At 37.1% G+C, this 63,259-nt stretch overlaps 1 protein-coding gene across 3 annotated transcripts; it reads left to right on the forward strand.

Moving 5' to 3' along the window:
• Positions 1 to 27,455: 27,455 nt before the first annotated feature.
• On the forward strand, positions 27,456 to 56,700 carry OPRK1 (opioid receptor kappa 1). Of its 3 annotated transcripts, XM_039868945.1 has the most exons (4): positions 27,456 to 27,572; positions 27,966 to 28,270; positions 46,939 to 47,291; positions 53,404 to 56,700. In XM_039868945.1, the coding sequence occupies exons 2-4, from the start codon at positions 28,014 to 28,016 to the stop codon at positions 53,934 to 53,936; spliced, it is 1,143 nt and encodes a 380-aa protein (XP_039724879.1). In that variant the 5' UTR covers positions 27,456 to 27,572; positions 27,966 to 28,013; the 3' UTR covers positions 53,937 to 56,700. The 3 variants fall into 3 exon arrangements, with proteins under 3 accessions (XP_039724879.1, XP_039724881.1, XP_039724880.1); XM_039868947.1 differs by lacking the exon at positions 27,966 to 28,270 and having other exon boundaries at positions 27,489 to 27,572; XM_039868946.1 differs by lacking the exons at positions 27,456 to 27,572; positions 27,966 to 28,270 and adding an exon at positions 40,802 to 42,554.
• Positions 56,701 to 63,259: the final 6,559 nt, after the last annotated feature.

Raw genomic sequence — 63,259 nt, forward strand, 5'->3', positions numbered from 1 at the left:
TTATTTCAGCAAGGGCACAGCCTTCTTCACAGGGTGGTAGTGGTGTCCAGAAAGGGCACAGCCAGCCTCACAGGGCAGCAGCACCTTTTTATACACAGGTTAAACAATAGTGGCAAACTGACAAGTTATAGGAGCCTGCACGTGCGTACTGGGCACATGTTGCATGAAGGGAGAAGCGCTGAGTCACTTCTGCTCAGAAGTTGCTAAGGGTGTCAGGAGGGAGCCTGACTACAGTCATATTTCTCACTCCATACACAGCCCCTTCATGTTGTCAATGTACAATTCCATTCACTGTCTACTAAGTACCTACCATGCACCATGCATTCATTTACACACTGGATTTTTTAGGTAATCCGAGAGATTAGCTTTAGTGCCATTCTCCTCTCTGCCCAGACATCTCTCCAGTACTCAGATGTATAGTCTTGCTCAGTTAAAATCACTCTTGAAATGTTGATAATGATTTTAGCTGCCGTTACCATATCAGAGGTCTATGAATTTTAATAGAGTGTGCTTGAAGTCTGTAATACCTACACAACTAAAATAATAGAGTCGCAACAGTAAAATGCTCTTCTTTAGGACAAGTCAATATGTGGAAGCAGGTGTCTATCAAGTTATGTCATATAGACTTCAACATTTATCTTACTTTTGAGATAAAACTTGACTGAGTGCTTGGAATAAGACGCATACATTGGAGAAGAGAGAAAGGAAAGAGTAGAATAATTAGACTCTACATATAGAGGTTGTTAACTTAAAAAAGGGGAGAGGGGCAAAGTGAGAGGGAACAAGCATTTATTCGAGATAAAAAAAAAAAATAGCAGTTTGGGAAAGCACCGATTCAGGCAGAAGCCCAAACAATGTCCTCAGTTAGAAGACAAAAGCAAGGGGATATTTATGAGAAAAGGAAGGGGAATAATTATATCAATAGAAGAAAGCATTTCTATTGGTGCAGATAATCTAACATAGTGATGCTAATTCTAAACAATATTTTTAATTTTCAGTAAGGTAGCCATCAGTCATGTAGTCATAATATCTGCTTTCTTATTGTCTTTGCAAACAGTTCTTTGGGACACAATTTTGCTTTAGGTGCAGTCTAGGACCTATTTTGCCCTGTTTTAACCTTTCAAAAGTTTGAGGAGTAAGACATACAAGGCAGTTCCTCTAAGATGGCAGCTCTGGCTTCATTTTAAAGTGGTTCCGTTTGTATTTTTTCCCCCACAAGCTATAGGATGCTCTGGATCCTATAGGATGCTCTGGATCCTAGGGAAGGGGGACTGCAGAAGGCATGTGTCTGTGGAGCTATGATCATGAGGAGAGAAACATATGGGAAGAAGAAATTCATAATGTATTTTGGAACTTCGATTGGGTCTGACCTTGTTCTGTTGTATTTGTATTCAACAAAAATGATCATTAGAGAAACAAGGTGGCAAACAAACTGTCAACAAACTCTATGTATGTTTGTGTCCTCAAAAACTCAAGTAGTTAACACTAAAGCTTCAATCCAGAAATGTCATTTAAATAACATAATATTTATAATTATGAAATGTGATATTGATGTTTTACATGAAATATAAGAGGCCTAAGGAAAATAATAGCCAAAGTATTTTCTTAATTTCCTTTGACACCCTCATATTAATGTGAACAAAATAAAGTGACTATTGGAAGTAATGAATTATACAGTTTAAATTTATTTCCATTAAAGAAAAATGCATTGCCTCAGAAACCTGAGTACTCTAGGTTGATTGTCCATATTGCTAAAAATCATTACATTGTTGCTTAATCTTTCATTATTCCTGGCTGAAAAAAAGCGGTTTTATCACAAACAACTACATATTTAGCCCCATTTCCATTTTTCTTATGATTTACTACTTCTCTGCAATTACTGTATTTATATCATCATTAAAAGAAAAAAATTGTACTCAAGGAAAGAACAGTACTTAATTTTCTGCATTGGCAGGTGGTTTAAAGTGCCAAAGATGAATGGCCCTGCATGAATCAGCTTTCAGATTTGAATTTCACTTCCCTGTCAATTTATTCGTTTATCTTGAAAATATGTTACATTACTTGCTAATTTTAAAATTGCAATTATGAAAGATAATCAATTGGCAGTGGAACAACAGAGTTGAGAACAGCTAAAATGCACAAGTGCCAAGAATTTATAGGCATAGCCAGAGGAGAAAAAGTTTATATAGCATACAAAGGTGAAAATTAATTACAGATCTCCACTGCTTAGAAAATTGAAGAAAAATATAAATTTATAATGTATTGGTTATAAAGTTCCCAAAATAATGATAAAAAATATAATTTTCAATAAGATAGATAAGAAAAGCATACCGAAATGTATATTCTTTCCACTGCTTCTCATCTACCCGATAACTAATTGGGATACTTTAATTTGAATAATTTAGTTATTAGTCCTGAATTCCATCTTAAAAAGTAATTAATCTCTCTTTTGTTATGATTGATTCTTATGCCAGAGAAACTGTAATTAAAACCTAAAGAACATACTGCTGGAAATAAGTGATCATTAAAATCTCCCAATGCACACACACAACCCACGCCCCCCCTCCCCCCCCACACACTGGATGAAGTGGGGAGAAAAAGAGAGAGAGGGAGAGAGAGAAAAATAATGACAACTGTCTTTGCTTGGCTTCCTTCCTAAAACAAAGCCTGGGAAAGGGGCTTATATCTTTGGAAACGTGGAAACAGACCCTGAGACGTAGATTTGTGTTGAACTGGTTTATCGGTAAGTGTGTTCTCTGTGTCAACATGTATAATCAAGTAGAAACAGCGAATCTGGACCCATTGAGAAGTTTAACTGTGATGCAATTGCAGCAGAGGACTCAGACAATTCCACAGAATGCTCTGAATCTGAGATGACTTTGCAGAGTTGTTCCAAATTGGAGCGAGGGGTCTAGGCCTTTGTATTCCAATACTGACAAGTCATTGGGCATTAACTAATCTCAGGAAAGTAGTATAGCCTTGAGTAATGCAGCTCCTTCAGTCAGAATGGATTTTCAGAGAGTAATGCCAGCTAACAAGCAATGATTTCAATACCTGGGACTTGAGTGCCTTCATCCTCGCATGAGTGCTGAGTGAAGCATCACAGCATCTACTACAGCTTGCATGAAGGCTGAATATTTTGGAAAGAAGGGATAGAGGACAAGGAAGAAAAAATGGAAAGGAGGGGTAAATCAACTTAAGAAGCATTAGTTCATAACTGAGTTGGTCATTGCTGTGGGCAATGGGGCTCCTGCTGAGAAATCTCTAAAGAACTTTGCATAATGAACAGAAACATCCATCTGAGATGTAGCAATTGGGAGCATTTATCAAATGGCTTCACTTCTCAGTGGAGAAGAATCATTCCAGGGCTGTTAAAGCCACTTCTTTCAGAATGGCCAAACAGAGTCCTATAGGGCTCCCACATAACAATAGCTAAAGCATTATGGCAGAAAGCAAGAGCTGCAATGGTGTAACTGAGGTGAGGTGCCCTCAGGTTATACCTTATGGAAGCTGGTTTTCAGAGTAGGGACCTGAGCAAAGTGGTGAGCTGAAATGATATCAGATAGAGAGTAAATCATGGTAGCTTTGCCTTTTCTATTCCAATTAACTATCAAACATAAGACCTTTAGTCTTTCTTGCTTATTTGGCAAACTCATAAAAAGGAATCAATATTTATTAGTTTTATGTCCAGTTATATTTTTCCACATATATTACCACTAGGTAATCTGTTATATTTGAGCAAGCATGATGAAAATCTTTGGAAATATGTTGAACTATAATGTAAAAATTAAATTTTTTTTTCTTTAGATCGAAAAAAGATTTCATATGAAGTTTTATGGTTTCTATATTTCTCTTTATAATAAAGATTTTTTAGCATGTTCTTCCTCATATATTTGGCATCCTTAGAGAAGTACATAGCATACCTACATATATTTTCCAATTAACTAAAATATATAAAAGTTTAGAAAGAGATATTATATTGGAGAACATCTAATTAAATTCACCTTATTTGTGGTTGAGTGAACTCGTGCCAACATAGAATAAATCACCTTGAGAAGAGAACAGTTTATTAGCAACTGGACAAAGAGTAGAATGCAGGTTTTATCACTCCAGTTCAGTATGTTTTCCACCCAAGACTTTATTTCCTCTCATACTGCATTTTTCCCCACATTTTTACTTCTAAATGTGACTAACTTCATTACTTGGTTCCTAGACATTTTATACAGCATACACTAAACATAATTTGTCAGTTATATAAAATTTTATTTTAGTTGAAAGATGATGAGTTGAGCATAAACTGGTCTTTCCTCCCTAAATCAAACGATATAAACTATGCATTTTGTAGAAAGTAAATACAAAGCTTTGCTCAAAAATAGGAATTTTCATCTGAAAGAGATTTTCATCTCTGAAATATTGATGTGGATATAATCAAGTCAAGAAGAAAGACAACAGCTGAGGATGTGTAAGAGAGCAGAGCATAGCTATAAGTGTAGGAGCGCCACCAGAGGCGAGCTGGACCCAGGGCTCATAGAAAGGAAAGTAGAAGAAGACCAGTGATCCCTGATGGAGGTGATTAGTTGGGGTACCAAAGCCAGAGCACTTGGATTATTCAACATCTGCCAATTCACTCAGTCCAACCTTCCAAGTGGCTGCAACAGAACTATTGTCTCCAGGAAGAAGCAGTACTCCGGGCAGAAAGCTAAAGAAGTGCCTTGGGCTAGAAGAAAACTACCATCTGGCAAGAGCTGCTGACAGAATAACTTGCCTGTATTTCTCATAGCTCTAGGTAGAAAAATACAATTTTTTCTCTGGAGAATTTGTAACCATGAAGATACCTTTATATATATTTGGAATTTAAATTATGTTACATTTGTGATTTAAACAATTACAAGCTAAGGAATATCCTCATAATGACAGCGTCTCAGATATTTGTAGAAGAAAAAAATTACATGATGAAAATACTTTCAATTCAGCCTTCTTCAGAATTACCCTCAATTAAGTTCTGCTAGCATGCCCTCACAATCAAAATAACAGAACACCTACAGTGGAGACAACAGTATAGTGACACACTGAAGAACATGGACTTTGGAATGATTAGACAGAGAACATTTAAAAAAACAATACAGTTGACTCTTGAACAACATGGGGGTTAGGGGCACTGATCCCTATGCAGTCGAAAATCTACATATAACTTTTGAGTCCCCAGAACCTTAACTACAGTTGTCTCTTGGTATCCACAGGGAATTGGTTCTAGGACCCAATTCCTATGGATACTAAAATCTGTGGATACTCAAGTCTCTTATAAAAAATGGCATAGAACACATATAGATATCCCTCTATATCCATTTATTCCAAAATTTGGATCTAAAATACTGGTTTTGATCCATAGTTGGTTGAATCTGCTGCAAAACCCAGGTATAGGAGGGCTACTGTATTTTTATTGAAAAAAATTGCATATAACCCACACAATTCAAACCCATGTTGTTCAAGGGTCAACTATATAGAAATTTTTTAATAAAATGAAGAAGGAAATAAAAATACTAGCAAGAAACTACATATTATCAAATAAGAAAAAGCAGATTTGAAAAATGATAGAATATAAACTTTAGAAATAAAAATACAATCATTAAAATTAAATACTCAGTGGATAGTAAAACAGCAATTAGATATGGTTTAGATAGAATTAGTAAATTAGAAAACTGATTTGAAAGTACCTATAAAACACAGCTCTGAGATAAGGAAAAGGAAAATATGTCAGAGAAGTTAAAAGCCGTAGAGAATAAAAACATTTCAACATTCCAGAAGAAAAGAATAGAGAATGATAAGAGGAAATATTTAAGGACAGATGACTGATAAGTTTAAGAATTGATGGAAGACATACAACTTATAACCAAGAAGAACACAGAATATCCTCAGCAGGATAAATTAAACAAAAAAATCTTCAGATAATTGTAGTTAAAGAATTGAAAAAAACAAAGACAAAGATCTTCAGAGCAGATAATGAGAAGAGACAGATTGCTACTAAGAAATAAAATTTAACCAATAATCAACTTAACAATGAGATCAAAGAGGAAATCAAAATATATACTGAGACAAATGAAAATGAAAACATAATAATGCAAAATCTATGGGACGCAGCTAAACCAGTTCTTAGAGGGAGATACACAGCAATACAGGCCTACCTAAAGAAACAAAAAAGTCTTGAATAAACAATCTAACCTCACAACTAGAAGAACTATGTAAAGAGGAACAAATAGAAGGAAGTAAATAGAAGGAAGAAAATAATAAATATCAGAGTGGAAATAAATAGAATAGAGACTAAAAAAGTAAAGAAGATCAATGAAACCAAAAGCTCATTCTTTGAAAAGATAAACAAAATTGTTAAACCTTTAGCCAAACTAATCAAGAAAAAAAGAAAGAGGGCCCAGATAAATTAAATCAGAAATGAAAGAGGAGAAGTGACAACTGACACCACAGCAGTACAAAGGACAATCTGGAAGAAATGAATAAATTCATAGAAACATACAATCTTCCAAAACTGAATCAAGAAGAAATAGAAAATCTAAACAGACTGATTACTAATAATGACATCAAATCAGTAATTAAAAAACTCCCAACTAACAAAAGTCCTGGACTGATGGCTTTACAGTTGAATTCTACTAAACATTCAAAGAACAATTAACACTCATCCTTCTCAAACTATTCAAAACAATTGAAGAGGAGGGAAGGCTCCCAAACTCATTTTTAAAGGTCAGCATTACTCTGATATCAAAACTAGAAAAGACACTAAAAAAAAAAAAAAAAATTACCAGCCAATGTCCTTGATGAACATAGATGCAAAAATTCTTCAAAAAAATATTAGCCAACAGTATTTATCAATATGTTAAAAAAGATCATACACCATGCTCAAGTGGGATCTATTTCAGGGATACAAAATTGGTTCAATATCTGCAAATCAAATAAAATGATACACAACATAAGCCAAGTGAAGAATAAAAATCATATGTTAATATCAATAGAAGCAGAAAAAACATTTGACAAAATTCAACATCTATTTATGATTAAAAATATCTCAGCAAAGTGGGAGTAGAAGGAACATACCTAAACATAATAAAGACCATATATGACAAACCTGCAGGTAACATCGTACTCAACTGTGAAAAGCTGAAAGCTTTTTTTTTTTTTTAAATGAGGAACAAGACAAAGATGACTCTTTTCACCAGTTTGATTCAACATAATATTGGAAGGCCTAACCACAACAATCGGACAAGATAAAGAGATAAAAAACATCTAAATTGTAAAAAAAAAAAAAAGAAAAGAAAAAAAATGTTATTATTTGCAGTTGACATGATACTACATATAGACTCCACCAAAAAAACTATTAGAATGAATAGATAAATTCAATAAAGTTGCAGGATACAAAGTTAATTTTCAGAAATCATATGCATTTTTATACACCAATAATGAACTATCAGACAGGAAAAGTAAGAGAACAATACTATGTACAATTTCATCAAGAAGAATAAAAAAGCTAGGAATAAGTTTAACCAAGAAAGTATAAGACCTGTACTTGGAAAGCTATATTAGTGAAAGAAATTGAAGAAGACACAAATAAAAGGAAAGACATACCATGTTTATTGATTAGAAGAATTCAGATCATTAAAATGTGCATATTATCCCCAAAATCTATACCTATGAAAATATAGTATTTTTCACAGAACTAGAACAAATAAAAAACTGAAATTTACATGGAACCGCAAAATATAGCTAAAGCAATATTGAGAAAGAAGAACAAAGATGGAGGTATCATGGTACCTGATATTAAACTATACTACAAGGCTATTGTAATCAAAGCAGTACAGTATTGACATAAAACTAAACACATAGACCAATGGAACAGAATAGAGAGCCCAGAAATAAACCATACTTATGTGGTCAATTAATCTATGACGGATAAAGGCAAGAATATACACTGGGGTAAAGACAATCTCTCCTATAAATGGTGAGGGAAAAACTGGACAGATAGATGTAAAAAATAAATCTAGAATATTTTTTATATCATATATACAAATAAACTCAAAATGAATTAAGGCCTTAAAAGTATGACCTGAAACCATAAAACTCCTAGAAGAAAACATAGGCAAATATCTCTTTGACACTGCTCTTAGCAATTTTGTTTTGATATGTCTCTTAAGTAAAGACAACAAAAACAAAAATAAGCAAATGAGATTACATAAAACTTAAAAGCTTTTGCACAGCAAAGGTACCACCACCAACAAAAAAAGACAACCTATTGAATGGTAGAAGGTATCTGCAAATAAATATCTGAGAAGGGGTTAATCCAAAACATATACAGAACTCATACAACTCAACAGCAAAAAGATAGACAATATGATTAAAAAATGGGCAGAGGATGTAAATATACATTTCTTCAAAGAGAGAAAACAGATGGCCAATAGACATATAAAAAGATGCTCATTGTCACTAATCATCAAAGAAGTACAAATTAAAAAAACAATGAAATGTCACCTCACATGTGTCAGAATGTTGATTTATTGTCAATAAATCAACAAGGACGTACAGAAAAGGGCACCCTCATTCACTATTGGTGAGATTGTAAATTGGTGTAGCCACTATGGAAAAGAGTATGGATGTTCCCCAAAAATTTGAAAATAGAGATACTATATGACCCAGCAATTCCACTTCTGGGTATTTATCCAAAAAATTCCAAAACACTAATTTGAAAAGATATATGCACCCCTATGTTCCTAACAGCATTATTTATAATAGCCAAAATATGGAAGCAGTGTAGGTGTTCACTGATAGACAGATGGATAAAGAAGAGGTGGTACATATATACACTGAAATATTACTCAGCCATAAAAAATGAAATTTTGCTGTTTGCAACTACATGACGACATAGAGGGCATTATGCTAAGTGAAATGTTAAAACATTGCACTGCATACTTTAAAAAGTGTGGATGAGTACCATTTACTAAATGAACACTGTGCTGAATGATGATTCAAAGTATTTTGAAAGAAATAGCTTTATTACAAGTGTTTTTGAGAATTCTGTATGCATTACAAAATATGTTAGAGTTCCATTCACTGAAAGAACATTATGCTGAACACAGTGTTCCAAAAGCTCCTATAGAACCCCTTTAATAAAAGTGCTTTCAAATACTTTTTTACATGCTTTACAGAATGGGTATGAGTTCTATTCACTGAAAGAACACTGTGCTGAATGAAGTTTCAATATAAGTTGGAAGAAACATCTTTATTACATGTGTTGTTAAACATACTTTTATATGCATTAAATAATAGTTGTACTCCATTCACTGAAACGACGCTGTGCTAAACACAGTGTACAGATAGATAATTTAAAACATTTTTATTACAAATACTTCAAACAATTTATTACATACATTTCAGAATGTGTATGTTTCATTCACTGAAAGAACACTGTGCTCCATGAAGTTTCATGATAGGTCTAAAAGACATCTTTATTACAAGTGTTGTTAAATATTATCCTACATGCATGATAGTATAAGTATGTATTACATTTAATGAAAGAACACTGTGCTGAATACAGTGTACCAGTAGGTATTTGTAACATCTTTATTACAAGTGCTTTCAAACAATTTACTACATGTTGTAAAGAATGTGTATGTGTTCCATCACTGAAGAACATGTGCTGAACAAAATTTCAGTATAGGATGGAAGAAATAGCTTAATTACAAGTGTTGTTAAACATTTTACTACATACATGACACAATATGTAGGCACTCAAATCTCTAAAAATTACTTACTGAATACTGTGTGCAAGTAGCTTACTTGAGACATCTTTATTACAAGTGCTTTCAAACATTTTACCACATACACTACAGAATGCGCATGAGTTCTACTTCCTAAGTGAACACTGTGCTGAATGAGGATTCAATGTAGCTTAGAAGAAGCAGCTTTATTACAAGGGCCGTTAAACATTTTTATATACTTTCTGTGGGGCGGAGTCAAGATGGCAGAGTAAGTAAACTGAACTCACCGCCTCTCACGATCATATCAAAATTACAACTAAATTATAGAACAACCATCACTGAGAAACACCTAAACTTAAGCTAAACAGAATTCCTATCACTAAAGATATAAAGAAGAAAGTACATCGAGACACATAGGAGTGGAAACACAGAATGGGCAGTTCCCACACCTCAGTGTGCCAATTAAGTATGGGAGGGATAGCTTGGCTACGAAGACCCCCACTGAGGAGTGAGGGATTCCAGCCTCACACCAGGCTTCTCAGACTGAGAAACTTGTGCTGAGAAAACAAGTTCTCATAATATCCGTCTTCAAAAACCAGTGGGGATTACATCTGAGAGAGATAAAGTGCTGCAGGAGGCTGAGATGCTGCTCTTAATAGGTCTGCACAAAAACTCACTTAAACTAAGCTCCAGAGCAGGGGCAGCAACTCAAGCAGCACCAGGGACATACAGGCATGAAATAAATTGACTGAATTAAGGGCAAGGGCTGGATGAGGAAGAACTTGGGTAACTCTCTCCAGGGACAGAAGCACTGGCAAGCACCATTGTCCCTTTGTTGAGCTTTCTTCCTACCTAGCTGGCCTAAAATCTGTCACTCTCTATTAACTTGGCTAACACTATTTGTCTCATTCTAGTGTCTTCCTGAGACCCCAGCTCACCCAACTTGCTTGCCCTGCCCAAGCACTTCCAGTGGCTCCTCTACATAAGTGGCCTACTGAAGACTTACTCAAAGGATTGCAGACCCCACACAAGCAGCAGCTGGCCTCAGCATGCACTGTAGCTCCTGCCAAGTGGCCCCAGCCCTGTACAAGTGGCTGCTGGCCTTGGCTTACATTGCAGTACCCACCAAATGGTTCCAAGCCTGGCACAAGTAGTGGCTGGCCTTGGCTCACATTATAGCTCCAACTAAGTGGTCCCAAACCCAGCACAAGTGGCAGTGGACCTCAGCTCATATCCTAGATGCAACTAAGCAGCCCCAAGCCTAGCACAGGGGGCAGCTGACATTGGCCTGCACCAAAGCCCTCCTAAGAAGCTCCAGACCCAACGCATGTGGTGACCAGCTTCGAACTGCACCAGATCTCTACCTAAACAGCTTCACAACCAATACACCTGATGGGTAGCCTCGGTTGGCACCAGAGCCATTCTCACCTGCTGTAGTCATGGTTGGCCATCATAGCCAATCAGCCTGAGGGTCAACCCCATCCACAATTGTGCCATCAGCAATTGAGGCCCAACCTTAACAGGAGGGCACATGCAACCCATACTGGAGCACTCCTAATAACCCAAGCTCAGGTGATTCCGGGGACTGTGCCATTGGGCATACCTTCTACAGCATACCTTCTACATAAAGCACTCTTTCAAGACTGAGACATATAACAAATCTACCTAGTATATAGAAACAAACACAGAGAGGCAGACAAAATGAGGAGACAAAGAAACACGTGCCAAATGAAAGAATAGGACAAAACTCCAGAAAAAGAACTAAATGTATGGAAACAAGCAGCCTACCAGATAAAGAGTTCAAAACACTGGTTATAGAGATGCTCAATGAACTTGAGAGAAGAATAGATGAACTCAATGAGTACTTTCACAAAGAGATAGAAAATATTAGAAGAACCAATCAGAACTGAAGAATACAATAATTGAAATGTAAAAAAAAATACATTAGAAGGAATCATCATCAGATTAAATCAGCCATCTGTAAGGCAAGGTAGCAAAAAACACTTGATTGGAACAACAAAAAGAAAATAGAATAAAAATAAATAAAGATAATTGAAGGAACCTCCGGGACAACATCAAGCATACCACATTCACATCATAAAGGTCCCAGGAAGAGAAGAAAGAGAGAAAGGGATTAAATACCTATCTGAAGAAATACTGACCGAAAACTTCCCTAACCTGGTGAAGAAAAGACATAAAAGTCCAGGAAGTACAGAGAATCCCAAATGAGATGAACCCAAAGAGGCCCACAGCAAGAGACACCATAATTAAAACTCCAAAAGTTAAAGACAGAGAGAGAATCTTAAAAGCATCAAGAGAAAAGCAGCTAGTTATGTACAAGGACATTCCTACAAGATAATTAGCTGATTTTCAACAGATACTTTGCAGGCCAGAAGGGATTAGCATGAAATAGTCAAAGCATTGAAAGGGAAAAAAAATCTACAACCAAGATTACCCAGTGGTTATCATTTAGGAGAGATAAAGATTTTTCCCAGACAAGCAAAAAATAAAGGATTTCATCACAATTAAGCCAGCATTATGAGAAATTTTAAAGAAACTTCTTTAAGTAGAAGAAAGGCCAAAACTAAAGATAACAAAATACAGAAAAGGAAAAAAATCTCACCGACAAAGGCAAACAGTAACAGTAGTGCATCAACCAATTATAAAGCCAGCAAAAAAGTTAAAAGACAAAAGTAGGAAGATTATGTGCAAACACAATAATAAAAAAAGGAAAATGCACAAAAACACACATACATGAAGAAGGCAAAAAAATAATGACAAAAAACATAAATGTGGGAGTGATTTAAAAAAGTATTGATTTTAGAATGTGTTCGAACTTAAGTGACCATCAATTTAAAATAGACTGCTATATGCACAGCTTGGTATATATGAAGCACACGATAACCACAAACCAAAAGCCTATAAGAGATCTACAAAAAAATAAAGAGAAAGGAATCTAAATATAATACTATAGAAAGTCATCAACATACTAGAGAAGACTGCAAAAGAAGAACAGAAGCACAACAAAAACAATAAAAAAATTAATAAAATGGCAATAACTACATACCTATCAATAGTTACTTTAAGTGCAAATAGACTAATGCTCCAATAAAAAGACATAAGGTGGCTGAATGAATTTAAAATAAAAAGATCTATACATATGCTGCCTACAAGAGACCCACTTCAGATTGAAAAATACACACACAGACTGAAAGTGAAGAGATAGTAAAAGATACTTTATGTAAATGGAAATTAAAGAAAAGCTGGAGTAGTAGTACTTAGACAAAATAGACTTTAAAATGAAGGCTGTAACAAAAGAAAGAGAAAGGCATTACACAGCGATGAAGGGATAAATCTAAAAGGAGGATATAACTTTTGTAAATATCTAAAGACCAAATATAGGAGCATCAAAATATACAAAGAAAATATTGAGGAATAATAATAGTACCTTGTACAATAAGCAGTTAGACTCCTTGCAGAGAAAGCCTTAGAGATGGCTGTTTTTGCTTGTACCCTCTGCACTGAACCATGGAGGGATAGTCCCAGCAAGAGCTTATGTACCCACTAAAAACTACTTCTTTGTTTACTGTGGTATTGTGGAGTCTCATGGATGCAAGCCTGTTGGCTTATAGAACTAGGTATCTGGGGGCGGGGGGCTGTCTTTCAGGCAGTACTCTTACTCATTGTGTGGTCCAAACCCTTTGCTTTGCAGAGAGAAAATGGGAGTTAAGGGCTCCCTCCCAATTGTATGGTACTGTGCTGGGGGTGGGAATTATGGTGAGAGTGTGTCTTGACATTTCTTATCTGTTTTGATGTAGATATTTTCTCATTGACTCCATGTATAAAAGTCACATAGCTAGTTTCTTGATTTCTTTCAGAGGAAATTGCTCCATGTGTAGTTGTAGATTTGGTGCATCTGTGGGAGGAGGGAAATTCAAGAACCTAATATGTCACCATCTTGGTTGACTGCTTCAGGCATTTTAATTACAGTATCATAAGAATAGAAATTAGTGTTAAAAACAAGAACACAGAAAATGTTTTCATATTACTATTTAAGAAAAATCTCATTTAATCAAAGAAGAAATACAAACCAAAATTAGAGAATTTCCTGAAAGCAAAATAATGAAAACATTGTATTGAAGAAATTTTGGAATAAAACAAAATCAGAGAAAAGGGAAAAATTTATAGCCTTAAATACTTTTATCTATTTTTTAAAAAAGAAATAAAATATCTACCAAATAAAAAAGTTAGGAGTAGTAACAGATTAAATGAAACATAAGTAAGAAGAGATGAATTACTAAGGTTATCAGCAGAGTTTATGAAAGTAAAAAAAGTAAAAACAAAATGAATTCAAATCTGTTTCTATGAAACAATAATAACAGATATTACAATTGGTAGAACATCAGATAAACTATTTTTGAAATGGAGAAGTTTCAAATATAAAAAATAAGAACTAATATTGGGCAAAATAAGAAATTATAAGAATGTATAATTTATAAAATCTGACATCAAAAGACAATGATTATTCTAATTACATTCTGGTAAAAAAGAAGGATAAATTCTTATTGAACTCATGCAAATAATTATGTTGTCATGAAAAGTAAGGAGACTCAATAAAAGAAATGAATCTGTGGCAGATGAGAATCAGATGTCAATTAGAAATGTTTAATTTTAGCTGAGTCAAGGTGGCAAAGTAGTTAAATGCTATGCTTGCCTCCTCTCATGACCATGTCAAAATTACAACTAAATTATAGAGCAACTATCATCGAAAATAGCCTGAAGTCTACCTGAACAGAAGTCCTACAACTAAGAACATATAGAAGAAGCCACCTTGAGAATGGTAGGAGGGGTAGGGACATAAAACGGGCTGGTCCCACAACCACTTGTGGCGGTTGAAAATTGGACATCTAGAAGAGCAAGGAGTCTCAGTCCCATGCCTGGCTCCTAAGCCCAGGTTCCAGTTCCAGGAAGACAAGTCCACACAAAATCTGGATGTAAAAATCAGCAGAGATTGTGGCTGAGTTAGATGGAAGTCGGCTAGAGTTGCAGACATTCTTCTTGAAGGGACCTCACATGGACTTACTCACTGGCTCACTCAGAGCTCCAGCACTGGGGCAGTGGCTCAAAGGGCACCAGGGACATATGGAAAAGAACTAAATTGTCTGGCTTCAGGGAGAGGGCTAGAGAGGCAGCTTTCTCCTAGACAGAAGTGCTGGCAGAATCCAGCACTTTTTTTGAGGCCTCCTTGCTCCCTACAGGCAGAAACAGGAGGTTGACATGTCTGTCTCTAACCTGGCTAACACAGGTCTCCCTACACTGGTGAGGGACTGAGGCCTCTCCCCACCCAATTGTGGGCCTACCCAAGCTGCTTCCAGTGTCTTTCCCATACAAATGGCCTGTCTTAACTCATGCCGTGGATTTTCCTAAAATCTCTCAAAGGTTCACAAAACCCAAACAAGCAGCCTCTGACCTTGGCATGCTCCGTACCTCTTGCTGAGCAGCCCCAAGCCCAGCACTAGCGGCAGCCAGCCTCGGTTCACAGCTTGGCCCCTCAAGGCACCTCCAAGCCCGGCATGGGTGGCAGCCATCTCTGGATTGATTGGTGGTTCATTTCAGGTGGCCCTAGGCAGGGCACAGGCTGCAGCTGAACTTGGCCTGTAGCAAGGCCCCTCCCAGGAGGCCCTGGGCTGGCACAACTGGTGGCTGGCTTTGGACTGAGCCAAAGCACAACCAAGCCACATTCAAGAATGACACAACCAAAGGAGAGACTGAACAGGTACCAGAGTCCCTCTGAAGTGAATCCTGCTCCACAGGGTCAGCTCCTGCATTACAGCTTCTTTACTATAGTCACTAGGCAGTCATCACAACCAATCAGTCTGTGGATCAATCCTTCCAAGTCACATGCAAACAGTAACCAAAGCTCAACTACAACAGGAAGGTACACATAAGTGACACCACTGGAACACTCAACTCAGGTAACCAGAGAGTCTGCACCACTGGGCCCCACAGGGCACCTGCTACCTAAGGCCACTCTACTGAGACTGGGAGACATAGTAGCTCTACTTAATACATAGAAACAAACACAACAAGGCAGCCAAAATGAGGAGACTAAGAAACGTGTCCCAAAGGAAAGAAGAGAACAAAGCTCCAGAAAAAAATACTAAACAAAATGGAGACAAGCAATCTACAAGATATAGAGTTCAAAACACTTGTTATAAGGTTGCTCAAGGAACTTAAGGAAAGAGTAGATGAACTGAGTGAGAACTTTAACAAAGGAAACATAAAAAAGAACCAGTCAGAAAGGAAGAATACCATAACTGAAGTGAAGAATACCTTAGGAGAAATTAACAGTAGATTTGATGAAGCAGAAAATCAAATCAGCGATTTAGAAGACAAGGTAGCAGAAAACACCTAATCAGAACAGCAATAAGAAAAAAGAATAAAAAAAAAAAAAAGATAGTTTAAGGGTCCGCTGGGACAACATAAAATGTACCTACATTAGTGTCATAGGGAAGCCAGAAGGAAAAGAGAGAAAGCAAAAAATTAAAAATCTATTTAAAGAAATAATGATGAAAAACTTTCCTAACCTGATGAAGAAAATAGATATACAGAGAGTCCCAAATGAGATGAACCCAAAGAGGCCCAGACTGAGAGACATGATAAAATATCAAAGGTTAAAGACAAAGAGAATCTTAAAAGCAGCAAGTGAAAAGCAATTGGTTACCTACAAATGCACTCCTATAAGACTGTCAGCTGATTTCTTAACAAACTTCACAGGCCAGAAAGGATTGGCATGAAATATTCAAAGTGATGAAAAGAAAGAGCCTACAACCAAGATTACTCTACTCAGCAAAACTATCATTTAGAATTGAAGGACAGATAAAGAGCTCCTCAGAAAATAAAAAGCTAAAGGAGTTCATCACCACCAAACCAGTATTACAAGAAATGTTAGAGGAACTTCTTTAAGAAGAGGGAAAAAAAAATTTGAAAAGAATAATAATGGCAATAATCACATATCTATCAATAATTACTTTAAATGTAAATAGATTAAATGCTCCGATCAAAATATAGCATGGCTGAATGAATAAGAAAACAGGACCTTTACATATACTGCCTACAAGAGATTTAATTCAAATTGAAAGACACACTAAAAGTAAAGGGACTAAAAGTAAAGAGATGGAAAAAGATATTGCATGAAAATGGAAACAAACAAAAAGCTGGTGTAGCTGTGGCAATACTTATACTAGACAAAATAGACTTTTAAAAAAAAGCTATAACAAAAGACAAAGAAGGACTCAGTAATCCCACTTCTGGGTATTTATCTGAAAAAAAAAAATACTACTTTGAAGGGACATTGCATCCGTACATTCATTGCAGCATTCTTTACAATAGCCAAGATATGGAAGCAACTTGTCCATCAATGAATGAATAGATAAAGAAGAGGTGGTACATGTATACAATGGAATGTTAATTGGCCATAAAAAAATAATGAAATCTTGCCATTTGCAGCAACATGGATGCACATAGAAGATATTGTGCTGAGTGGAGTAAGTCAGACAGAGAAAGACAAATGCCGTATGATTTCACTTACATGTGGAATCTAAAGAACAAAATAAACCAACAAACAAAATAGAAACAGACTCATAGTTACAGAGAACAGTGTGATGGTTATTAGGTGGGAAGGAGTTAGTGGATTAAAAATGGGAAGGGATTAAGAAGTACAAATTGTTAATTACCAAATAGTCATGGAGATATAAAATATAGCATAAGGAATATAGTCAATAATATAGTCAATAATTACAGTGTCCAATGGGTATTAGGTTTATCGAGGTGATCATAAGTTATGTAAATATCTAATCACTATTTTGTACACCTGAAACTAACATAATATTGTATGCCAACTGTAACTGAAAAACAATTCTTATTAAAAAGTGATTAATTTCAGTTTACCAAAAGAAAGTCAATGAAATTGTTATGGATTACAAATAGCTTAAAGTTATCAATGAATAATACACGAGTAAATGTTTAACAACTGGCTCTTTGGGAAAAAAAATTCCTGCTTTGTAGCTTTTTCCAGTTTCTGAGGTATAGATACTCTTATCATTGCTAATTTCAGCTACTAACGTGATTCTACTGAACATGGAGTTGGGAAACAATGGACAGTAGCACTTGTTTTATAGTTTCCTCTAGACAAAGATAACCGTCATAACTTCCAAAGCATAGATTATAAAAGAAACATAATAACTAATTGGAAGTGATTCATTTTTAAGTACTAATTTTATTTATAATTTATTTAATTGTAAATTTATGTAATTTAACATTTAGTAGTATCTGTTTGAAATAGCCGATAAATGATTTCCAAAATTATAACAGGTAATCTCAGTACACCACTCTATTTGTCTTCTGATCAAACCATCTCACTTCCGGGGACTTATCCTGCAGATATACCTGCAGACATACACAGTGACATATAATCGCACTTGCATCATTGGTTGTGATAGCAGGAGATGAAAACAATCTAAATTTCTATTTGTGAAGGAATATTACACAAGCTCTGGTATAATCACAAACTGAAATGATCTGAAGAAGTTAAACAATTTTTAAAAGAATGAGAAAGCTACATATTGATCTAGAAATATCTCCATCTCCAGTGTACACTACTATATGAAAAATACATGGTATACAATAATGAATATTTTTGTATAAAAATGTAGAAAAAGCAATTTAATCATATTTGCATAAAGAAACCACATACAAATAACCCTCAAACAAATACTTCACTTATATGAGACAGGGGTATAATGAAGATAGAGATAGGTTGAGAGAGAGCAAAACTTCTCCATACCTTTTTAAGCAGTTCCATTTTTTGGTTCATGTGAACATATTACTGAAGCAAGTAATGATCTTTTAAAATCAATAAAAAAAACTTAGTCTATTTTGAACTACAAAAATATTTTCTTGTTTACCAACTAAACTCGATAAATTGTAATATACTTATAATTGTGAGTGTTACTTTCATATGTGTCATTCATATCAATTCTTATCTATACCTATTCATATCAATTACTTTCTCCAAATAAACAAATTTGCAGTATTCATTTATTCAGTATCTTTCTTTGCATTGGCTGTGGAATTGATTAGTTTCCTTCTACTTGCTTTAGTTGTCTAAATATACCCCTTTTATAGGTATATATTTTTTCAAAATGATTTTCACTATGACCATTTGTCTCTATTTCATAAAATATATGAAATATATTTTATAACTAGCTCTTGCACAGTAGACAATGAAGCCACAGTTCATGCTTTAGTGTTAAAGCAAACACTTGACATTCTTCTCACATTTTAATTTTACCATTATGACTCATCTCTGCTTTCATTGAAACTAAAATTTTTGTGCAACTTAGGGAGGTGAAGAGATCACTGGGTGGGATGCAAAAGAATGAGTCTATTCCTAGTCCCTCCACTTATTAAATAATCATGGTTATATGGCTTAACCCCTTGGAGTCTGTTTAAATTACAAAATGAGATAGTCATGGTTATTCAGTATAAAGGACAAAGAAGTTATCATGACCAAATGAGATATTATCATATAAAGTACTTTGACACAAACAAAAAACTTGTACAACTTTATGATAGCATTGCCATCAGCACAAAAGGATGTTTTAATATGCAGCACAGATTCTAAAATCAGAATAAAACAGTTCTTTTGAAGTAAAACTGGCTTCAAATTATGCCATATTATTGAAAATATTTATACATGAGTTCTATTTTAATTTACTTTTATCTTTTTACCAAAAGTAATATTTTGTTGCAGCCACAACTTCTGGTGTTCAAATGTCCTTGTTTTCACATTTTGTTAAACTGGGGGCAGGGGTGAGAAATCAGAAATAAAATCCAACAGAATTCACCTCTTTGTGACCTAAAATATTCTTGTAATTATCTCTCTTAGAGTAGATTATTTAAACCCCCTCCCCTTTTTTTTGGTAGTTTATAGAACTAGGCTTTATCTTCTTGTTAAATATCACTCTTTTTGTGAAGTTTAAAGCTTTTAATTTTAATGGCACATCCTGTAAAAATGCTAGAAACTGGAGATCTTTTTTCTTATAAGACAGAGGAGTCAGTCAGAAATGGTATTATTAGATGCGATGAACTATTGTGGCTTCTCCATTCAAGGGGATTTTGTTTCTAAAATCTAAGTGGTAACTGAATAATTGTGAAATTTATTGCAAAACAAGTAACAGTTTTGGCAACCACTGCCTTTGAATACAAAGCTTTATTCTGAGTATGAACTCTTTAGAGTCACGTACTCTTAAGTTTTGTTAAGCTCAGTGAGCTTATTGATCTTAAATGTACACAATGCTATGTAAGAGTCAAAGGAATCCATCAGTTTGTTTTATGCAGATTTATTACCCCTTGAGTTCTATCACTTTGCTCATAATTTTGCTTTAAGAAGTATGTAAGAAAAAGGAAACACTATTAAAGTTAGTAAATCAGATATAACTCCTGTCCAAAGTTAATGCTACCCTTCAAACACATGCTGACCTTCTATCAGCACCTTCTCTGGTTCCAAGCCCGTTCATCCACTTTTGCTTCTTTACTATGAAATGTAACATATAAGCTCCCATTATTCCTAATTCATTCAGTCAATACATTTTTTTTTAGATGTCAGATACTGTATTTGGGATATCAATAGGAATATCATTATGAATATTTATTAAATTAAAATGCTTTTCATCTTTGTCTGCAGGACAGTGAGTTTGCTCAGGTCAGGTGAATCTAGTGAGCATGGAGGAGGCAGGTTGTGTCTGTGGGATAATGGGTTACACTCCTGGGGTTCAGCACAGCCTCTCCTGGCCATTCAAGGGAAAGGCAGGAAGCGGCTCTTCGGGAACCAAGGAACCTCAGTTCTTGGGAAACCAGTTGTCTTACAAATGAGCAGTTGGTCAGTCCCTCAGCTGTTGGGCTTTTGTAAACCTGCCATAAATGTTCTCTCTTGCTGGGTTTTGAATCAGTAGTTATAGTTATTCCAAAAGATTAAAAGTTCCTGACCTTCTTGCTGTCCCTTGAAATTCATGTTTTTATACCTAAGTGAAATCATGAAACAATCACGTGAATTATGAACAACACTAAAATTATGTACTCATGTTTTTAAAAATGGCCTTTCTGATTCAGTTCTCAAAAGATGGAGAATTGAGCTCCCTTCAGCTACACTCCAAACCGGTGTTTTCAAGTAGAGCAGGGTGGTGAGACCCATGGGGAGTGAATTGTATCAGTGGCGGAAGCATGAGTTCAAAAAACGTTTATGAAAAGGATCCTCAGGGGGATCCTTCCTTACTATGCCTTTTCTAAGCTACACGAGCAGCATACAAACACTGAGAAAGATAGCATAATTCCTAGAATAGAAGTCTTAGCAATCATTGCTGTAAGGTATTTATTGGGCTAAGCTAGGAATAGGTGACCCTTATTGTTATAATAGAAAACAAAGCAAACAAAGAGAAAAGAATAAAAGAATCCCTTGAAATTCTAATAAGTTTCTGCAAAGCATTTAGACAAATAAAATTTTGGGAGATATGGTATCACTAGGAACCACGTGAAAACCCTTGACTTTCTGCGAATAGTGTACCTAGAGTCCAATCAACTGAGACAAAACGTGGCTTCAACATATGTGACCCCACGGACTGGCAAGATTGAATTAGCTTGTTATATCTCTCCACGGTAGTCAACGAGGACACCCTTTGGTAAGTATATGGTCCATTCACGCCCTATAATGTCTGGAGGTGACTGAGTTTTAACTTTAATAGAAACATACTTAATACTGATGATTAAAAGGGTAAGGGAACCTCTGCTTGAGGGGCTTCCGTGTTGATGTTGTTTTGTGGCACTAATGAGTTGTTTCATCCATTCCAGGACAATTCAAAGGCAAGCTCTTCCCTAGAAAATCAAGGTTGGGCAACACAGCACCTTTTCAGATTCAGTTAGGGCACTTGGGAAGACAGGTGTTCAACACAAAAGTGTAATCTTTCAAAATTAGCTTAAAGAAAGTCACAACCAACTTCCTTCTCTATGAATGTGGGTTCAGTGTTATCAGGGTGATGTATGAGTTGTGACTCCCCATCTCTACTTGCAGCAGAGTGAGTACAACTAGCAAAGATCTCTCATGAATAAGGGAATATGGGTCTTGAGAGAAGACAGACCAACACCTTAAACTCAGTAAACAAAAGAGTTTAATGAAGAGATATTTATAAGGTGTGGGAAGAGCTAAAGGGACTCACAAAGGATGAATTTGGTATCCCAGTAAGAAAAGCAGGAGGGAGAGAAAGAGTTCTCCTTCTTGGCCTGAATGGGCAAGAAAAAGGAGGAATTCTTGGCACTTTGAGAGGGTAGCCACATAGGGTGGGCTGTTAGGAGCTTTTCCCTTCAGTAGGACACCTAGAGCTCTGACAGGCAGGCACTGGTACAAAAATTAGACTCCACTCGCTACCTCCCCTATGTTCTCTTGCCAGAGTGCCTCCCATACATGGACCCAAACTTCCAGGCACAGAGCAGGATGGAAAAGGTAGAGAGTGGATATGTGGGGCAAACAGAGAATATCCCCATGTTTCTGGGGAATTAGAGGAGCTTATGTCCTCATGCCCCAGGGCTGAATCTTTGCCTTCCAAACATGACATAAGCTGGAAGCCTGGGACCTTGTCTAGGAGTGCATAGGTCTCCCACCCAGAAACCAGCCCAGATGGGTGGGCTTTTCTGTTCCCACAGTATGATATAATGTGAGAAATGTCCTCGGGGTAGGGCAGAGAAAGGCAAGTGTCTTTTACAATAGCCACCTGACATAACACTCTCTCTCAGCATAAGAGTTCCTTCAACAGAGAACTCTAGTATCATTAAGTGGGACTTCAGACTTTCATTGTTTTATTGTCTGTTCGTTTCTGTTCTACTGATCAAATAGAAATAATTTAATCATATCCAATGCTGGACTGCAGTGATTTTTCTCTTTGTCTAATATCTTATTTACATTCTCTGTCAGGTGGATACTGGTGATTACCTCTACTTCACGAAATTCTCTCCTTTCTTAATTTCTCTGAGTCTGTTTCTCTTTTTTCTCCTTCATGTACACCTATTATCAGTCTTCTTTGCTAAAACTATTAAATGGTAAGGTTTCTGCAGCATTTTCTCATTTGCTTCATTTTCTTTCCATTCTATCTTGGTACCCTTATTCCCCTGCATAGCTCTAACTGCCTTTATCTCTCCATCACCGAATCTCTCCAGCATTAGATGGTTCTATATCATGTACACAAATAAATGCCTCACAGGTGCCTCAGATATAGCCCTGCAAAACCTGAGCTCATTATGTTCTCCCCTAATCTTTCTATATTTCCTATTTCAGTTAATGGCACTGTCATTTATTTGGTCACCCAAGCATAAGCTTAAAGTAATTCTAGGCTCTTCTTTCTCCTTAATTTCCATATGCATTCAAACCACAAGTCTTGCCAATTTAATTTCCTAAATGGTTCTCAAAACTATCGTCTCCTCTCTTTTTTCACAGTAATTGGCTTGCATTAGGGTTGAATCATCGCTCACCTAGCCCATTAGAATAGCGTTACCACTGTTCTCTCTCCAAATGCACCCTCTTCAAATCCATGAACCACTACCTCCACCGAGGAATCTACCCACACCCCAGCACAGACTCTCTGTACAACACTTGACCTTCTGACTCTCTATTTTCGTCTCCTTCCATTTTCCACCTGGCTTTCACCTTAGCACCATTGTTGCTGTTAATGCTGCAAAAACACAACTATGTGTCAGGCCTTCACACGTTTATGAGTGTGCTTCCATGCCTTTTCTTCCTGGTAAATTCTTGCTCAAATTTCAGTCCCTACCTTGATGTCACCTTTCCTCTATTACCAGAGCTCATTCTGACCTCCTTTGGACTAATTGTGCCTGTACATTTTTTGTGCCATTTATTGCTTTGTGCTACCATTATTTCTCTCACTCGACAACTTAGTGCCTGACATGGGAATGGCACTGAATTTTCAAATCTGTGGATTCAGTTTGATCAAGAGTTTCAATGTAAGAAATTTTAGATTTATGCCCTAGCTCAATGACCATGGGAAAGTCCTCATTTTACGCCTCATTTATGTAATATGCAGGTATGTGGCATGTTAAGATGCTTTTTTGTTATAACAGTGCCCTTGCACTTGGTCTTGTCCAAAACATTTATGGTGACACATTTGGTCCATGCCAAAAGGTCTTTGATATTTGGTCATATTCGGTCCTGTCCAAAATGTCCATAAAGACATTTGGTCATCTACCTAACCCATTGTGCCATTACCAGTTAGGCTAACAAGGTGAGAAAGATTATTATTGATGATATGACCACAACACATTAGACCAATAAAACATGAGAGGTTTTTAATGTATTAATCCTATAAACCAAAGTATAAATAAACTTTATGGGCTATCTGCACTTAAGGATGTTTTCTAAACATGGACATTTTGGACAGGACCAAATATTGAGGACCATTTGATGTGGACCAAATACGCTTATGGATGTTTTTGACAGCAAAAAATTTCAAGGACTTTTTGGCATGGACCGAAGGTTCTCATGAATGTGTGGACAATTGTCCATTGTTCTAAAAGTGCATGAAGTTGATTCAATATGGAGCTCCTCACATCTGCTATTTTTCCCTCCAATACATTCTACAAATAAACGTTTCAAAAATTCCAAATTAGAACTTACCATTCTTCTGCCCAAGATCTTTCAATGGAGCTCTATTACCCTTAGGCTGAAATCCAAAATCTTTAACATATTTGTTAGGGCCCAGTGTGATCTGGATCTTGACTGCCATTTTATCTTGTGCCATGCTTCCCTTGGGCACCAGGCTCAGGTACCTTTGCCTCCCCTCAGTTCCACAAATGTGCCCTATTCTTTCCACGTCCTTCACATATGCTGTTCCTTGCCTAGAATGGTCCTTTTCTGCCTGTTCATTTGGAAAACTACCACACAGTCTTTAAATGTCAGCTTCAATGCCCCTTCATCAGGAAGGACTTCCCTGATGTTTTTATACTGAGTAAGGTTCACTGACATCTGATCTTTAGAGCCTCTACAAAAATGTGCAGATTGCACACTTCCAATAGTTCACAGGACACTTTCATGCTAAAGATATAAAGGGGACTTGAATATTTATTATGGCAATTTGCTGACAGATATTAGTAAAGTGTCTTGGAGAAGGTGAGCTATTTTGGTTACTCTGTTTTATTGAACACTTTTCCTTCATACCACTTACCAGAGTTAACTGTATTAGTTAATAATCAATTATTTATAAAATTTAGATTCTCTCTTACTCCAGATTGTACATCCTCTTTGGGAAGAGATTGTCTTGTCTTTTCATCTGCTACTTGGGGACATTCAGCAATATCTGGTGAGTGAAGTGATCGAGAGTTGACTGAACTTTGGCTTTCTTATGGCTGTGTTGGCTGCACCCAGGGTCTTAAGCAAATGTAACTGCTTCTTTCAGCTATACACTCATTGTAGGTTGATGTTTGTTGTTAGATCCACAAGAAAGTGAGTTGATTACTATTTGCTGCTGGGTTTTTTAGTATAAATGATGGAAATAACAAACCACCAACCACTCAAGATGCTTCATAGCATTAACCAATAAAAATCACTGAAAACACATTTTCCAGTTTTAAATGTGCTTTACTTGTAAGCATAGTGTCTACATTGAGCAGAATTGCAGATAAAGTGCTAGTAAGTTTAATAACATGTGCTTTAAATCAGTGTAGTGTACAGCGTTTTAGTAGTTTATTTTCCTATCTATTTTATAGAAAGTCCTCCAATATTGAGGCATGCAGGCCAGTTTCCCCTAGCAACCAGAGCCACCTGAAGGCTTCTTAATGTTCTGCCCATTTTGGCTTCACTTTATTTTGGCCATTAATTTGGTAAAAAAAAATATATGTTATATGTATGTGTGTGTGTGTGTGTGTGTGTGTGTGTGTATACACACACACACACACACACACACATATACATATAGGAATACTCAAATGAAACAAAAATACTTTTATCATAATTAGTATTTTCTTGCCTTCAAAAGTGTCTCAACTAGTAGAGCTTTCCTATCAATGATCTAAATTAAAACATCGTCTTATAGTTTAATAGTCCCAGGCAGAATTCTGCATTCTGTTTACGTTATAGAAGTATTTTCCAAGCAAAATCCCTACTCGCTCTCTCTCTCTCTCTCTCTCTCTCTCTCTCTCTCTCTCTATATATATATATATATATATATATATATATATATACGTATATATATATGTAAAAATAAAAGATTTAATAATACTTTCAAAACTCCTGATGTGTCTAGGGTTGAAGAGATATTATTGGACAAAGGGAAGTTTTGCTGTTGTTCTTCCTACTCCCATTGCTCAAAAGAGCTGTGCATTTTCAGGCTGTGATAAAACTCTGGTAGTGAAATCCCTTTCTGGGAGTATCAGTATCTTGAAAAAGAAAGCAGCTCTCTTCTGCTATCAACCATGGATGGAATGACTGTATCAGCCATTATGGAGCTTTGGTGTTGGCATGGATGTGAGCTGTGGGACCCAGTGTAGACATTGTCTGTATCAGGATGTCAGTCAGTCTTAGACAAGGAATCCACTGGTGAAAATCAGGTGCTTTGGTCTCCAGGCATGCTGCCTCCAATATCCAATTAGGAAAGGAAACATCCTCATTCTCCTTCAGGATCTCCACCTCAGTGGCTGAATCCTGACTCTCCTCCCTCACTCTTCTTTGCTCTCTTATCTTTTGGCTACTAACCATGGGTTTCTTTCCTGACGGCCTCTATCACCCAGCAGAATCTGACAGCGATCCTTGGACTGGCAGGGTTGTGCAAGAAATCATGATGACTGAATTTCTCCATGGGGGTTCAGATTCATAGAGAAGGCACTATAGTCAGGGATAAGTGACGGCTGCAGGGATTAACGTAAGAGATAAAGACATTGTCACCTACCTGGACCAACACTGAGGCCTGAGTATATGTAGTGTTTTGTTCTCCCGCATGTAATACCACGTAGTCCAAGTAATACCTGTAAGGCACAGTCTGCGTGTCATCGTCTCCGAGGAGACTGAAAAGAATTCAGATTAAATCATTAATATTTTATTACCTGTCAATCTAATTAGATCATTTTGCTACTTTATTGGCATGGGTCCTTCCAATAAAGCTACGATTTTTCTCCTCACCTGAAAGAAAATGTGTGCTGAGAACTATGCGTACAATAAATTCTAGGCATATTATGAATAATCCAGATGCACACTCACACCAAATAGACACACGCTTCCTTACTACTAAATCTAAATGGCACAGCGGCTCACTGGGGCCCTGGGAAGACTTTAGAGCCATCCAAGAGAAGCTGTGTGAGGCTCTGAGAAGTTCATGCGAAGGCTGCTCCCGCCGGGCGAGTCGAGGGCGCAGAGCTGCCCGCCCCCGCAACTCGCAGCAGCTAGCTGGTGGGCGGGGCGGGGCGCGGCCTGGGGCGGGACGGGATCAGCGCGCGAGCAGAGCTCCTAGTCCTCGCGCTGCTTGCGCCTGCCGGGTCCTCACCGAGTCCCGCCTAGCTGAGCGCCGCCAGTGCTAGGAGCCGCGCTCTGAGCGGCCGGGAAGGCGCTAGGCTGAAAGGACTTCACCAGAGCACGGGGCGCGGGTCTGAAAGCCCAGGACTGCGGGTTCTTGGCGACCCCGCGGTCTGAGCCGGACCCAGGAACGCGCGATTCAGCTCTGGCCAGGGCGCCGTCTGGACCTCTCCTCTCGTCTCCAGGAGCCAGAGGTGAGCTTTGGGCTTTCGAGGTGCAGTCCTTGGAAACGAGGGCTCTGTTCTGTGTTCGAGGTCTCTTGTTCCGGGAGGCTCCGAGCAGCAGTCGGGGGACAGTTCTACCAGGGCCATGCCTAGGAAATGGAGAGAGCATCTCAGGAGCCGGGATCGAGGGTGGGAGGTGGAGGGTGGGGAGAAGAGTTAGCGCCCACCTGGCACCCAGCCGCGCGTCTTTTGGCCAGGATGGCAACTAGCGGTCCTTTTCCCGCTCCCGCTTCCGGGGACATAGAGCCCGGGTGGGCTGAGCATAAGGACCCTGGGCCTCCAGAGCCGCGGGCCTCCGCTTACTGTCCAGGGCGCTGGCGAAGTTTGCCTCTCTGGGTCCAGCTGATTCTCTCGCTCCCTCAGCCCCGCCGGTACCGCTTCTCCTGGCCCTCCAGCCGCAGCCACCCGACCATGGAGTCCCCAGTCCAGATCTTCCGCGGAGAGCCGGGCCCTACCTGCGCCCCCAGCACCTGCCTGCTCCCCAATGGCAGCGGCTGGTTCCCGAGCTGGGCCGAGCCGGACAGCAACAACAGCGCGGGCTCGGAGGACGCGCCGCTGGAACCCGCGCACATCTCCCCGGTCATCCCGGTCATCATCACGGCAGTCTACTCCGTGGTGTTCGTCGTGGGCTTGGTGGGGAACTCCCTGGTCATGTTCGTGATCATCCGGTGAGCGCAGGGTCCGGGCGCCGCAGTAGCTGGAGCCGGGAGGGAGGGGCGGGGCCCGCCATCAAGGACGGTGGTGGAGAATCTTTTCCGTCTGTGCAGAACTCCGGAGATTCTCAGAGGATAGCCTCTTAGAGGAAGTGAAATATTTCCTGAGAGAGCTTTTGGTGGGGAACTGCTAGGTTCACACAGGACGAATCTCAACGGCCAGAGGCTCTTGAGGGTATAAGAGTTACCCCACCCCGCCCCCCGCCACACACACAAACTCACCCTCGCCCCTCCTGAAAACTCTGTGAAAAAGGGTAAGTACTAAGGTGTGGAATGAGGTCAGTGTCCTTGGAAAGAAAATTAGTCTATTTGTCTGGCTTTTTGTTTGGTTGCCTGCTCCAGTTTGGAGCACTTCGTGTTGATCCTTTGCAAATATTTCTTAAGGTAAAATTCAGGCCCACGGAATGCACTCAATGTAATTCAGAATTTCCTGTGATTCATCAGATTGGTATTCTTTATGAAGCAAAATCCAATATACTATTTAGGGTTATTGGTATCCATCCATACATGAGCCTTTTTAGTAATAAAATGACATTCTATTTGTTTAGAATATCAGTGACTTTTATAAATAAGCCATCTCGTATTTATCCTCTGAAGTATATGGGTTGTGGAGGTTTTCAAAAATATCCTAGCTTTTTATTTTCCACCGTGAGAAATTGAAGGCTTTATTTTATTATTTGTTTGTGGAAGTACATGGAAGTCAACTTTCAATAAAAAATATCCAAATATCCACATATATGCTAATTTTTTGGTATGTGAAGGGATTCTTATTTTAGCCTCTTTCAACAAAGATAAAAAAAGAAAAAAAATCCCAACTTTGTTATGGATTCCCTTTGAGATGTATGTTTCACTTTCTGGGAAACAGTGCTCTGTTGATGCACCTTTGAGAGTGAGTAAAAAGCTTACATTCCTTTGAGAGGTGCCTGTGAAATAAAGGATGCAAGTCACTGTTTAGGGGCGTTGAAAGGATGAAGAACTAATATTTTTCTTTTATTCTGACTTTAGTTTTGAAACAGGCTCTTTATTTATTATGAATTTTAAGAACAATATCTACAGTAGCAGAGTCTGATTCTCTTGGGAAATCATCATCATAAAAATGCCTTTTATCTGTTTTTATTTGACTTGCGAATGTCAGGTCTTTTATCCTCATCCATGCTCCAGAACTAAAACCCATCATTTAAGCCTCCAAATACATTATCAAGCTCATTTTACCTACAATTAGTGTCTGTAGCTTGGTACCCTTGGTTTCCATAATTGCTTATTGCATTTTACAGGAATTCTCTATGATGAGTAAAGGCTACAGAAGGGGGGAATATTTGAAAAGCAAATTGTTTTTCCAAGTCATTAGTAATTTCAGGGCTGCTTTCCATTAGAGAGAAGATTATAGTAACCAAAAGAAAAGAAAACTGTATTCTATATTGTAATTAAATTTTTTAGGAGATCTTTGGTATAGAGGCTGCTGTTTTGTAATAAAACATTGCTACGCAAAAAGAGGATGCTAAGAAAAACCAAACTCTAGACCTACTAATATAGTTAAGTGCTTGAATAAAATAGATGCAGCTTATTGTCATTTTAATGAACACCTGAATGTTTGAGTTTGAGAAAAGCCTCCTAGTTACTCTAGAACTTTTTATATGGCCCTGGAGACTAGGATTTAAAAGAATGAAGAATTCTAAAAATATGTGCAGAGACAATTCCATAGGAAACATGAGACATGTCAGAAAGAAAACAGAATCATTGTAGATTAGCTAGGGATTTTAATGGTAAATTTAAATATAAGTGATTATAAATATATATTATATATATTTCCCAAATATATCCAGGACTAAATTTGTTAGAAGGGGATAAATTCAGCTAAAAAATTCAGCTAAAAAAAAAAAAGGTTAGATAATTCACATGACAACATTTCCATCTCCTAACTCTATTCTCAACTAGTTAGAGATTAAGTTTGATGACAAATGGAAAGTGAAGAGCTGTACTGTCATTCTGGAATGTCAACCTACTGAAATGATAGCTCGCTTAACTCTAGAGCTAAGAGAATGAAAGAGTATTTAGAATTTGTTTAGACTAATACATGACCAAAGAATTGAAAAATTAAAACTCAGAAGAAAAGTTGATATATATGGATTCAATTGGCTCAAGAGAAGAAAGGATGGAAGATTTGAGAGAGTGGCATCAAGAGGGCTATGGGATTCTCATCAGAACTAAGAGCAGAACCCAAGTGTGGGATTCAGATGCAATTTTTATAATCGATGTTAAGGGATGAGCATCATTACTTGAAAAGACGGAGGCTCACTTTTGAGAACACTATTTTAATATATATGCAAAGCAATCCTGGTGTAGTTCGTTATCTAGGAAATCATTCTGGAGGTGGAATTTGGATGCTCAGATGGCAGGGCTGGTGCAGGTCTAGGATGGCCACCTCAGACCTGAGGAGAAAGTTAGGGTTGTGGGAAAAGTGTTGACTATTTTTAGACCTGCCTTAAAACAAATTTTCCCACCTTGGGCACCTGGAATGCTGCCCAATATCTTCTGAAGATTTTTAAAGTTTCAAGAGTTTGTATCATTTAATGTCTACCAACTGCCATAATTCCTTAAGATTAGGGCCCATTAACTTTTCATTATGCAAACATTAAAATTTATGTAGTCCAGCCTCCCCTCTCACCAGGCTTTGGGGCTTGTAGTCCTGGGATGGGAAGTGCTTACTTCAAACTTTGATCCATGTCTTTGGGTCCTACCAGCACTGTGGGTGTGATGCTCAAGATCTTAACCCCATGTTCTCTTCATTTCTTCCTGCGTAGGTCACCTGCAATGAATGCTTTGAGGTCTGCCCCAATCCACACCCCAGACCTTGCCAGGCAGCCCCACCCCTAACATCTTAAACATCCATTCTCCCAATCTTATTACAACTTCCCACACAAACGGCTGTCTCTTCCCTTAGCAAAAATAAATTTACTGAAGACTTTATATATTCCAGACTCATAAAGCTACCTACTTTATATGAGTTACTTTGTTTAATCTTCACAGCCATACATATAGTACCCTGCCCATTTAACAGAAGATGAAACAAAGGCAAAGAAAGATTAAATAAACTGATTAAAGTCTGACCTTACTAACTTGTGGGGCTAGAGTGAGCCCAGCAGCCTGATCTCAGACCATGTGCTCCAATCCATCCTAGTATTCATTTCCACTATACTACTTCTGCAAAAATTTGGATACCTTTTTACCTGGCAGTGCTTCATTTTCTCCCAGACTATTTCTTCTTTTCTAACCTAGCTGAGACTCCATGAGCCATAACTTCAGCTTCTCTTGACAATTCACTCAGTTACCTTGCCTTCTTGTCCTTTTGCCAGTGTCTTCCATCAAACCTTAATCCTGGATCAAGCTAGTAAGTAACCTATTTCCTTTGGTTCTATATCCAGCTAATAGAATGCTGTTGAATAAAATCAATTTTATCTTTGTCAATACAACACTATTGAATTCAAGTGTATCTGACCCCAATTCTGCCTAGTTTTTCTGTGTCTCTCCTATTTTTCAGAAAGAACCAATTCATTTTCCCATTTCCCATTAAAAAAAAAATAATTTAATTAGTCCTAATTCTGAAGCCCTCTATCTGACCCCATTCCCCTGATGGTCAGTGAATGGTTTCACCCAGTTGTTCACTGCTATACTAGCTTCCAGCTGCCAGGGATGCTCTTTTTCCTACATATGTGCATTGGCAGCCACACTTCCCTCATTCTCTTCCATCTGCATCAAAGAATTCCTTCCTTTTATCCAAGGCAAATCCCTTCTCCTGTGTTTTGAATCTCATTGCCTCCTGCTTTCCTGCATCTTTGCCATATCAGTTATCTCCTTCCTACTTTACCTGTATTCTCTCCTACATTGCTTTTGTTCTCAAGAACATGTACATAGTCAAGTATTTGTCATCTTACAAATAACCAGTATTAATGAACCTTCCATTTTTCCAAGTTCCCTTAGCTAATGTCATTCCATCCTCTTGTGTCTTGTAGGTAAGCTTCTTAGAGGAATAATCCCTCTTCTCTGTTTCCTTGTCTTCCACCTGTTCCTCAGCCCAATGCACTTGGGTTCTCTCCCAAATGTTCCTTTTCCAAAGTTATAGCTCTCATGTTTCAGATGCTCATGTTAGGTTGGCTGTCACTTGACTCCTAGGGAGATTTGGCATGTTTGACCAATCATATGTCCCTCACTTTCTCTGACAGCATCTTGTTCTTTACTTCCTTCCACATCTGGGTTTCTCTTAAATCTCCATCACAGACTGCTCTTCCTCTAGTGTTTCTGTTTTTTTTTTCTTTTCCTTTTTATTTTTTAAATTGTTTTAACTTTATTGAGGTAACATTGGTTAATACAATTATATAGTTTTCAGGTGTACATTATCATCTGTATATTCTACTGTGTGTTTACCACCCAAAGTCCAGTTTCCTTCAGCTACCATATATTCGATCCACTTTACCCATGTCACCCTCCCCCTACACCACTATATTTGATCCCCTTTACCTCATCTACTACCCCCTCCTCCCCCACCTCACCAGTAACCACTACTCTATAGTCCTTTGGTAACCACTAGTCTATAGTCCATGTCCACGAGTCTGTTTGTTCTGTTCATTTGTTGCTTTTAGGTTTATATCCCACATATAAGTGATATCACGTGATTTTCTACCTTTTCAATCTGGCTTATTTCGCTTAGCATGATTATCTTGAGGTCCATCCATGTTGTTGCAAATGGCAGTATTTCATCTCTTCTTATGGCTGGCTAATATTCAATTGCATATATGTACCACAGCTTCTTTATCCAGTCATCTCTCATAGGACATTTCGGTTGCTTCTATGTCCTGGCCACTGTGAATAATGCCGCTATGAACATAGGTGTGCAAATATCTTTTTGGATATGGGTTTTCAAGTCTTTGGGGTAAATACCCAGTAGTGGGATTGCTGGATGATATGGTAGATCAATTCTTAGTGTTTTGAGGAACCTCTATACTGTTTTCCATAGTGGCTGTACCAATTTGCAGTCCCACCATCAGTGTATGAGGGTTCTTTTTTCTCCCTCTCCAACATTTGTTATTACTTGTCCTGTTGATTATAACTATTCTAACAGGTGTGAGATGGTATCTCATTGTGGTTTTTGATTTACATTTCCCCAATAGCTAGTGATGTTGAGCATCTTTTCATATATTTGTTGGCCATTTGTATGTCCTCTAGAGAGAAGTGTCTGTTCAGGTCCTCTGCCCATTTTTGATTGGATCATTTGTTTTTTTTTTTTGTTGTTCTTGAGTTGTATGAGTTTTTTATATATTTTGGATATTAGGACATTATTGGAGGCGATACTTGCAAATATATTTTCCCATTCGGATGGTTCTCTCTTTACCTTGTTGATGATTTCTTTTGCTGAGCAGAAGCTTTTTAGTTTGATATAAACTCAATCTTTTATTTTAGCTTTTACTTCCCTTGCTTTTGAGGTGAAATTCATAAAATTTTCTTTGAGTCCAAGGTCCTTCGGTTTTGTTCCTATGTTTTCTTCTATGCATTTTATTGTTTTAGGTCTCATATTGAGGTCCTTAATCCATTTTGAGTTAATTTTGGTGTGTGGTGATAGACAACAGTCTAGTTTCATTCTTTTGCAGGTGGCTTTCCAGTTTTCCTAGCACCATTTATTGGAGAGGCTTTCCTTTCTACGCTGTACGTTATTTTTTTTTTTTGTCAAAAATTATTTGCCCATATAAATATGGGTTTACTTTTTGACTCTCGATTCTGTTCCACTGGTCCGTGTGTCTGTTTTGCTGCTGATACCATGCCGTTTTGATTATTGTCGCTTTTTAGTATAATTTGAAGTCAGGTAGCCTCATTCTTTTTTCTCAGGGTGGCTTTCAGGGTCTTTTGTGCTTCCATACAAATCTAATGATTTTTTTGTTCTATTTCTTTAAATAATGCCGACAGGATTTTGATGGGGATTGCTTTCAATCTGTATAATGCTTTAGGTAATATGATCATTTTAACTATGTAGATTCTTCCAATCCAAGAACACAGAATAGCTTTCCATTTCTTTGTATCTTTTTCGATTTCTTTTAATAGAGTCTTATAGTTTTCATAATATAGGTCTTTCACTTGTTTTGTTAAATTTATTCCTAGGTATTTTATTCTTTTTTGTTGCGATTGCAAAAAGAATTATTTTTTCCACTTCTTTTTCTGAAACTTAATTATTAGAGTATAGGAAAGCTATGGATTTTTGAACATTGATTTTGTGTCCAGAGACTTTACTGTACTTGCTTATAGTTTCTAGTAGTGTTCTTGTGAAGTCTTTAGGGTTTTCTATATAGGGAATCATGTCATCTGCAAATAGTGACAGTTTAACTTCTTCCTTTCCTATTTGGATGCCCTTTATACCTTTCTCTTGTCTTATTGCAGTGGCTAGGACCTCCAATGTTACATTGAATAACAGTGGCAATAGTGAACAGGCTTGCCTTGTTCTTGATCTTAGAGGGAAGGTTTTTAGTTTTTCACCATTAAATATAATGTTGACTGAGGGCTTGTCATGTATGGGCTTTATTATGTTAAGGTACTTCTCTTCTATACTGATTTTGTGAAGTGTTTTGATCATCTTGTTGAAGGCTTTTTCCGCATCTATTGATATGATCATATGACTCTTATTTTTTAATTTGTTTATGTGGTGTATCACATTAACCGATTTGCATATGTTGAACCATCCCTGTGCCTCTGGGATGAAGACCACTTGATTGTGGTGTATAATCTATTTAATATGTTGCTGTATTTGGTTCGCTAGTATCCTATTTAGGATTTTTGTATCTGTGTTCATGAGAGATATTGGTCCGCAGTTTTCTTTCTTTGTGTTATCTTTACCAGGTTTTTGTATCAGAGTAATATTGGCCTCATAAAAGGAATTGGGATGTATTGCCTCCTCTTTGATTTTTTGGAAGAGTTTGAGGAGAATAGGTATTAAATCTTCTCTGAATGTTTGGTCGAATTCACTGGTTAAGCCATCTGGTTACTTTTGGTAGGGTTTGGATGATTGTTTCAATTTCCATACTGCTGATTGGTCTCTTTAGATTTTCCAGATCTTCTTGATTCAGTCTAGGAAGGTTGTATTTTTCTAAGTAGTGGTCCATTTCTTCTAGGTTATTAAATTTGGTGTATATACTTTTTCATAGTATTCTTGTATGATCCTTTGTATTTCTGTGATATCAGCCATAATTTCCCCTCTTTCATCCCTGATTTTGTTTATTTGTGTCCTTTTTCTTTTTTCTTTAGTGAGTCTAGCCAGGGGTTTGTCATTTTTTTTTAGCCTTCTCAAAGAACCAGCTCTTTGTTGCATTTATTTTTTCTATTTTTCTTTTGTTTTCAATTTCATTTATTTCTGCTCTAATTTTGATTTTTTCTTTCCTTCTGCTGACTCTAAGCTTCATTTCTTCTTCTTTTCCTAGTTTTTTAAGAAGAAGCATTAGGTTGTTTATTTGGGCTCGTACTTGTTTTCGGAGATAGGCCTATAATGATATGAACTTTCCTCTTATGACCGCTTTAGCCATGTCCCAAAAGTTTTGATATGTTTTACTATCATTATCATTCATTTCTATGTATCTCTTGATCTCTCTTTTTATTTCTTCTCTGACCTAGTTATTCTTAAGTAGCATGTTGTTTAATCTCCATGTATTTATGGTTTTTCCTGCTTTCTTTTTGCAGTTGATCTCTAGTTTCAAAGCATTATGATCAGAGAATATGGTTGGTATGATTTTAAGCCTCTTATATTTGTTGAGGGTATCTCTGTGTCCCAGTATGTGGTCAATTCTTGAGAATGTCCTATGTGCACTAGAATGTATAAACAGCTGTTTGGGATTGGAAGGCTCTGTAAATATTAATCATGTCCAGTTGGATAAAGTGTCATTTAAGGATGTTATTTCCTTATTGATTTTCTGTTTGGATGATCTCTCCATATCTGACAAAGGGGTATTTAGGTCCCCTACTACAATAGTGTTTTGGTCTGTTTCTCCCTTTAGTTCTGTTAGTAATTGCTTTACATATTTCGGGACTTTCTGATTGGAAGCATAGATGTTAATGTTATGTCTTCTTGGTGCACGATTCCCTTTATCGTTATGAAGTGTCCCTCAGTATCTTTCTTGACCTTTTTTATTTTGAAGTCTATTTCATCTGATATTAGTACCGCTACTCCTACTTTTCTCTGAATGTTATTTGCTTGAAATATCATTTTCCACCCTTTCACTTTGAGTCTATATTTGTCTTTGGAGCTGAGATGTATCTCCTGGATGCAGCATATGGTTGGGTTTTGTTTTTTGATCCATCTGCAACTCTATGCCTTTTTACTGGTGAGTTCAGTCTATTTACATTTAGGGTGTTTATTGAAATATGATGTCTTCTTATAGCCATTTTATCTTTTGCTTTCTGGTAGCTCGGTCTTTCCATTGCTTTCTTGTCCTTGTGCTTCTGTTTTCTTTATTTTGGTTGGTTTTGTGGGTTTTCTCTCTGGTTCTTCTTGTTTTATGTTATATACTTCAGTTCTGAATCTTTGGTGTGTGTTTACCTTTATGAATATGAAAAGGATAGTGTTATATATACAGTCGTCCATTTTCTTCTGTGTGTGCCTTATCTCCTTTCCCCTTTGTGAAGTTGGATCTTTGATTGCCCCCCACTTTTCAGTCATTATTATCTCAATTTGTATATTGAATGTTCATTATTATCTTGTTTTAACTATTCTCTTCTTATTATTTAAGCATATAATGCCCTGTTATTAGTAAGGGTTGCACTCTTCTGCTTCTATATGCCTGATAGTCACTTTACTCATAATTATGTTTTTTTTTTTTTGTCATTTTGTTTTAAGTGAGCTGACCCCTTTCAATATTTCCTGTAGTGTAGGCCTCGTAGTGGAGAATTGCCTCAGTTTTTGTATGTCTGGAAAAGTCTTAATTTCTTCTTCATATCTAAAGGAGAACTTAGCTGGATACATTATTCCAGGCTGGTAGTTCCTTTTACTTAATAGTTTAAATATTTTATTCCATGCCTTTCTGGCTTTAAGGTTTGCACTGAGAAGTCCTAGGATAATCTAATGGGTTTACCTTTATAAGTTACCCTTTTTTCCTCCCTGGCTGCCTTGAGAATTCTATCTTTATCATTGGTTTTTGATAACTTTAATACAATGTGTCTTGGTGAAGGCCTTTTTGGATTGAGATAAATTAGGTGTTCTGTTGACTTCTTGAATTCCAGGGTCCAGCTCATTCCTTAGATTTGGGACATTCTCATTCACTATTTGTCTGAAAATGCTTTCTAGTCCCTGCTCCTTTTCGTCACCTTCGGTAGTGCTCATTATCTTATGTTTCCTCTCCTGATGGTATCAGCTAGTCCTTGAATTTTTCTTTCATTAATTTTCATTCTTCAGTTTCTCTCTTCTTCCTTCTGATTTATTTCTAGATTTCTTTCTTTGATAACACTGATCTTTTCCTCCATTTGGTCAACTCTATTTCCTAAGCTTGCTATTTCATTTTTCAACACTTGCAGTGTGTTTTTTTTAAATCTCCTAAGGAGATCTGTTCTGTTCTTTCTGAGGGTTTCAATCTCCTTGCTCTGCTCTTTTAGTTCTTTTAATTCTGAAATTATTGATATGACTTGTTTTGGAACTCACTGAGATTTTTCAGAAGTACCATCCTGAGGTCTCCGTCATTTAAGTTACATATTTCTATGTCTGTAAGCTTATTTTCTGGAGATTTTTCTCTTTCTTTCTGAGAAGCCTTGTCACCTTGGTTGTTCATGGTGTTTAATGGACTATTTTTCTGCCTGGCATTAATGGAAGTATATTTTGCTGTTTTTCCAGAAAGAAGCTTTATAATATAAAGGTCTCTCTTTAGCCTGTTGCAAAGAAAGCACTTTTCTTTTGGTTTCCAGTAGGCGGTGTCTAAGCCTCTTGGATCCCTGCTTTATATAAAGCCTTAAAACACCTTTTAAAAAATTTTTCTTGTAGATTTTAATCACCGTCGCTACTCTCAATTTAAGTCCCTGTCTGTATTGGCAACAGTTTTGGTAGCATTTGCTCAGATTCCCCTGGAGCTCTGCAGTGATCAGTCTCAGAGGGTATGGAGGGAGAGGCCCTCTGGTTTGGGAGTTGGTTTGGGAGTATGGCTCAGCCTCAGTTTTGCAACTAGGGCCAGTAATAATCAACTGTTGGTTCTCTGTGGTCCCGTCCCGCTTCTGTGTCTTCTGCCCTGATGACTGGGCCCTCCCGCCCAGCATGGGGGGAGAGCTCACAGCTTTGGTTGAATTTGTGCCATCCAACCAAAACTGTGTGGCTATAACCAAATTGGAGAAGTATGGGAGGAATTCGTTATTCCAATCAGAGTGTCTGCTACAGTGCCTACCTCTTTCCATCCCAGATGTTTTATTCCTCCTCTTCGAAGTGCTCATTGTAATTACTGCAGTTTATGTGTACATATATTACATATTCTCTCAAATATCAGCATAGCTTACTTTAGGTAGTATCATCAAACTACTCCAAGAGAGGCATTATAGAAAAGGCAAAGGTATATTGGCATAATTAACCATGTGCTGCTCCCTATCTAATGTCAGTCTTACCTTAGACTTTGAGTAAAAATATATGTTCTAAATTATCTTGAATCCTCTCTTGGAGTCGACATTAAACATTTTCTTTAAAGCAAGAACAGCAAAGATAACTTCAGAAATTATTTTCAAAAGAGCCTATCTTGCATTTCTCAAAGTAATTTTATCATTCGGCAAGCTCTTAATAGTGAGAATTAGTTTTATTGCAACTATTTATGTGGATTAGCTAAATAGAGTTATTTTTTCCCTGTAGGACATATGATTGCAGATGAAGTCCAAATCTTTGTGGAACTAATTCAGAGATCAGAGACTAAACAGTCCCCACTACCCCCACCAAAAAAAAAAAAAGGTGAAAAGGAAAAAGAAACCAATTCGGTGATAGATATAGAACCCCTAAACTCTAACAAACTCCAGGCAAAATGATAGTCTTCAAAATCACTTCCTGATTGTGTTGACTTTATAAGGCTACAGTTTTTCCTGGTGCATGTCTTAGAATGATTTCCAGGAGGAACTTATTTCTCACTGGGAAATGATAGTTTCTCTCCAGTAATCATTCAGCTTCGTCTTTTGGGAAGCAGTATCTTCATGCAAACTGTGCAGTTGGCACCTCCTTTTCTCCAGATTAATTGGCAGATACACTCAACTGTTACCCTAGGAGGCTCTGTGCTCAGCTAAAAACTTAAAATCGTATGGCTGCAGGACAATTTCCTTTCTAAAATTTGACTTACGTGGTTTTAATGGTGCAGGTAATACAAGCTTAGAACTATTTAACAAAAGAAGGTTTCAGAATAACATTTATTTACTCCTCAACAGAAAATCAGCCATTAGATTTTTTTTCTTTCCTTCTTTGGATGAGATGCTGGTTTATGTCTCAGATAAGGAAGACTTATGTAAGAAGAATAGATCTTAGAAGTGAGAATAATATTGTAAAAGGCTTGTGCGTGTGTATGTTTATAGACATTTCTCTGTTGACCAAGCAAGTCAGAATTTAAATGAAAGATGAGAAAAAACATGAAATGTGATGAATTGAGAGATCTCAAAGGAATTGGTCTAAAGCTAGAAAAAAATGCCATCAGATTAAGAATGGCTAGAGTTATGATCATTTAGAGATAAACTATAAAAATAGGGACAATTTTCTGAGCTCCCATTGGGCTCATTAACTCATTATTAACTCAATTTAACTTCACAACAAAATGCTAAACTTTCTGTGCCTTACTATGTTGCTTTCTATCTAGTGAAGGGCCTACTTCTTCTGACAGATGACAGAACAGGAGGGTATCTTGTCTTTCTCTACCAGCATTTTGTAGCTTATTTAGCTAGATTAGTTTTCTGTGTAAAAATGGAAAATTAATTTCTGATATCTACATACATATCCAAATAGTCATACACTAGGAAACAACACTTTAGTCATTTGAGATTTGTAATTTTCCACTGGGTGTTGTTGGACATGATAAGCACTCACTCTGAGTACACAGTTCAATATATTCGAATACTGTTCTCGGAGTCACTGTTCTCGGAGTCACTGTCTATAGTTCACCCCAACTGTAGACAGGATGAGCACTTCCTAGGGCACTGGCTATTCCAGTGAAATCATCACTTCGACATTCCCGTTCTTACCCTCTCACCACCGCCCTTCATGGAGAGCCTGCTGAGGGTGTGGGGCAATACATGTCCATTCTGGCTGTGTGTTCCTACCTGAGTGGTGACTACAGTCTCCATAGTTGTAGGACTCAGAGACATACTCAGCTTCTCCTTATAGCTTTTTTCTCTTTATAGCTTTTGCTCTTTGCATGGAAGAGTAATGTTGGGGAAATAAAGGGGCCCGATGCCTGTGGGAATATGACTCCTTCAGAATAGTATAGATTTAAGCAATTTCGCAGTCAGTTAATGGAGAAACAATAACTGAATTTACCTTTTTCTAAAATTAATAAGCTACTTTCCTTTAGTAAATAGCCATAATTTCAATAGTAAATAGTCCAAAAGGACGTACTGCAAGTTAATTTCATTGAGATGAACTGAAGGTATCCACAGGATTTAATGAAGCAAACTCATTATGTTTTCAAATAAATTCTTCTGAGATTTCACATCAGTATAGCCATCATTGTTTTTGATTGCTTTAAAAATAAAATCTAAAATCTAGAATGCTATGTGTCTGGAAAACATACGCAGGAAATGAATAAATCATGCTTTTTGGCAATACAGAGAAGAGTGCCAAAACTTTTGTTTCTCTATGCTAGTCTTCCACTGTTGGTCAAAAGGATTACATATCTCGGGGTGCAGAATTTTCATCTATTGAGTGTGGTGTTTGGGGTCTTCAGACTCCTAGTGCAGCTTTAGCATTGTAGGATAGAGGCTAGCTTCTTGTGCGTCAGTGGCGTTTGATCACACTTTTCTTTCACCAGACCAAACATTTATTCAGGTGATATTTGATACATTAAAGAAGTCTATTTAAAAAAAAATGGCCACCAGGTGTTTATTTGTTTTCATTATATTGGAGCTGTAGTTCGAAAGCTACTCAGAAGACTCAGATTTTACTTCCCATTGTCTCACTAATAAATAGTTTTAGGCAAGTCACTTACTTCTGCTTTACTTAGTTTCCTCACCTGAAAAATGGATACTGCCTTTGGGAAAACTCAAACACTATAATGTACATGACAGCATGCATCCATTGAGGGCTAGTACTAGTATGCTAATGCTAATGTTTTACATCAGGCCATGTCCTGGTCCCTCAGGTCAAATGTTTTCTTCCCTCATGATGCATACTCAATGGCCCTAATCAGAATGTTTTTCTATCTTTAGCTGCTGGAAGTGGCAGAATTCACAGAATCATGCTATTTCTCTGATAAAAATCTGACTCCCCTTAAGAAGCTTTTGAATATTGAATTCCTTTACATATTAGATATTGACTCTGAGGACTCCTGAGAATCAGAATCAGAAAAAAAAAAAAAGTGGGGCATTGCTATCTTACAAGATTGCAACATGGGTTATTAGGACTGTAGTAGATAACTAGCAATAACAGTAACAATAATAACAACAGCAGTGCAGCAATGATGACGAAGAGCTGGCATTTACTGAGCAATCCTGTGCTACGTAATCTGAGGCATTATCTCACTTAATCATCATTACAACTTTGCCAGATAATGTAGTTTCTAAAAGAGTCTGTCACATAATTATTCCTCAATAAATACTCTAAAATAGTTCTTCCTCCTGGTGTTCAAGATTCTCTGTGGCCTGACACTTCATTTCCCATCACTGCCAGCCTCTCATTACCCCCAACAGGACCTTAACCCCTGAAAAAGACTCTAGCCATCAAGCCTCTCTGTCTACCAGAATTCTTCTCAATGATCAAGCTACTGTCCATATTTTCCCTTCTTCAAGATCTCCTCATTACACATAGCTCTTTCCCTTCTGCCTATTCCTCTAGTTCACATTATAATTTTGACTTAGTTAGTTTAAAAGATTCTAGGAGCAGGTTTGTATGTTGAATTTATTTTTCAGTCATCCTCCATGTCCAGGATATTGCTGTGTATGGAATGTGAACTTAATGTGTTGAAATAATGAAAGGATGAAGACAGGGGAGGGAACATGAATATAACTGGAGAGAGAAGAGAGGCTGTGTATATGTCAACACGGGAAACAATTGCAGGTAAGAGCTAAAAATAACATAGACCAATAAAACTGAAAATGTGTTTGTGTTTAAAGATGTATGATGCTTACCCATGAAGATTATGGATTCATCATACTGTCTTAAAGCTAAAATGGAGCTTCTGATTTATGAATCATCATTTAAATTTTTATAAAAACCCACTTGGGCAATGAGCCTCAACAGCAAGGCATGCTAATTGAAGAATGATTTCTTCTACCTCGTGCTGTCTGAGCACAGCAAGCACATGGAAAGGATAAGAAGCCCTGGGACCACTGCGGCACAAGGTCAACATTCCTCCTTCTTGTACTTCATTTCTTGTGTGTCAAGTGTCACACTCTGCCAGCAACTGAGCTTGGTGACATTAGTTCGTGATAGCTCAGCAGTTAACTTTGTTTCCCTCACCATCACACAAATGTGTACAGCTGCCAATTTAGAAGCCACCCCTTAATTCTCTAAAGAGAACTACAGTAGGCAGATCTTGAGCTAAAGTGTTATGGAGAGCATTTTTAACTCCCGGAGACAGCCTCTGCCATGTCCAGTGATGACCAATTCACAGCAAGCACTCTCCATTCCATAGTTGACTGCTCTTTCTGGACTGCTCTATGCATCTTTCCTTGCACACTGTACTGTTGTTTCCAGGTTTATAACATTGTCAAGTTTAATGAGGACAGCCCACGGACTAAGCTCTTTTAGTGCCATATGCTCCTGTGGTGTGTACGCTAAAAAGTGCAACCACTTGCTGCCAGCCCACCTCCAGCTTCTCTTCATAAACCCGCACTTCTCGCCCAGATGGCACCATTTTACTGGAAATACTTGTGAATTTTTTTAAAGCCGTGTGGATGAAATGGAAAATAATTCCATATCCTACCATAGTAAGACAACTTACTTTCTTTTCCCATCAGTGGACATACAATGATGGGAAAGAGTAACTATTTCATTTTGGTTAAATACAAGCAATACACAATAGCTCAACCAGCCTGTCTTGGAGGGTGAGGGTCTTGCTTTATAATCATGTGTTCCTAGAATCCAATCCAGTGTAGTACAGGAAAGACTCAATATATGTTCAACTCATAGTTTATTTATTACTTTTAATTACACCTGCTTAGTTCTCCTTTTCAGTGTTGTAGGCTTATAAGTATGTGTCTTCCAGAACTCTGTGAGAAGGGCCTTGTTCTGCTGTCCTTTCCACCTCCTCCCCCTGAGCTCCTGCCTCTGCTAACACTAGACAAATTACTTAAATTACTCAGGTCTAACTTTCTTCAACTGTATTAGGGAAAAGACATAAATCTGCAGGGTAAACTTGAAGGGCAGTTATTGTGAGCTCAAAGAAGATACATAGAAGTCAAATTGAGCTTTGTAAATTATACAGTGCTGGGGAGGCATAAGAATGCAGGAACTGGGATCAAACTTGGGTTTGAATTCCTGCCATACCCTTTATAACTGTATTACTTTGACAAACTTACATAATTCCTGTAAATTTTTGGTGACCTCCTTTATAGAATAGGTACTAATATCATACAGAATTGCTTTGAAGACTAAATGGGATAAAGCATGTGGAAAGTACAGCAGAGTGCCTGACACAGGGTGTGTTTTGAAATAAATAATTATTGTTATTGTCTTTAATATGAACCTTCTCAAAATAGGGAGCTGATGCCATGACATTGGGATGTTGGTAGATCCAGGGGTTTCTGTAGTAGGAGAGGGCAGGCTCCATTCTAGGTCCCTGGTAAATGTTACCAGCCTTTGGGGATGGTAACAGCTGTAGCTCCCACATGAGTGATGGGGACAGAGCTTGTTTCTCTGGGAGCAGGGACTTTTGCTACAATTAGTGCAATTTGTAGACATTTTTGTTGTGGGCGGTCATCTCTCTTATTCTAATATCTGATGACAGGATTTTAATTATAAGTGTTTAAGCAATTTCTTACATCCATTTGTTACAAATATTTTTTATAAGCTAAGAGCAGGCTACCATGCAACGTTTTATGATTACTTAAAGATGCATGTTATGTTATATTGTAATTCATGTATCATTCCATTCATATTCTTGCAGCGTGTTAGGTCTCAGCTTCATTTTTTACTCTTTACTGTTTGGAGGGAGAAAGTTGAAAGAGTATATTCAAGCTAAATCAGGTAAATGCATCCCTGGGCATTAGCTAGAAACTATGTTCTTCTCTACTTCCTGTGCTAATTTGTGACCTCCACCCACAGGGATAGGTAAGAGTAATTACTATTTCGTTTTGATTAAATATAAACAATACACAGTAGCTCAACCAGCCTGTCTTTGAGGGTGAGGGTCTTGCTTTATAAGAGAGGAAAGAAGAGTTGGGGAACATGAGATAAATGAGATGTAGTCTCTGGATCATGTGATTTTATTAATTATCTCAGGAACTTTATGAGATTGGTATTCCCCATTTTATAGTTGGAAAACTGAAGATCAGAGTTTTTAGTGACCTCTCCAAAGTTTATCAATTGGAAGGAAAAATGACTAGAACCCAGGTCTACCTAACTGTGTAAGGCAGAGAAAATTAATCTGACTTCATAAAGTGGAGAATATGAGGGTCACAAAATGTGAGAAGTCAAAGAAGTCTAAAATCTTTGCTAGTATCAAGGATTTGGAGGGAAAAAGTTGAAAGAGTAAGGGATCAGTTTGTAAAATGCATTTTTCAAACATAAACCCATATTTTTAAGAAGACAATATGTAACATAGCATTTCAGGCTTGCTCAATGGAAACATATAGCTCTATCTCAGTAAGTGTACTCGCTTAGTATCTATGCCTCTATAAAGACTATGCTCTGTGCATTGGCTTTACACATTTAATCACTTTCTAAAGCTCATGGACCATTTACTATTTGACTGAAAACTGTAAAGGAAAAACATATTTTTAAATAAACCCCTCACTCTCTAAATTAAAACATTGTTTAGTTAATACAGCATTGAAATGGAAACCAAAGGGTATTACCAGTCCTTACAATGCCTTCATCCAAGCACAACAAATCTGTTTCCTAATAAGAAGAGAGGAGAAAAAGGACCATTGGGGGTGGGATGGGGGACAAGGGCAGTGCGAAACTAAGAGTGACGTGTGTCAGAGATTTTGAGTCAGGCCATCCACTGCCTTTATCTCATGTACTGCCAGTTCAGTTTTACTATCCTCATTTAACAGGAACTGAAACTCGGGAAAATTTCATACTGAGTTTAGCCTCAGGACTTCACATTAGACCACACTTTCCAAAGGGAGCTAAGACTGTTCCATCATTTCATGTTAAAGAAGTTGCTCATGTGGAAATTTTTGTCTTGAATCAACACCAACACAGTGATCAATGAATACCATTGATATTGATTTTATCGCCAATGCAGAAGTGGTTTTCCATAAGGAAGCTCCTTTTAAATGACTTTAATAAAAGTCATGGCCATAATATTGAAGAAATCTAGCTCCTCGAAGGTACATGGGGCACGGATGAATTAATTGTGATAAGGTCTACAAATCTGAGATGTGTAGAAAGTAATATATTATGGATTTCCCCAACATATATTAGCATTTGGTCTCTGATCTAATTTGGAACGTTTTATGTGCTACAGATCCCTGAGGAAGCATTCTCTAAGTAAAAAAAATCCTCTTAATTCAGTTTTAGTTGAAAATAGAGTTGTTCTAAACTATGATGATGGACAGAAATTTAACTTTGGGTGATGAACGCATAATGCAATATACATATGATGTATATTTTAATTGTACACTTGAAACATATAATTTTATTAACCAAAGTCACCCCAATAAATTAATTTTTAAAAACTTCATGTTATAATGGAAAGAATAATTTGGGCTCAAAGGCAATCTTTCTGACCTACTTTGAAAATTACTCTCTCCTCAGTTGGAAGATAAAACAAATTATGTGCTTTAAAACTCTCTCAAGATGAGAGGAGAGAAAACCAGAATTCTTTCTCGCTTACTGTACCAGATTACATTTAATGCTATGACAGGTATAAGGGAAGAACTTGGCCAGCTCTACTTATATAGAGCATTTAAAATGAAAAACTTAGTTTTGTTTTAGCCACTGAAACTGAAAAGACCTGTATTATATGCAAATCTGTTGAAAAGATCTATACTATGTATATTTATTTATCTACTTATGTGGTTTTCTTTATCTTTTAATTTTTTAATTTAAATATATTTCTATGCAAAGCTAAATAAAGTCAGAGGTTTTTCCTTATTTTTTATAGAACCCCTAATGTCTAGAACAGTTCTTTTACATATTATACACTCAATAAACATGTAAAGAATAAGTGAATGAAAAACAAATTCAATAACCCAAAGACTGTTGCAAACACAATCACCTCATGGATTTGACATGAAGATAGAGGGAAATGATCTTGGTTCTTGTCTTTTAGATACACTAAGATGAAGACAGCGACCAACATTTATATATTTAACCTGGCTTTAGCAGATGCTTTAGTTACTACTACCATGCCCTTCCAGAGCACGGTCTACCTGATGAATTCCTGGCCATTTGGGGATATACTGTGCAAGATAGTCATTTCCATTGACTACTACAACATGTTTACCAGCATATTCACCTTGACCATGATGAGTGTGGATCGATACATTGCTGTGTGCCACCCTGTCAAGGCATTGGACTTTCGCACGCCCTTGAAAGCAAAGATCATCAATATCTGTATTTGGCTTCTGTCTTCATCTGTTGGCATATCCGCGATAGTCCTTGGAGGAACTAAAGTCAGGGAAGGTAAGAGCAGTCATTTTCATTTTGTTTTTTAAAACTTAATTTCTAATTAAATAAGCTCTTGATTTGGTAGGATACACATCTAGAGGAAAGGCTAAAAGACAATGGAAATATAATGCCTAAATCCATGTAAGATGAGAAATAAAACAATTTTGTGTTTCCACATCTATACACAAGATAAGATAATGACATAAACTGAACACAGAGGCTCAACCTATCTCCTACTCTGGAAGTCCTTACTGGAATCCGAGGGGTGGGCATGAAGTAAGGAACTACAAGCATGTGGATTTTTGAAATATGATTCCATTGTCTTCTGGCAATTCTGATACACCTTTTTTTCTCCCTAAAAAGAGTCCTGAATCATTAGAGATGTATTGCTCTTTATCCTCTTCTCCTTGGGAGTTATTCTCCACGTCATCATCATAACAGCTACATTTGACTGTAGGCCATTCGAAATCAAGTTCATAGATGGATGGTTATACAGATGACCAGAACCATTAGATTTTGGATATATTAGTTCTTACCCCATGCCAACAGGATACTTGATGTTTTCCCTGTATTTCCCTGTAGGACAGTGGTTCTCACCCTGGACTTCACATTGGAGTCATCTGGGTACTTTAGAAAATATTGCTGCCTGTGTCACAGCCTGGAGAGTCTAGTTTAGTTGACTTGAGGCACAGTCTGGGTGTCAAGATTTTTAAAATCTCCCCAGTCTGACAGTGACCTGTAGTCAAGGTGAGAACTACTGTTCTAAGAATTTTGCTTTACTAGTAAAAGGTTAAGGTGTAAATATATCTTTGGTCTTAATAGAAACTTATGGGAGGAGGGAAGTAGAACAATTATTTTGGACTTTATAAATGTTATTTATTGCCTTAGCAGTTGTCTAAATGCTCCAGTTTGTTAGAGAGGTTCATGAAAGCGGTGGGTACAGATAATTGAATATGTTTAGCAGGGACTTACCAGGTCATAGGGAAAGATGCTAAAATCATAGCTTATCTTGCATGGTACACATTTTTTAATAGAGCATATTTTTTTTTTCTTCTGAAACTATAAAATGAATTTCCAGCATACACACTGCAGGTGTTAAGCTATAATACTTGGTCAATTTTAAGAAGTTTACTTTAGCAGAGAAGCATTTTTAAAAATGATTAATTACACACAAGATTTTGTTTCTTTAGCCATAGAACAAGTAAAAGTAAAGTAGCAATAATATTTAGCCTAAGGGGTTCATGCATAATAACTCAGATTCTGCATATGCTTTATGAGATTGAGAAGAATGGGCTAAATAATAAAAGAAGATGATTTTTTCCAGGGCCAATAAAAATAACTGATTTTTATATTTCATGTTATGCTTATAGACTTAACCACTACACTCCTCTACAAATTATCAGAAAACGACATCCTAGAAGAAATGGATTTCGATTAGGTTTTTGAAAAAGAAAATGAAGATAGATGTGGGTTTTTCAGGAAGGAGTTGCTGTAGATAAATGTGTGCAGATGCAACGGAAGTAAACATCCACCAACATAAGAAGGGATTAATTTGTGCAGCAAATATGGAGAAAATGGGAGAAAATTAAAGTAATCTTGTAAGAGGGCCCCATTCTTCCTTTGTCTTTTATTTCTGGAAGCAGATTTTGTTTACATGATGACAGATTGTCTTCAGACCATCTAGTGTGCTCATTTTGGAGTGTTGCATTGTACTGCATGTCAAGAGCCTTGGATGACCAAGAGGAGTGTTTTAGATACTCTCTATGCCCTGAATTGGAGCTGAATGCTCTTGTTGTTATGTTTGTAGAGAGGATGCTCACTGCAAGGAATATCATTAGAACACATCCACTTAGACAAGAAATCTCAGCTAATCCTTCTAAGTTTAACGTAGTTCTTTTTGGTTAGGAACATGGATTCTGGAAGCAAACTGCTTGAGATCGATTTCATCACTTTAGAGATGTTACTTAGACTTCTGTGCCTCAATTTCCTCACCTTCAAAATAGGGCTAATAATAGTGCCTACTTTCTAGGGTGTTTTCCAAGTCTAATGAGTCAATGAATGGAAAGCTGGTAAAGCAGTGCCTGGTGTTGATAAGTGTTAGCTACTAGCATCATCATCTGACATCCTGAGTTATTAGGTCCTGCCTTATCGTTTATGTTTATTAACGTCTATAGAGTATTCATTCTATATTGAGGGCTCTTTTGTACAGAAAAATTTCCACTTTATGTGCTTAATATGTTAAATATAACATTTTAATATGTGTACTATATATTTTGGGAATTCATAGTCTGCCTATTATTATTATTGTAATAGCTAAGTTATGATAATAGCTACAAACAGAAACAGAATTATTCTTTAATTCTTTAGATATTAGATAATTATAACAGGCATGACACACTGGAACATGTACCAAAGAAGGCTATGACATTGTAATATTAATTTAAAAGGAAAAGAAAGACTGCTTTAAAAAAAACACTTTGTTATGATTGACATGCAAAAAGCTATGCATATTTTACAACTCTATAAGTTTGGGAATAAGTATATACCTGTGAAAACATCACCCCATCAAGACCTTAGATATATCTGTCACCTTCCAAAGTTTCCTCCTATCCTCTTTATTATTATTTGTGTGTGTGTGATAAGAACATTTAACATAAGGTATACCTTCTTAACAAATTTTACTTATAGTACAGTATTGTTAACTATAGGACCCTTGCTGCATAGCAAATCCAGAACTTATTTACTTGAATAACTGAAACTTTATACCTTTGACCATCGCTTGGCATTGTCCCTTCCACACCAGCCTCTGAAAACCACAGTTCTACTCTATGCTTCTATGAATTTGGCTATTTTAGATTCCACATATAAATGAGATCATATAGTATTTGTCTTGCCTTGTCTGGCTTATTTCACTTAACATAATGTGCACCAGGAATATCCATGTCATTGAAAATGGCAGGATTTTCTTCTTTTTTAAGGCCGAATATTTCATTATATATGGTTGTGTAAATGTATATACACACATATATATGTGTGTGTGTGTATGTATATACACACATATATATGTATATATATACACACACACACATATATATGTGTATATGTGTACCATATATATAAATATTCCAAATTTTCTTTATACATTCATCTATTGATAGATATTTATGTTGTTTCCACATCTTAGCTTTTATAAATAATGTTGCAATGAATGTGGAAGTGCATGTATCTTTTGAGATCCTGATTTCAGGTCTTTTGGATAAATACCAAGAAGTGAGATCACTAGATTATATGGTAGTTCTATTTTTAATTTCTTGATGATCTGTCAAGAAGTGGGGTACTAAAGTTCCCTACTATTATTGTATTACTTTCTGTGTCTCCTTTCTGTTCTGTTAACATGTTTTATATATTTAGGTGCTCCAATGTTGAGTGCATATATATTTACAATTGTTATATCCTCTTGATGAATTAAAATATTTATTATTATATAATAACCTCCTTTGCCTCTTGAGACAATTTTTACCTTAAAGTCTATTTTGTCCGATGCAAAATAAAGTCTATTTTGTCCTGCTCTCTTTTACTTACCATTCACATAGACTGTCTTTTTCTTGTCTTTTATTTTTAGCCTACATATATCTTTAAAGGTAAAGGTGCACTCTTTTTTCCTAAAACAGAAAATTTTATAAAAATAGTGTTTTGAACTTGAATTTCCTTGATGATTGCTCCAGAACTCCTCCCCACCCCCCGCCCCTTTTTATGATATAAATTAAGCTTCATTAACAGTTCTGGGGGATATTTTCAACCTTATCATTGTTTTTTTTTTTCAAATTCTTATAAAAGAAGCTATTATTTAACTCATGTATCAAATAATTTTGAGTTTCTACTATATGTGTGACAATTTGTTCAAGAGGAAGCTGATCCTCAGTGTTAAAAGATGTATCTACATTAGACAGCCCTGATGGTGTTTTGTTTATTTTAGCAGGTTACACTTACATAATAACTACTGGTTACTCTTCTACAATAACTACTGTAATCAGTTCATATTTTTAAGGGTTTCCATGTGGCATTCGTTTATTTCACAATTTATTCTCCTTAAGCACCATATGTTTTTGACACCCTATATGGCAGGAATTAAATATTGAATAAGGCAGGCTGAGTACCTATTCTAAGATAGTTCACATCCTGGATGTGAACATTAAGAAAGGTAACACATTATTACAGAAGAGCTTCTATCTAGCTTCTGTTATTATATAATGTAAAAAAATAAGATGAGCATAAAATATAGAGATAATATATGTTTCAAGGCGAGGACTATTCAAATGTTTCAGCCTCTATATAAATGTCTCTGAAATGACATTTAATCTGAGACCAACTGCAAGAAAGAGACAATGTTGGAACACACAAAAGTTAAGTGGGGAAAAAAAGTATTCTCTACCTTTAAAGAAGCTAGATTGAATAAACAAATTAAACCCAGGATAAAATATTTTTTAAACTCAGAATTTTGCAATGTGCCACCAATCAAAAGTTATGTAATAAATATCTTTTTTTCTATGATAATAACAATGATTTTTTTAAAAACCATTTTGATTGTTCTTAGTCCCATAAACACTAAAGCAAAAATTAAAAGAGATACTTGTTCATTTCTAACAGGCTTCATAGTAATAGTATTTTGAACAATGATTTTTGTAGAGAATAAAAAATTATAAGTTTTTCTGGGAGCTTTCATTTACTACCGAAAGGCTTGATCTGGTATTTACTTGATAACAGGTATGTCTCCAAGATATCTTTATTAAATGGCCAAAGTGGTTATAATTTTTGTATTTTAAAGTATACCCAATTGAAATTCCAAGAAGATACATTTTGTTTTATTTAGGAATATTTGATTAAGATCACATTACCATGTTTTAGAAAACATTGTTAAAAGAGTTGTTTAAAAAATACTCGCTATTTAAAAAATACTCATGGTATTTTTCAAGCAGATTTTTCCAATGTCAGAAGAAAATATTTTATTATAAAAATTACACTCAGTATTGCTCATGATTACTTCATCCATAAGGAAGGATCAGCACAGTTTTTATCTGCTCTGTGCTCGATGACAGCTCAAGGGCAAGAAGAAAAAAATGTGGGCTGGTTGATGCTTGAGGAAAAGGGGAGTAAAAAAAAGGGAGGAAAAAGGAAATGCTTGAGGAAAAGCAGATTCCCAATGAATGTATTATAAAAGGTACTTGTCCTTGGCCTCTGCTCTTTCTAATATTAAGGTCATTCCAAAGAAAATACTCTCCATCAAAGAGAAGCAGAGCAAATAAATTAATTTTCTAAGTAATCATGTAAAAATATGTGTCTGTTATATAGTCAGTGTTGATAAAAAGGAAAATGTATCTGATTTATGAACTTCCTTGGTGATGATGATGATTCTCTCCTTTCTCTTCCTCCCCCTTCCATTTTCTTTCTTCTACCCCTCCTCCTTCTCCTCCTCCAAAAGTTTACTCATGTTTCAGCAATGCCCCTTATCAAAAGGATCACCACTGCTTTCATTAAATTGTAATGAATTTAATTTCATTAAATTGTAAACTGTAATAGCTAAACAAATTTCATATACATTTTTATTGGCCTATATAATGGTTTCTTATAAACAAATTAATGCTTTCCAGACAAGTTGGCTTTTGTTAAATTAAATGGCTATATTTACAATATTTTGTCATTTATTACAAATAGATTCTAGCTTTTATTGCCAGAGCCTTGGATCTGGGAGAATTATTAATAAATGGAAATCCAAATAAGTGCTCATGCTATAAATTAATAATTTAGCTGTTCTGAAAGTCATCAGTGTCAAACCAGTTTCCACAACTAGATAATTCATATTGCTAGCTAATTTAATTTATTCTGTAGTTTCATGTCTGTTACTAATAAATGATGACTTTCTGTGTTCATCATTCCATGCGCAAGGACAGGTTGGTTAATATGTATGGCATTCATTACTAATTAGTGATCTGCTTCGGGTAATATCATCTCACCATAATTGGACCTTTGCAACCAAGAGTGTTAAAATTCACATTTAAAACACTTTGCAGCCATGGTAATAATTCTTTTTTTTTTTTGTGGTTTGGTTTGTTCTGTTCACTTCCTCCAGACATAGATGTCATCGAGTGTTCCTTGCAGTTCCCAGATGATGATTACTCCTGGTGGGACCTCTTCATGAAGATCTGCGTCTTTGTATTTGCCTTTGTGATTCCTGTCATCATCATCATCCTCTGCTACACCCTGATGATCCTGCGCTTAAAGAGCGTCCGACTCCTTTCTGGCTCCAGAGAGAAAGATCGCAACCTCCGCCGGATCACACGGCTCGTCCTGGTGGTGGTGGCGGTCTTTGTCATCTGCTGGACTCCCATTCACATTTTCATCCTGGTGGAGGCTCTGGGGAGCACCTCTCACAGCACAGCTGCCCTCTCCAGCTATTACTTTTGCATCGCCTTAGGTTACACCAACAGCAGCCTGAATCCCATTCTCTATGCCTTTCTCGATGAAAACTTCAAAAGATGTTTCAAGGACTTCTGCTTTCCAATTAAGATGAAGATGGAGCGACAGAGCACTAGTCGAGTCAGAAATACAGTTCAGGCTGCTGCTTACATGAGGGATGTTGACGGGATAAATAAACCAGTATGACTAGTCGTGGAGATGTCTTCTTATAGTTCTCCAGGAGGAGAAGAGTTCAATGATCTAGGTTTAACTCAGATTACTACTGCAGTCTGAGATGGAAAAGTAGAATGTCTAACAAACTTTTAGGAATCTCATAGTCCGAAGTCATAAGATACAGGCTGCATTAGCGACCCAGGTCAGTGGAGTACAAAAGGTCCCAGTGAGGAAACCCAGTCCCTCTCTCTAGGGCAGGGAAGCAAGGCTTACTCCCAGTTCCTTTGACAAACAAGAAACACTCCTTTTTCTTCTAGTTACCTAGATTTACTTCAGGACTCAGCTGCTGTGGCCTTCCTATGCGATGTGATTTCAAAAGCTCTGTTTAAAACAAACAAACAAAAAAACCACTGGTTTCAGAGCTTAGTGGGTATCAGACCCCGACACTTAACATTGACAGAAGTAACCTCATAAGAACGACAACCATTTCCAGGGCCCATGCCCGGCTCGCTTTATGCTGCATGCACACGCATTGTATGTGGCTGTGTGGTGAGGAATCCAGCTTAAGTCTGACTTGGACCCACACCTGAAGTGTCTGATGTTCATATGCAGTAGAAAATTATGTTGATATTTAAATATACAAAAGGTGGTTTCGAACATAGTTTAATTTCTTGAAAACTATATTTTTAGCATGCTATTCAGATAAATAATCTCGCAAAAAAAAGTATGTCTTGATGTGAATAAACATAGAGTAGTTTCAATACCACCAAAAGTATATATAGTTTTATCTGTAAATAATAGTGTAAACAAGGAATGGGTTTGCCTTCCACCCAGGCAGTTTCCACATGTGTAAACAAGGAATGGGTTTGCCTTCTACCCAGGCAGTTTCTTGAGGGCATGCCTGTGATATCCCCTGAGTTATTTAGAGCTAATATTGAGACATTTTGCTGCAACAGAAGCTTCTCTTTGTGAATCAGTCAGTGGCACCATCTCTTTCAGACTCTCTGAGCACCAATTAGTCCTTTAACAGTGCCCATAACTCCTGTGTCAATCAATCACAAAATATTTAACTCTCTCTTAGGTTGTAGCTTTTGCAGAATCTAATTTATACACAATATCTTGTTATGAATATATATCTATTATCATTCTCTCTGTTCATGGGGGGAGAGCATTTTGCTCATGTAAATCTTGAGAGATTATTTTGTGGCTTTCAGAGGAAAGTAGAATCGTTCCTAATTGTGGGCTGAATGAAGACATAATGCCACTCGTGAAGCTTAGACATACCTTGCACTGCATTCTGTGAAGAGCACATCTGCTGAAGATAATGCCATGAGCAGCACATTTAGGGGAATTTTGCTAAAACTTGTAGATGATATACAAATTTCCCCTTCTTTTCCCTGAAGCTTACTGTTTCAGAGGTAATGGCTTTTTTTCCAAGGTAATTTGCCTGGGTAGAATAAAGGGATAATTTAGAAATAACACCCATCTTTCTTTTAGCCAATAAGTATTTGAACAACATCCTCTGAAATTGTATAGGAAAATCAAATGTATAGGGCTACATAACTATAGATATCATACTCTAAAACTTCTGTTCACTGTGTGCTTTCTCTTGTGTATACTCTCCCCTTTTGGATTGAAGGTTTTATATGTGGCTTCAGAAGTTTAGTTTGGTGGTATTTGTCGATTCCAGATTTTCATAGCACCTAATACAGATGCCTTATGGCTGCAAAGCAGGGTTTTTCCTGATGAAAACAAAGTGTTCTTTGAGAATTTATTAAATTTCACTGATTTTTCTTAAGTGTCCTTCTATTCTTATAATAATTGTAGATAGGAATGGCTTAAATATTGGGTGATATTCACCTATGGTTAAAAATCTTGGCTATCATACAGGAGGGATAGCTATGTAGTGAGTAGTTTCAGAAATAAGTCCCACTGAAATGGAAAATATAGAAGCCTCTTTACAACAGTAAAACCAAGGAAATTTTCTTGAAGGATTCTTACACAGTGCAAAACTATAACAGAGATAAAATCATAGAACAGACTTATAGTAATGTGTTCGTTTTAACTTAATATCCCACATGCCTTTATAGCATCAGTTGCCATTATTGCAGCCTGAGCTTTAGCCTGATCATCCTGTACCTTTTCATATCTAAGTTTGCAGCCCAAAGAGAGAAAGGAGTAGATCTATGTGCTCATGAGAGGTGTTATAAGCTTCTCCATTATTGTTGACACCAATTTTCTCAAACTAAAAGAGGAGGGAAGATGGCTATGTAATTTTAGGGCACTACATTAAAGAATGATAAAATGAATCATGTATGTTAAGAGAAATGCCACTTAGACAAATGTGTTTCTTTGTTAAAAGTGAGTATGTGCATAAATGTGTGTACATGCATGCATGTGACTATGGACTATGTATGTGTCTGTAATAGTGTGAGCATGCATTCCTGTTTAAGTGTGTGTGCATGTCTGTGAGTGTGTGTGTACTGTCATGAAGTGGTGGTCATATTGCAATTCCTTCATCATTCCAGAAAATGCATTTGTCCTAGCCCCACTTCCTCTCAAATATGTCCCATCTCTTGATGTCCTTGTTCTCCCATCATAGCAAGGAGTGCACTGTCTGCCATGTCTGTTTGAGACCAGAACTGCATGTATCTAAACTTGAGATCAGCTCTCTACATGAACTTCATCTTCCAACCTGAGTGACAACTTCTGGAAGGTATGATCTAGTGAGGGGTCAGAAAAAAATGCAAGGAAATGAAATAGACATTCAGGAGGCATGGGGATTAAAAAAAAAAAACCCAAAACATAATTCTACCTGGGAGGAGATTGGAACCACCATTAGTGACTTAGACTACTCTTATGAATCTAGGAGCATCTGCTATGCAAAAGGTTCAGGTCAAAACTCCAGGCTTTATACTAAAAAAGCATAATTTGGAAATATAGTTTTGAAAAATCAAGGAGTATTCATAAAGATCTTAAGAAAATGGCTCTATTCTATGATGTACTACTGAGAAATAAAAGTTCTTAAATTTGTATAACCATTATCAGACACTTTATAGACGTTTCATCTAGTATTGGGACATAATGAGATGAATTACTGAAATAAAAAAATACATGGGCTGGCTTTAAATTAGAGCTTTTTAAAAGAGAAATGTGTTACAAGTTGTATGTCCATTCGATGAGATTTATTTTCTAAGCAAGAGTTGTTTGGAAGATTCAGCATAAATTTGAAAATCCCATCCTAAAAAGTCATTAAAATGTTTGCCCTAGGTAATTTTCTTCTCTGAAAGAAAAATATATTCATGTATCCTTTACTATAATGTATATTATTTATATCTTGTACTTTTAAAAGATAATTAGACATTGTGTATATCATTGTGTGCCTTGCAATAAAATAAAAATTATACCTGCTAAAAATCATGGCAGATGATTAGTGTGATAAATCATTTATTCTTTAATAGTTTTGATGATGCTGCACTTAAGCAAAGACAATGTTAATGGTTTTCTAAACTACAATTTCTTTAACTTTACATCAATGACAATGCTGTGGATGATTAATGGAAAGGATTAAAACATGTAGGAATCTAAACTAGGATTTTAAATTCCCAAACCTATCAATTGCTTAGGAAAATTCACCTGTTTTCACAGAAATGCTGCCAAGATCCCAGAATCAGTGTTACACACTACCCTTCTTTTCTCTTCTCCCCATCACAGAAGAGCCTGCACAGGTGGCTGGGAACTTTAAAACAAACAAACAAACAAAAACAGTGGAGCCAACAGCTGTAACTGGAAGGGAGTAGAGCCATGAGATCACAAACTTGCCTCTTCTCCTCTACATGCCCCTACAGAGCTTGATAAAGCCAAAAACAGCAGGGGGCGATAGGGGGTAGAGGTAGCTCTGGGAGCTTGCGATGCTGGTTCTCCATTGCCTTCCACATTCCCCAGCAGAGTGGTGACTTCCTGTAACCAAGGTGAGTTGAATGCAGAGAGGATACCCACCATCCCAGTGGATACCGCACATCCCTTAAGCAAAATAACATTACTCTGTACCTATCCCAGAGGCGCTATTAGTTCAGGTAAGAGAAAACAAAAATGTGTGTTATAGCACCATCTATTGGAAAACAAAAGAAAGCATTCTACCTATTAACCTGCTGAATTGAGAGCAAAACAGTATCTGTGCAATAAAACAAATTATTACCTCAAATGCGTAGACAGAGAAACAAGTTATCAAATACTGTGAACAAGCAAACTAACTTGGGAGCACAGAAAGATAATGAAAAGTCTCCAGAAACCAAATTCAAAGTTATGGAAGATTATCATTTAAATGACAGAGAATTCGAGATTGTAGTGATAAAGAGACTCAATGATATACAGAAAACTCAGAAGGGCCTTTCAATGAACTCGAGAATAAAATTAGTGAACAAAAGGAGTACTTTACCAAAGAGATGGAAACTATAAAAAAAAAAAATTCTGGAGCTGAATAACTCAATAAATGAGATGAGAAATGCATTAGAGGGCAGTGGAAATAGAACTGCCCAGGTAGAAGAGAGACTTAGTGAACTCAAAGATAGAAATCTAGAAATGATTGAGAAGGAATATTTTTCTTAATTAATAGTTTTAAAAAATAAAAAAAAAATCTTCAATAATTATCTGACTACATGAGAAAGAGCAGATTAGGCATAATAAATATACCCTAAAGAGAAGAGAGGGAGAATGAACACAGAGTCTAGTCAAAGAAATAATTGATGAGAACTTCCCAAGCCTATGGAAATAAGTAGACTTTAGAATAGGGGGAGTTAACAGAATATCTAATTATATCAGTGCCAAAACACATTCTCCAAGACACATTTGATTCAAACTATGAAAAATCAATGACAATTCTCAAGGAAGTCGGCAGGAAGGGGCTGGGGAGGGGAGAGGGAAAGGTGGACTGTAACCTACAAAGGAAATCCCATTGGATTATCATCAGATTTTTCAGTTCAAACATTAAAAAACAGAAAGAGGAAAGAAATTATTCAAAATGTTGAAAGAGGAAAAATTAGCCAAGGCTAATATATATCCAGCAGTTATTCTTTAGATATGAGGGAGAAATAAAAACTTTCCTACACAAACAAAAGCTGAGAGAACTTGCGACCACAAGACCTGCATTATAGGAAATGCTGAAAAGAGCTCCTTTACTGTAAACAAAAATACAAAAGTTAAAAAAAAAGAAAAGAAAAGAAAAAGAAAAAAAAAACCTTTGAGTAAGATGACTAACAGACAGAAGCATGAACCTACAAATCTACTTCAGAATAAGTTATTAAACAGTAAATTATGACAGAAAGTTTAAAGGGAAGAAAAAGGGATTAAAATAACTATATCTATAGCAATGTGATAATGAATACACAACATGAAAATAAGTAATTTATGACAACAAAATCATAAAAGAAAAGAGTAGGAGGAAAGGACTAAATATGTACAAGTGAATGAAGATAAGATGCAATCAGAAGAAAATCAACTATTATATGTATGAGATATTTTACACAATCCTAAAGGTAATCACAAAAGTCCAGAGCTGAAATACAAAACAAACAAAAAGAGAGAGAGAAAGAGAGAAAAAGTGAGAGAAAGAGAGAGAGAGAAAGCAAAGAAAAAAAATCATAGAACACTGCAAAACTAAAATAGCAGACAGAATCACAAGGGAAAAGAAACAATGGGAATAGAGAAACCAGAAAACAAAAGATAAAATGGCTGTAGTAGGTCCTTATAATTAGTAATTGCCCTAAATATAAATGGACCAAAATTACCAATCAAAAGGCACAGAGTAGTGGGATAAATTAAAAAATAAGACCTGACTGAAGATGGGTCAAGATGGCAGACTAGGTAAAAGCAGGGTTCACTTCCTCTCAGGACCACATTAAAATTACAACCAAATTGTAAAATAATCAATGTGGAGAATCACCTGAAGTCCAGCTGATCATCTGATGATATAAAGAAGGAGCCACATCGAAGCCAGTAGGAAGGGAAAAGTCACAAATTGGGCTGGGCCTACATATTCCAGTGGCAGTGAAACGCTGGGAAAGAGAGCATGGCTGCATAGGTCCTCCTGAAGGAGAGAGGGGTCCTAGCCCCATGTGGGGGCTCCTGGCCCAGGGTCCCAGCCCAAGGAAGAGGTATTCCCAAAAAATCTGTCTGTAAAAATAGCGGGGATTCTGGCTATCCAGGTAAGACAGTAGGAGACTGAAATCCCAGACACCCCTTTAAAAGGCACATGCACAGGCTCTCTTGCCCGCAGACACGCACCCTGGGCAAGAGTCATATGGGGAAAGACTGCATTACATGGCACCAGAATGAGGGCTGGAGAGACAGCAGCCATTGTGCCTTTGTTGGGGCCTCCTAAGGGGCAGTCTACATACAGGCGCCAGCTTGCCTGTGTGGAACCTTCTCCACACCACATGGCAATTCTGAAGCTGCACTGGCCTGGGGAGATTGGCCCACCCTACCCAAACCACATATTAACTGGGGCAGCTTGATGCTAGCTGGCTGCCCCTGCCCTGCCCCTTTCTGGCACAGGCATTAGACCTCAGCCAGTGCTGTGAGCACATTTCAGGGAAAACAGTTGTAGACAGATCACTGCCGCCAAGATGAGCATGGTCTATTGTGGGGGTCTGTGGGCCAGTCCCAGATAATAGCTGGTCTTGCTGTAATCTGTGACTTTGTGAGAATTCATGGACACAGAGTTTGCAGCAAAACTGAGGCTGTTTTGTTGGCCTTGTTGCCCCACCCCGCCCAGCCCACAAATTGCCCAGGGCCCACTGACAGGCAGATATCCTCCTCACCCCTCTCTGGGGTTGCACATTCTGCGCAGGCAACAGACCTTGGCTAGCACAGCACACAAACTTTTGGGAAAACAGTGGTAGATGGACCACTGCTGCTGGCATAAGCTATGATATCACTTGGGCAGACCATGGTGGGTTGTGGGCCTGTCCCAGATGGTAGTGGGTCTCACAGTGATCTATGACTTTTGTGGGATGCTGTAGACCAACAACTGGAAGCAAATCTGGCCCCATGCCTCACTGAGATGCTGCCCCATGTAACCTATAAATAACCTGTAGCAAGCTAGTCTCAAGCAACTCATTCCCATCCTGTGCATTCCTTGGGAAACAAATTCAATAGCAAACAACAGCACTCAGTCTGTGTAGCCCACACAAAGCCTGTGGAGAGACTTTTGGTGGCAGGCCACAAACTCAGGCCCATGAGCTTCAGTAATCCTTGAACAGATCTCAGGTGTTTGCAGGCCTGAGGAGGACAGTGGCTGATATTGCTGCAATCTGAGACTTTTACAGGAAACCACAGAGACAGCACTGGCATGTAAACTGATGCTGTGGTGACAGAGGGAAATCTGCTGCATATATCCAGGTGACTCCATGGGTCCCTGCACCTCCCAGCATGCATATCACTCAGAGGCTCTTCCAGTTGTGGAGTCTTATAGACAATTGACAGGCAGCCTCAGGCCTTGAGGTGCCTGGTCCTTTTGCTAAACCATCTTAGGCCCAGTACTGGGGGTAACCTGACCGCAGCATACAGCATTGTCTCTTCCACTTCCTTACAGATCCAGCATAGGCAGAAACCATCTGAAGATCACTTTATAACTCTCCTTTTATGTCCAGTTTATACCAGGTAGCACTGAGCAATCAAAGGCAGCGGCTGACTTTGGTCTACTGGGGAGCCCCTCCCAAGGGGCCACAATAATAACAGACTCAGAGGCTGACACTAGACCACAACAGAGCAACTCCTGACTAGCCCCATCATAGGTATACAAAAAGGATGGTCTCAACAAGTACACAAGCCTGTTAGGGCAAATCCCACTCAGTGGCATCAGTCCCCACATAGCAACTCATACCCTGTGGGCATAGCATTAGTCAACCTGAGCATTAATCCCATCCACTGAGGTACTAACACTAATAACGGATTAGCTACAACAGAAGAACACACAAAACCCACACAAAGATCACATCCAGAGCCCCCCAGCACAGGTGATTAGGGAGAGTGTGCCACTGGACCACACCGAACACCTTACAAATAAGACCATCTGACAAAGGCTGAGAGATGAAACTAATCTTCCTAACACAGAGAAAGGAACACAAGGAGGTTAATAAAATTAGAAAAGAAAGAAATACGCCACTAATGAAACAACAGGAAAAAACTCTAGAAAATAATCTAAACAAAATGGAAGCAAGCAATCTACCGGAGACAGAGTTCAAAATAATGATTATAAGAATACTCAATGAGCTTAGAGGAAGAATGGATGAGCTCAACGAGAACCTCAACAGAGCATAAAAAAGAGCATCAAAACCATAAAAAAGAACCAGACAGAAATAAAGAACACAATAACTGAAATGAAGAATACATTAGAAGGATTAAACAGTAGACTAGATAAAGCAGAAGATCAAATTAGCAAACTGGAAGACAAGGAGGCAGAAAATACCCAATTGGAACAGCAAAAAGGAAAAAAGAATTAAAAAAAAAAGTAGGATACTGTAAAAGACATCTGGGATAACATGAAGCATAACAATATCTGCATCATAGGAGCACCAGAAGAAGAAGAGAGAGAGCAAGAAATTGAGAATCTATTTGAAGAAATAATGACAGAAAAATTCTCTAACCTGGCAAACGAATCAGACATACAAGTCCAGGGAGCACAAAGAATCTCAAACAAAAGGAACCCACACTAAGACATATCATATTAAAATGTCAAAAGTCAAAGCACAAGAGAATGACAGCTAATTACAAGAGTACCCTCAAAAGAATGTCTGTTGATTTCTCAACAGAAACTTTGCAGGCCAGAAGGGACTGGCAAGAAGTATTCAAAGTTACAAAAATCAAGAATCTATGACCATGAATACTCTACCCAACGAGGCTTTCAATTAAAATGGAGGGTGAGATAGAGAGTTTCCTAGACAGGAAAAAAATCTTAAGGAATTCATTATCAGCAAGCCAGTATTACAAGAAATGTTAAAGGGACTTCTGAAAAATAAAAAGGGGAGGGGAGGACAAATACAAACAATAAATTGGCAAAAACTATGTGCCTATCAATAATCGCTTTAAATGTAAATGGATTAAATGCTCCAATCAAAAGATATAGGGTAGCTGAATGGATAAGAAAACAAGACCCATGCATAGACTGTCTATGAGAGAGCCGCTTCAGATCCAACGACACGCACACAGTCTGAAAGTAGAGGATGAAAAAAAAAATAGTTCATATAAATGGAAATGAAAAAAAAAAAGCCGGGGTAGAGATACTTATATCAGATAAAACAGACTTTAAAATAAAGGCTCTAAAAAGAGACAAAGAAGGGCATTATATAATGATAAAG

This window comes from Pteropus medius, unplaced genomic scaffold, assembly GCF_902729225.1.
Source record: "Pteropus medius unplaced genomic scaffold, Ma_sr-lr_union100, whole genome shotgun sequence".
Taxonomy (NCBI): Eukaryota; Metazoa; Chordata; class Mammalia; order Chiroptera; family Pteropodidae; genus Pteropus; species Pteropus medius.

Excerpts from the sequence above, each read along its gene's own strand:
- OPRK1 (XM_039868945.1), top strand. The coding sequence starts at position 28,014 with ATGGAGTCCCCAGTCCAGATCTTCCGCGGAGAGCCGGGCCCTACCTGC. Across the intron at positions 28,271-46,938 it reads GTCATGTTCGTGATCATCCG|ATACACTAAGATGAAGACAG; the intron begins GTGAGCGCAGGG and ends CTTGTCTTTTAG. Across the intron at positions 47,292-53,403 it reads AGGAACTAAAGTCAGGGAAG|ACATAGATGTCATCGAGTGT; the intron begins GTAAGAGCAGTC and ends CACTTCCTCCAG.